Source organism: Arvicola amphibius, chromosome 9 (genome assembly GCF_903992535.2).
Source record: "Arvicola amphibius chromosome 9, mArvAmp1.2, whole genome shotgun sequence".
Lineage (NCBI taxonomy): Eukaryota > Metazoa > Chordata > Mammalia > Rodentia > Cricetidae > Arvicola > Arvicola amphibius.
This window is the reverse complement of record NC_052055.2, coordinates 43,047,689-43,108,636: the sequence shown is the minus strand read 5'-3', so window position 1 is coordinate 43,108,636 and position 60,948 is coordinate 43,047,689. Positions and strand designations below refer to the sequence as shown.

The window sequence follows — 60,948 nt, the reverse complement described above, 5'->3', positions numbered from 1 at the left end:
TCTCCTGTGGGGTGGAGTCTCCTGTGGTTGGAGCCTCCTGTGGGTGGAGCCTCTTGTGGGTGGAGCCTCCTGTGAGTGGAGTCTCCTGTGGGTTGCTATGCTAGACACTGCTTTGCCCTTAGGGCTACTCTCCACTGTGGGGTAGTGTTGGACAGTTTCTGGAAGCAGAGCCTGTGTGTGGCTCCTCACTCCTGACAACTTGGGAAGCTCCTAAGACCAGACAATCAGCATTGCCTCAGTAACGGGCTGCTGAAGCAGCTTACACAGGAGACCCTTCCCTGATCCGCATCCTCACGTTGCCTTCATCTCCACCAAACACAAGCTGAGGAGAGTCCCAGAGAGCCTCCTGAAGAGACATGGCGATACTTTACATTTTAATAGCTTTTTACAACTGGTTAGGGCTGGTTTGCCCTCTCTACAACTGTATCCATCAATGAGGGAAAGGGTCCTGGGGCAAAGTCAGTGCTTTAGTATTGAGCCCTTACCTCCTTCAGGTCACAGCCCACTGAGGACCCATCTGCTGCTGAGCGCAGCCTTTCGTGTAGCATCCCCAGTGGTGTGGCTTTATAACCCTACAGCTTTATGACCCCATATGTGAGTCACGGGCACAGATAAGCAAAGTCACCACATCAAGACGTAGTTATCTGCAAAGACCCCTGCTTCAAATGGAGAAAGTGAGGCTGTTTGGTCTGCCTGATAGCTCACACCTGCCATCTAGGACTCATGCTAGTGGTACTGGCTGTCTCTAGAAGGGGAGTGAGGGATATATGAAGAGTGTAGTATTCCCCATTAGCCTTCTCTTCAGCTGGAGCCCCCATAAGCCTCAGGACTCCTGGAAGGAGGCATGTGTACTCAGGTCACACTGAGTGATATCGCTAAAATGACAGCATCCCATCTCCCATCCCCAAACCCCAGTGTCTTCCCCTAGCTTTGTGTACACCTCATGCAGGCCGCACATCTGCAGCCCACCTGGAGTGCTGCTGGTCCCAAAAGCAAGGGAGAGACAGCCCACATGGGTTTCCACCCAGTGACTCGATGTTGCTCCAGGAGGCTCCCCAATCTAAGCCCTGAGAGCTCCCTGGGTAGAGTCAGTCCCATTATCCTGCTTGAGACAAGGAGTCCACAAGAGGTGGATGCACTCAGAAAGCAAACACAGAGGTCACTGGGAAATTCTCTGTGGCTTTTTGAGGCTCATTGTCAAGGGATGTGTCTGAGTTCCTGTGTAGGCTTCTCTATCTAGGACCTTACTCCTCTCTACACCCTTAAGGCATCACCAATTGGGGGCTGGAGAGATGGCTCAGTGGTTAAGAACATTGCCTGCTCTTCCGAAGGTCCTGAGTTCAATTCCCAGCAACCACATGGTGGCTCACAACCATCTGTGATGAGGTCTAGTGCCCTCTTCTGGCCTGCAGGTATAGACAGACAGAATATTGTATACAAAATAAATAAATAAATAAATAAATAATAAATAAATGAATAAATAAATAAAATACATCACCAATTGACCAGTGGGGCCTCTTAGAGCTCAGAGACCAAGTTCTCATGCTGGAATGGGTACCCCTTCTCTTGGTCTTCAGCACCCAGACTTGCAAGGGTCACATTCCATATCCCGTAGGAGACTAAGATTTTTTGAGTCTATCGCCCTCCTTTACTGTCTTCAAGGTCAACCCCAAGTTTTAGTATTGCATGAGTTCCCGCTCTTCATTTTATTTTCATAGATTTATTTTACATGTGTGAAAGTTTTGCCTGCATCACGAGTATGCCTGGTGCCTGTGGCAGTCAGGAGAGGGCCTCAGATCCACTAGAACTGGAGTTGTAGATGGTTATGAGACACCATGTGGGTGCTGAGAACTGAATGCAAGTCCTCAGTCAGAGCAACAAGTGCTCTTAACTACTTTCTGAGCCTTTTCTCCAGGCCCTTGAATTCAATTCTTTTCAGGCTGAATAATAGTTCAGCGCATGCATATGCTGCATTTATTAAAAAGCTATATAGCTTAGTTACTGTTTTATTGCTGTAAAGACACCATGACCAAGGTGACTTATAGAAGAAAGCATTAAATTGGAGGCTGGCTTACAGATTCAGAGGGTTAATACACAAATATCATGGTGGAGAGCTTAGAGGATGGCGGTCAGGCATGGTCCTGGAGCAGTAGCTGAGAGCTACTGCTTATATCCTGCTCTGTAGGCAATAGGCAGAGAGAAAGACTAGGCCTGGTGTGGGCTTGGTAATCTCAAAGCCTCCAGTGACACACCTCCTCCAACAAGGCCACACCTTCCCAAACCATTCTGTCAGCTGAGGACCAAGCATTCAAATATATGAGCCTATGGGGGACATTCTCATTCAAACCAATATTAGGTCCGGCATAGTGGTCCAAGCCTTTAGCCTCAGCATGTGAGAAGCCGGTGGATCTTTGTGAGCTGGAGGCTCACAAAGTACCTAGTACCTAGTCTGCATCTGAGTTTGAGACCATATCTATATCTAGTTATATAGATAGATATATTGAGACCCTGTCCATAAATAAATAAATGCAATCTGATAGAATGCATATTATTAAAATTTATCACTACAAGCCAAGTGTGGTGGCACATGCCTGTAACCCCAGTTACAGCTCAGGGGCAGCCTGAGCTAAGTGAGACCCTGTGTATGTGTGTGTGTGTGGGGGGGTGTTAAGCATGTAACCATTTTGTTTTATTTTTTTAATGTTTATTTATTTATTTATTTATTTATTATGTATACAATATTCTGTCTGTGTGTATGCCTGCACGCCAGAAGAGGGCACCAGACCCCATTAGAGATGGTTGTGAGCCACCATGTAGTTGCTGGGAATCGAACTCAGGACCTTTGGAAGAGCAGGCAATGCTCTTAACCTCTGAGCCATCTCTCCAGCCCCAGCATGTAACCATTTTAAAGCATACAGTTCAGAGCAGGGGATAGTAGCATATATACGCACTGTCACAGCTCTTTGGAGGCTGAGGCAGGAGTACACGTTCAATCTGGGAAACACTGTGAATCCAGGGGATAACTCAGCAGTGCTAAATATAGTCCAAGTGTCAGCTGGCGTCATTGTGTGTAACAGTCTACCTGGGTTAAATAGATCTGGGAGGGCCTACTGTTGCTGTGTGCACCTCTATCTTGTGGGGTCTCTTTCTGTCTCTCTCATTCTGTCTCTGTTTCTCTTCCTCCCACCCCTAAACAAATGTTGTCCTTCAGAAAGGTCCACACTAACCCCTAACTGGCAGACCATGCCACTGTGAGGGTGAGGCTCATGACACCAGCTCCCCCTCCCTTTCTCTCTCTACCCCTTCTTCCTCATCACTTAGCCAGAGCTAAGAAACACGCCCTGCCACACACACTCCATCCCAGCCTCCTCAGTGCTCACAGTTTCTGGTCCATAGGAAGTGAAAGAATGACACCAGGCGGTGGTAGCTCATAACTTTAATCCCAGCACTTGGGAGGCAGAAGCAGGTAGATCTGTCTGAGTTCGAGGTCAACCTGGTCAGCCAGGGTTACACAGAGAAACTCTGTCTCAAAAAACCAAAAGAAAAAAAAAGAGCCAGCTGGAGGTGGCACACGCCTTTAATCCCAGCACTCACTTGGGAAGGACAGACAGATGGAGATCTCTGTGAGTCAAGACCAACCTGGTCTACAGCACCAGGACAAGCTCGAAAGCTACAGAGAAATGCTGTCCCCCCCCCCAAAAAAAAACAATGAAGAAAGAAAGGAAGGAAGGAAGGAAGGAAGGAAGGAAGGAAGGAGGGAAAAGAGGAAGGAGAGAGGGAGAGAGGAAAGGAGGGAGGGAGGAGGGAGGAATGGAGGATATCAGTTGATCGGGTGCCCCAGTCTTTGTTCTTTTTGTGGCCTCTGAGCTACCTGACGTCTAGGGCCTGGTAAACATAGGCAAAGCCTAGAGAAATGCTTTCCTGAACCTGTGGTCAATATAGTGGTACCCAGAAATGATGGGGGTGCTCTTGGAAAATGGGGGGCGAGCTGAAGAGTCAGAGACCCTTTCTACAGAATACCTAGCCCTCCAGGGGAGGACTAGGAGGCCCCCTTTCCTGGGCTGTGTGTACAGACAAGTGTGAACATGTACTGTGAGTAGTAGGTAAGTATACAAGCATGCATGTGCGGGCGTAGGATTATGTATTTGTATGTGTGTTTATGAACATGGGAGTGGAGACGTGTGTGAGGACCGTGTGTGTGAAGGGTGCTGAGACTTCAGCCAAGATCCCAGTGTCTTTGTGGAGATGGGACAGCGAGGCTTCCGGCAGAGTGGGTGGGAAGAGCCCCGCAGCTTCAGGAAGCAGGTGCAGCTGCCCCAGGTAGGTCCCTGGAAAAAGTTTCAAAGGTTTTGAGAATAATGGAAGGAGAGGGAGGGACCCAGTCCCACTCCCACCCTCTCCACCACCCCCTCCCTGTGCTGTGGCACGGGTGCAGGGGAGCTTGGGAGTTCTGAGACTTGAGGACAGGCGGACAGACTGTTCAATCCTGTGCTTTGTGAGCCTGTTTGTGAAGGAGCTGGTGGGAAGGCCAGCACACCTCTCTGCGAAATGACCTTCACCACCAAGTCACCAGAGCGGCTTTTATCCCAAGGACACAGAAGGAACATTGCAGAACTGGGGACAAAGCAGCACTGTGCCCTAATCCCTCTGTGTGTGCCATCTGTGCCAGGCTGCTGAGGGCTGAGCGCAGGAGTCACAGGTGACTGGACTTGGGACAGGGTGGGGACAGAGGAAGCAGCCAAGCCAAGTAACAAGGCCCTCTGACCTGCTAGGTCCTGTGGGTGTGAGGGAAGGGCCTGGCTGGAAGCAATTCTCACACTAACACTAACCTGGCCTCCAGGTGAGACCATAAAGCCCCTCAATTTCCCATCAGCCTAGTTGAGGCTCATGACCTGGCTTGCCTTTGCCTCCAAAGAGAGATAAAGGCGGTAGAACCGGGTGTCTGATAACTTGATGGAAAAGTGGTGGGTCTTCTTTTAAAGACAGAGGCTCAGTGGGGGATGGTGGCACACACCTTTAATCTCAGCACTCAAGAGGCAGAGGTAAGGGAACTGAGTTAGAAACCAGCCTGGCCAACATAGTGAGTTCCAGGCCAGCCAGGGCTACATGGTGAGACCTTGTCTCAAAACAGTAAAACATAAACGACAGGGTTCCATGTAGCCCAGGCTGGCTCCAGACTCACTGTGTAGCTAGGATGGGTATGAGCCACCATGCAATCAAACCCAGGGCCTGTGCCTATTAAGCCAGCACTCTGCCCCCTGACCCATACCTTCAGCCTTAAGCAGTGGTGTCTTTGCATGAGCAAACCTAGGGAACAGAGCCGAGGGCTTGGCTTGCAGAGGGTGAAACCTACCCTGATTGAGTTCCCAGGGTTCGCTGACATCTCATTTGCCACATCTAAGATCTGCTGGGGCCCCTGAAGAACCAAAGCTGCAGGATCTCCATGACACAGGGCAACAACAGGACGTCCGAAAGGAGTCCCCGTGAGGATCCGGTATCGATAGTGTAGCAGAAGACAGAGGCCTCGAACCCGTCCAATGACTCAACACAATGGACATTTGCAAACAAAACTATTTCGGGCAAAAGAGCTGCAAGATTTTTATTTTTACTTTTTATTATTTTTATTTATTTATTTTTGTTTTCTTTTGTGGGGGTTGCAAGGGTGGAGGGTGGATATGAAAGGATGGGGAGATGAGTGGGATTGGGGTGCATGATATGAGATTCTCAAAAAAATCAGTAAAAAGGTTTTTAAAAAAGAAAGATGGACACACATTCCAACATGCCAAGCTTTTAAAGGCCAAGACAGCATCCTCTCCACAGAGAGGTGAAGTGCTGTTTGTTGTCCCAGAAGCCTTCGGGAGTTAGCACAGAACAAGGCAAGAGCCTCAGATGGGAGTGGAAGCCTCACCGAGCAGTGTCAATTACCAGAAGTCACTCCAGTTGAAACATGCTTTCAACGTCATCTTATTATTGTTTTGGGACATTATTTTATCATGTAACTCTAGCTGACTTAGAACTGGCTATATAGACCAGGTTGGCCTTGAACTCACAGAGATCCGTCTGCCTTGGCCTCCAAATACTGGTATTAAGGGCAAATGCCATCATAGCCTACCCAACATTAAAATAAATAAAAATCCCCAAGAGCTGTTTGCTGTGTGCTCCCTACCCCCACACCTCCCCTCAGGAGAGTGAATTGTTCCACCACGTGACAGTCAGCAGTGCACGGCCCTTCTTCATGCTCTCCCTGTGTGTTGATCAATTAGTAGGGCTTGTCATTTGTGACAAACATCTGTCTCCCAGCCCATGGTGGGGAGAAACACACATGCAGGTCTGCAGAGGGAGGTGGGCCCAGGGAACCAATGGAACCAACCTAGGACACTGAGAGACCTCCACCGGGATGTCCCTGGAGCCCGGTGCTGATCCAGCAGTAACTAACTAGCAGTAGGAAACGGGGCTGGCCTTAGGACAGATCTGGGAGCTCGGAGACAGAGCAATGGAGCTGCCTGGAGTGAGGAGCTACAAACCATGAAACCACGACATTTCAGCCAGGAACTGGGGCCCCTGGCTCAGAGCTCTCCCAGGGAATGGGTGGGGCATCCTAGCAATAAATTCGTGTATGGTGCATCCTTGTCTGCCAATCTTTGTATACCTGGTCTGTTGTCACGTTGATTACATCTGGATTAACTAAAACATGCATAGTTGGACACACCCGTGAGGGATTTTCTTTTTTCTTAATTAAATCATTTAAAGTGGGAAGACTCACTTTTAGTATGGATCTTTGAGGTGGGAAGACCCACCTTCAATCTGGGCTACACTGACTGGTAGCAGCCTATATAACAATATGGAAGAAGGTTTGCTCTCTTTGGGCTGCTTGCTCTCACTCCTGCTGGCGAGCCCATCCCTTCACTGACATTAGAGCCTACTTTTATATATATACTCTGTCAGTTCTGTCCTCTAGAGAATCCTAATACACCTGATTATCACTGCTTGCTCTGCTTACAGTAGAATCCCCCCTCCCTGCCTCCCACACTCACATAGTGGAAGCCCTCTGCCCATAATTCCACTTCCACCCTTCAAAGGGGGGAGGGGTTGAAGATTAAACTTTGCTGGTGTTGAGGGAGACAGGGTGGCACAGCTTAGCCATGTCACGGGCCTATCTCACTTCCCTGAGAGCCTGACGCAATGCAGACAGCTTCTAGCCAGGGAATTGAGCATTCTCTCCAGATTCTTTGAGGTAGGAAGCAGCCCACGGTGGGAGGGGCCACCCCTAGGCTGGTGGTTCTGGGTTCTATAAGCAAAGAGGAAATGGTCGCCCATGCCTCTAATCCTAGCCTATTACCCAGGAGGTGGAGGCAGGAGGATCTCTGTGAGTTGGAGGCCAGCCTGGTCTACACAGTTCATAGTTCTATATAGCCAGGGCTATATAGAGAGACCCTGTCTCAAAATGAAACAGCAACAATAATAAAAGAAAAGAGGCTGAACAAATAACAAAAAGCAAGCAGGAATCCTCCACGGCCTCCGCATCGGCTCTTGACTCCAAGTTCGTGTTGGCTTCCTGTAATGGACTGTGAGTCTGGCTTGTAAGCCAGACAAACCCTCTCCTCCCCAAGCTGCTTCTGCGCCTGTCTCGTCACAGCAAAAGTGACAGAGACAGCCCGTGAGTTCAGTGTGTGCCCTCACCACAGGCAGCACGGAAACTCAAGTGGGCCACCCCTCTCTGGAACAGGCTGTTTCTCCCACCCTGGGGGCGGGGGAGCCTTCATCCTAACATCTCCAGCAGATTCCCTGGACCCACAAGGCCTTGCAGCCCAAGAATGAAATAGCTGCTTCCTATCCTGTTTCCTGTCCAAATCTGGTCACCCTGCCCCTGGGGCTGCTATTTGCTTGTCATTCCCAGCAGACCATCAAGGCCTGAGTGTCTGGGGCAGGGTTCCTGCTGGCTCTCTAAAGAGGATCTCAACACAACAGAGGCCTACTCCGGGGATGGCTTGTCGGGGTAAGCTGCTGGGCCGGTACAAGCCTGTAGCAATCCTGCCAGCTCTCAAGAACACTTACATCCATTTACCAGGCTGTAGAACCAGCTCATTTGAGGACCAGCAAGGTTCTAACCACCCTCAGACTCCAAGCAAACCTCTCTGGAGGCAAAGAACCACTCCTAGAGCAGCTGGGAATGCTGGACTGCCCATACCACCAGGCCAGAGTCTTCAGCAACCCCACCCCCCGCCCCAAACAAAGGGCAAGCAACCCTCTTCCCTCCCTGGCTGCAGTGGGTCCCTCCCAGCCAATGTCTGGGGCTGGAACCAGGGACCCACAGTAGGGCCTGTCTTATACCATCCACTAAGGTTTCAGGCCTACTTCATATGCTTTCTAGGTCCTTCCATCAAGAAGACATAGCGACACTGGACCCAAAAGCAAGTGGAAGAGTGGGCAATGGGCAAGTGGCCATGCCCTCAGCTTGGGAATGTGCCCCTGGCAGGAGGGAGTGGTCAATGAGGTGGGGGGTCCCAGAAGGACACCAGGGGGAAGACAGGAGCCTGGAGTTGTAAGTTTATTTCACGCCTTCCTGTGGCCACCCAGGGCAGAGAGAGGCAGGTCTGTGGCTGGAGTCCCGTCACTGTGGGGGCCAAGCAGGGCTGGCATAGGCAGAACCCACTGGTTTCACATTTTTCTGGGTAGGTGTGGGCTCCAAGGGTGGGGCAGGCAGAAGGGCACATGGTGGCCCCCTCCTCGAGGTGGTTCAGTGTGCATCTGGGTGATGCCAACTGGACATCCCAATCAGACCTGGGGTGAGCAGGGGAGGTGGGTAGGTTTTCCAACAGACTGGGAGCATACAGTGACCAAGGAGTGACAAGGGAGCTGGTGAGCTTAGGAAAGAGTAACAAACAAGCCTCTCTCTCACACAACCACCGACGCGCAAACACACAGGGGTCAGTAAAAACATGAACTAACCTCAGGCCATCACGCAACACTCGGCCGGCTTCCGGTTGCACCAAAGTCAGACACACTGGAGCGACTACCCCGCCCAAAGTCAATGAATATTCCTTCGGAGTCTGAGTCCGCGGACTCCAGGATCTGGTCCACCAGTGTCTCAGGGCTGGAGGTGGGTGGGGAGCCATGGGCTGGGTCCTGCTCGGGGGAACGGGCAGGGGGGTACAGTCTGCTGGGGCACGGCCCGGAGTGGGGCGTTGGAGAGGACCTGAAGGTCCCCGAAGGGCCCTGGCCAGGTGTGTCCACAAAGCCCTGGGGCTCAGGACAAGATGTCATCTCAGAGACCGAGTGCCTGCGGATGCTTGTACCACCGGCCGCTGTGCCTTCCGCTTCGTGCTCAGCCACAGGATTGAGCAGAGGTGTGTTGTAGCTTTTGGAGCGCACCACCGGGTTCTTGGCTAGGACATCCCCAGAGCGGGAGCGGCGCAGGAGCCGTTTCTCTGCAGGAACAGACACAGTTACACACCAGGATGGCGGCTGCTGACCCACACGGTTCCTTTATGTCCCAAGTCCCACCTTTGGGTAGAGGCTTCGGGTCAAGTGTCTAACCCACCCAGTAAAAGGCTCAGTGGCCGCTAGTTCTGGATCGGCCTCACCAGCCCAGGATACAAGCCTCCTGCCAAGGCTGGAGAGAACTTTAACATTCCCAGCCTTGATCTGAACAGGCAGTGGGACCTCAGCTGCCCAGGTTCAAATCTCCAAGCTGCCAGTGACCTGTGAATGACCCCGTCAGTCATACAGTCATATCTCATTGTCCTCACCCACAGAAGCCTACGGATCTTAGGTACCAGTGCTTTTCTAGGTTAGACTGGGCTCCTATTCTCACAGGCTGGAACCCAGGGGACAAACCTGCATGGAGGAGCTGCAGGGTGGGCAGTGCTATGAAGCAGTTTTTTACAGGCCTCCCTGGCTGTGGAGACACAGACTCAACCATGTAGGAGAAAGGCTTCCATGTAGAACCCTTCAATGCCCCATAGTGACCATGAGGTGGCACTCCTGAGTACAGCAAGCTGTCAGGGAGCCTCTCTGGATCAGGAGGGGTTGCCTTCTTGATCTCCGGGTATCCCGCTGGTCCTTGAAGGTGCAACGCTCTCCCGTTCTAACTTGCCTGAGCTGAGGCACACCCAAGTATTAAGACTTTACACCCTAGATAGCGGCCTGGATGAAGGGGAGCCTTCCAAGTGAACCCATCTGGTCTGTTCCTATGATCTAGTTTGCATCTCCTCCTGCAGGCCAGTGGTCATCACGGGGACTCACTGACACATTTCCCTGCTAGACCAGAACTGTGAAGGAGGGTGTGGCTTGGTCTCTGGGCTGATACACAGCAGGTGCCTAAATGACATTGCTGAATGAACAAGGCATGGCAAAGCTGGCTTCTGAGGGACCCACCAGGCTCTATAGGGCCTACTTTCCCCTCATCCCTCCCTGAGCCAGTACAGATGTGACATCTAGCAAATGCAGGAGGCTCTCTGCATGGTGGGTCTTTGCGGGAGAGCCACACTGTTCTGGGGACTGTCTGCTACCCTCCAACACCCTGTCTCCACTGAGGATCAAGGTCTGCACACGGCAGGGCCAGGCAGGTGCATGGAACAGATTGGCTGGAAACTGTAGCTGGGCCCCTGTGGGATCCTGGTTTTGCCCACACCATTGCCCCAGGCAGCACCCACCGAGGATGCAGGAATGGGTGCAGGGCCCTTCACTGGAGTAGAGGCCATAGGTGCCCAGGTACGGCGACACCACCTTCTGGATTAGTGTCTCCAGACGCAGGTAGTCTTCGGTCACACCCCGGGACTCATGTACCCCCTGCAAGAGAATGGAGGTCACCCCCTGGCCCAGCAGCAGCTCGTCTCTGCCCCATTTACCCCAGGAGGGACCCCAGACAGACAGATGCTGCTGCAGTCTCCTCCATGGCTGGGTTCCCTATAGTTGCATAAAGTAATTTACACCAAAGTCACAGGCACTGGTGTCCTGGGGGCCCTGGGTGGTCCTCTGAGAGACAGCTGGCCTTAGCCAGGAGCATCAAGTTCACCGCCGGAGGTCCTGTTCTCCCTGCCCATGCCTAGGGGGAGGGGAGGGGGCGGACACAGGCAGGAGAGGATGCCCATAGGGTTAGACAGGACCCCAGACCATGATCTTCTTGAGATAAGGTCTCATGATGTGTCCTAGGCTGCCTTGATCATGAGATCCTCCTGCCTCTGACTCCTGAGGGTTGGGACTGCAGATGTGTGCCACCATGCCCTGCCCACACACTTCTGAAATTTTATGAAGTCACATCTCCCCCTGCCTATGGTACAAATCTGACCCACACATGGTTGCTAGTGTGACTAGCACCCTACCACTTGGACTCCCAGAAGAAGCTGTGATCCTGGGGGCGAGGTAGGGGAGACAGAGTAGGCCCTCGATACACACTGGCCAGCAACTGTGACCTCCAAACAACTCAAGATTTGAAACAGTGAGGGCCAGATTCACCGGGGGACCAACGAGAGGTCAGCAGACAAGTTCACAGCAACCTTGGGGTAAGGTCGCTCAGTCTGGGGAGAGACTGCAGGTGGGGGCAATGGAAGCCTCTGGGGCAGAGAGGCTATGCTGGGATGCAGACCATAGCGGGAAAGCTGCAGGACGCACAGTAGCCAGCAGGTGGCAGCACCGCCCTGAGCATTGGTTGTCTCCTTGGCCACAGCTCCAGAGAGACCTGAACTTCCTTCCATCTCTCAGCCACCCTGGTGAAAATCCCACCCAAAGGCTTGGCTTCATTCCAAGATGACCACAGTCCTCAACCCAGGGCAGTCCCTGGACCCTGCAGACCCTGAAAACTACAGCCTGTTCCTTGCTCTCAAACTTTTACCATTTCCTTCTACCCCTAGGCCCTGCCCCCACAAACCCTAACTTTAAAAGGATTTCCACATATATGGGGGACTCATTACAAGGCTTCTGATGCCTGTGAGCATCCAAGTGAGGCCGCCCACCTGTGAACAGTAAAATGTTTCCCTGTCAAACGGGGCAGTTGGTGGTCCCTCTAAAGTCCTGTAAGGACTGCACGTTGTGAGAACGCAGTAAGGTGAACTGGCCAGCTGTACCGGGACATGTCAGATGTAGGGCACATGAGCTGCTGGTGGCCCGACCCTTCTCTGTCCTGGGCCACGTCCCTTTACTCCAGGTAAACTAGCTGGCCACAGTCCCTTCTCCAGAGCTAGTCTTGTTGATGAAGTTCATCTGTACCAAGTATCTGAAACCAGTGTGTGTGTGTGTCTGTCTGTCCGTCTGTCTGTCCAGCCCTGGAAACCAGTGTGCATGTGTGTCTGTCTGTCTGTCCATCTGTATGTCCAGCCCTGGAAACCAGTATGTGTGTGTGTGCGTATGTGTGTGTGTGTCTGTCTGTCCAGCCCTGGAAACCAGTGTGCGTGTGTGTGTGTGTGTGTACACGTACACACGCACACGCACACGCGCCCTTGTCCAGCCCGGGGAACTGAACATACAAAAGCCAGCTGCTGCGTAAGTAAGGAATTCTGGTCTGGCCATCCTGGCCCGAAGGCCTTACTTGCCACTCCCTGCCCAGTCGATCTCTATCACCTCCCAATATTAGGGTCCTGGGTCTCCAAGCCCTCGTCCCACCTGCAGTACCAGCAGCATCTGTGCGATGGCAGGGGGGACGCGTGCGTGGGAGCGGGCCAGTGCGTCCTCCAGCTTCACACTGAGGGTGATGGTGTTCCGGAAATGCAGCAGGGCAAGCTGGCGCACCGACGGCTCCTTGCCCTGTGGATGCAGGCAGAGGCAAGCTGGCCCCATTTTTATCTCTCTATCCCAGGTCAGGGGTGGGATGAGGGCACAGACCATAGGGACACCCAGCCCTTCCCCCATTCTATCTCCCACATGAACCCTGCCACAAAGATATAAGATGTAGGGCCCAGCTCCGGCACTAGGCTTCCCCTCTCCAGGCCAGGCTCTGCTGGGCTGTAAGGGACATCCCAGGTTAGTGCAGAGGAGAGCATCAGGCCTGGAGTCCTCCTTCTTGGAGCTATCCCAGGTACCCGCAGTGTGTCCTGGACAACTGGGACTCCCCTAACACCCATGCACCCAGCCATATACCTGCACAGGGTAGAAGATGGCCTGCAGCGTGGGCAGCACGTCACTGAAAAAGAAATCCCAGGTCTCCGCCAGCGAGTCTAGCAGCTTCTGTCCTGTGGGCGAGAGGAGCCATCACAGCATGTCCTGAACACACCGGCAGACCCATCCGGGACAAGGAGCTAAGCAGGAGTGGGAGGTCCCTGAGGCCCTAAGGAGGCCTCACTGACCCCCAGTATAGGGCAATTCTGTCGCCCTGAGCCCGTGAAGTTGGTACATGACAACACCTACAATCTAGATGGGACACAATGTGACTAACCCATGAAGGTGCTCAGCCCGGGTGACAGTGAAGGTTGGCACTCATTCCTGTCCTGAGGATGTCTGCACAGGTGTCGGTGCAAACCCTTCATCAGTTTCCCTCTTCCCTTGCATCCACCTAGAGAACCCCTAACTGGTACAGGCCCAGTCTTGGGCACAGGGGACAGTCAAGCCCCCAGTGGCTCTGGATACCCCCTACTATGTGGCAGGGAAGCAGGATACAGAACAGCCTTGGGGAGACAGTGGGAAAGGGTAGCTCCCAGGGCCAATGACCCAGGGTGCAATCTTTGGCTCCCTCTCCAGGGCCCAGGTCTACTTGTGGGAGAGGGAGCCGAGGACCGGCAGGGAGGGCTCCTTGGAGGAGTTGTCTGGCATCTGAGCTGGCTTCTCAGATGGATATGTGTTGGGCATGTGACATTCTCCCCTACCCCACCCTTTTCCCACCTCTACCAAGAGAAAGGAGCAGCTGTGTGGGGAACTGGATAAGTTGCAGGGACTCAGCTGGCCTCTGGCAGAGTGGCACCACCTGCCGTCAGGGAAAGGGGCACCTAACTGTGGTCACCAGGGTAGAGACGGCTGAGACAAATGGTCACTGGGTCTAGGAATGAACAGGTCCAGCATGTGTCCCATAGGCCTCTGCTGCCATGTGGGTCTGAGCGGGGTGGGGGCGGGGTCCTTGACTGCTGACCAGCCTGCCCGTCTCCAGGTTTCTATGAAGAAGCCTGTGAAGGTCTCTGCCCAGCTTTCCAGTACTTGTGGAACTTTCCCTCATGGAAAGCCCCAGGCTTATACAGAGTGAGGACATGGGGCCTCAGGAGCAGGCTGGCCTCTGTGTATGGCCACCCAGGGCTGCCTGTCGGCGGTCCCGGGTGGCCCACACCTGGCTCCAGGGGTCCGGAGGCTGCAGGAATGCCCGGGGCAGGCGGATGCTCACAGCCCCTCGGAGCCCTGCCTGAACACAAAGTCCCTTCAGTTCCTGCCATCATACAGGAAGAAAGACTGTTCAGTCCTGGCTGGCTGTGGGGTGGCCCTGGGCGCCTGCCAGGGCAGTGTGCCACCAAGTGAAGGTCGTCCTCCAGCCCACAGGGCGGACACCCCACAGAAAGCAGATGTTGTAAGACACAGAATCCAGGCCCCAGCTGGAGCCATGTGCTGTCAGGGACCCGGAAGGATAGCCTGGTCCCTGGCTAGGCTCTTGCCTGGGACTGCGGACTGGGCTGTGTGCTGAGGAGTGGGGTCAGCAGAGGCTAAAGTCAGACACAAAGGCTGATGCCTTGCTCTGTGGCTATAGAGGAGCCCTAGAAAGTTCTTCCAACCAGACCTAGCAGCACCCTCTATGTAAGGAACAGAATAAGTCCCTAGGGATCGATGACAAGGTACCGTGTTTGCTGCTGGTATGACACAGCCAGCCAACGTGCGTATCCTGCCTGGGCCCCAGTCAGAGGTGGAGCAGAGAGCTTTGGGGAAGGGCCAGGGTGAGGATCCATGAAGGCTTTCACTGGGCAGTCAGTCTCTCCTTTATGTGGCCACAGGGTGGTAAGAACAGGAGCGAGGTAGGCGGGTACAGCGCCAATTCACAGGCTCCAGGGATGGCGATGACCAGAGAAATAACAGAGATGGGGGCTAACAGAGATGCTGCTGGACAGCAGGGGCTGAGGCGTGGGCACAAGCGGGCAGGCAGCCAGGGAGAGAGGAGATTGCTGGGTGCACAGACACATCAGCTACGCTGAGGCTGGCTTCTGGGTGAGAAGACACAGACCCCGGCCTCAGCAGCCCCAGACCTCTGTGGCCTCTTGGGTGTCGAGCTGGGAACCTTCTGTGAGGTGTCAGGCTAGTCCCCTGCAGAGAGCACTCCTGTTCCAACTGGCTTCCTGGAACCACCTAGTTTGGGAGATGACGACGGAGGCCTCACAGGAGGTTGTAGAGAAGGGGGCAGGTGCCCAGGCTTTGGACTGCCCTCTGGAGGCTACCACTTCCATGTGTCCCCTCCAGCAGCTACAGGCTGAGGGCACAGCTGGCTTCAGGGAGCAGGGGATGAATTTCCTGAGGTGGAGAGGGGCTGGGATGGCTGACCCACAGGGCAGCAGTGTGGCTGTAAGGGATAGATAAATTCCTGAGCCAACCACACTTGGAGGCCATATCAGGAACTGCTCCACAGCTCCACAAAGCTCTCCCTGCTGCGAGGATGGAGTCACGCTTCCTTCCCCGGAGTTTCCCTTCACCTGACATTCATCACACTGGCCTGTCAGCATCTGGTTTATGTCTCAGTCCTCATAAGTCCCTGCAGGGCAGGGCCTGTATCTTTTCTATCTCCAGGTTGAGGGAGACTCCCCTGCAGCCCTGGCTTGAACACAGTTGGTTCTTTGCTACCGTAGTTAAGAAAGGGGCCCTGAGGGCAGGGCGGCTGCAATATGTGACACCCAAGATGTATTCATAGACGCTGGAGCTTGCGGCTTTCCCTGGGCCTAGAGGTGGACAGTACTTGTCAGGGCAGCCTTTCCCCTTTCCCTGGGAGGCCCTGAGTAACAGTCATGAGGCTCCACAGGCCTCACAAAGCTGCCCTTCTCCCAGGACCTGGCTCCCCTGGGCTGCGTTGGTGGGAGGCACAGGCACCTCAAGGAATGTGCTGAGTCAGGCGGGTTAGGAGGGTGTGGGAGGCCTCTTCCTCAGGTGCCAAACATTCACCATCTTAGGGCTTGGCTACTGCCTCCTCCAGGAAGCCCCCTGGACCTTGGCTGCCCTGGGCCTCCTGCCCACACCCAGTTTTCAGGCTTTCTCATTATTGCCTCGGCCTGACTTAGCTGACACATAGAGGAAGATGATGGGGAACGGAGAGGCAGGCAGGACTCTGGGCCAAGAGGACTGCCAGCCATTTGCCCAGGGCCCAGCCCAGCACTTGGAAGAGGAACCTGGAACAGCAAGCGGCTTGAGTGGGCTGCAGAGAGTCATCTTTCTGCTCAGCACCTGGGCTGCCATGTGCTGAGGGCAACCCCAGCAGGACTGAGTGCTTGTGGCTACTTCCCAGGGCTGCAGGAGCGCCCACCCAGGACATAACCAAGCGAAGCACACATCTGGTGTTTGGCCCTTAGGAGGAACTCAACTAATGTTCACCACAGTCAGCCGGCACAGTTAAGCGCTTTTTTCTTTCTTTCTTTCTTTCTTTCTTTCTTTCTTTCTTTCTCTTTCTTCCTCTCCTTCTTTCCTTCCTTTTTTCTCCCACCTCTGTCTTTCTTTTTTTATTTTTCTGGGTTTCTTGATTGGTTTGGTTTCTGAGACAGGGTGTCTCTGGGTAGTCCTGGCTGGCCTGTAACTCACTATGTGGAACAGGTTGGCCTCGAACTCACAGAGATGCGCCTGCCTCTGCCTCAAGGTGTGCACCACCACGGCCTGGCCACAGCAGGTACTTAAGGAACAGAAGAGCAGGTGCTAGTATACAGAAAGTGGTGCCTATAAAACGCTTGCATCCCGAAGCCAGTACACGACTCACCAAATGTGCCCAGGGCCTGGCACACACAGGTACTTATTACATGCTCACAGGGCCAGGCACACAGCAGGAATCTGCAAAGGAGAATCTGTATATGCCAAGTCCTCTGGACACTAGCCTCACCATAGTGCCAAGCCCCTCCCAGGACCCCAAGACTATCAGACGCCAGGGGCCTCAAGTTCTGTGACCAGGAAGTCAAAGTCCTCTGCTTCACGATGTGGGCCGAGCCATGAAGCCCAAGAAAGGACTAGCAGTGCCTGGTATCACACCAAGGCTCGAATTCTGCCTCGGTTTTCCCTGTATTGTGGCTATGAACAAATTGCCTACTGTTGTCCCCGTGTGGGAACAATGCCCTGCCATAATCTAGTTCTCTGGTCTTTGGATATTCACAGACTCAACATGAGATCTCTCAGACAATGGATGGGGTTCCTGTTTGTTAGGGTCTGGCTATAAGGTGGCCCCTGAAATAGCTAGTGTGTTGACGGTGTGGTCCACAGCCAGCAGAACTGTGGAGGTGATTGGATCATGAGGACACTGGCTCCATCACAGGATGGATCCACGACCAGTTCAGAGTTGAATGTGCTTTAGGAGGTGGGGCTTGGTGGGAGGAAGTGGGTTGAGGGTATGATGGTTAATACCGTCAATGTGACAGGATTCGGAACAGGAGATCTATCCGCTCTGGGTGCGAGGGAGTCTCCAGGCTGGGTTAACTGAGGTGAGGAGACCTGCCCTGGATGTAGATGCTGGGGTCCTGGACTGAGCAACAAGGAGAACGCGAGCTGAGCATCATCATTCATCTCTCTGCTTCCTGGCTGTGGGTGCCGTGTGACCTGTCTCCTGTTTCTGCCACGCTTTCCCCGCCATGATGGGCTGCAGGCTCCGACTGTGAGCGAAAAGTCCCCTTCCTTAAGCTGCTTTTGCCATGGCAACAAGAAACACAACTGATACACTGCCAGAGGGCCTATGAAAGCTACATGTTGCCTCTGGTCTCTTCCTGCCAGAAGTTGTTCCTGGACAACAACTTTGCTAAGCCACATGCTCTCCATCAGGACACTGGCTTCATCCCAGGCTCAATGTGATGAGGTCTCATGTCCCTGGACCTCTGTGAGACAAAATCAGCCCCGTGCCTTTGTGATGGTTAGCTGTGTCAACTTGACACAACCTACAATCCTGCAACAAGAGACTCCATGAGAAATTATCTAGATTAGGCTGGCTTCTGGGTATGTCTGTGGGGCACTGCCCAGATTGCTAATTGATATGAGAAGACCCAGCCTGCTGTGGGTGGCACCAATCCCTTGGCAGTGGGTCCTAAAGTGTGTAAGAGGGCTGAGCATGGCAGACAGCAGCACGAATGTGTTCATTTCTCTCTGACCTTGACTGTGACTGTGTGATGTCCCCGCTATGAGGACCTAGTCCCTGGAATTATAAGCTGAATAAACCCTTTGTCCCCTAAGTTGCTTTTTTGCAGGGTGTTTCACCACAACAACAGAAACGAAACTAGGACAGGACACCCTTCTAAAGCGCTGGCTTTGTCACGGTGACGAAAAGCTGAGGGGCACAGTGTGACGAAGCAGAGAGCCTCTCCCTGGGGTTGTACAGTCTTCCTGGGCTCCCAAGTGTGGGGGACAGACTCTCTCCAAGGTCCCCTCTTAGTCCTGTAGCCCAAGAAACCAACTTTCTTTTCTTTCCTTTTCAGCCATCTTAACCAGAGAGCCACCCCTCCCTCCCAGCACCTGCCACTCCACTGTTCCAGAACGTGAACCACAACCAGGCCTCAGCCAGGCTGATTACCCTCGGCCCTCAGACTCACCCTCGTAGAAGCGTATCTTGTCACGAAGGATCACCATGCCCTTTGTGAGCAGCTGGTTCTGGAAGTGAGCAGAGGTGCCATCACTGGCCTGAAGCTATTCCAAGGTGGTCTGGCCTACAGGACTCCTATGACTCCACCAATAAGCAGCTGAGACATGAGACCCCCTCCTGCCACAGTCAAAACCCCATCCACCCTGAGAGGCAAGCCTCGAGCCTGCTCGGGCTGTCACAGGTCATATGGTATAAAGACATCCTTCGAGAGACAGACCAAACCTTCCTCCGTGGCAAGGCCCACACACCTGCAGGTACTCAGTGAAGAAGGACCCCAGCTCCGTCTTCAGCAGCTGCCTGTGGGGGAGGGGAGATGATAATGAGTTGAGGCCATGCATTGCTAGTAAGGGCTGGCAACATCCGGGCAGCCAGGGACCAACATGCTCGGCACAGCAACACAAGCGGCCCAAGAGAACATTTGCCCTCTGTGACCCACAGAATGGCTCACTATGTATCTCCCCTGTTCATCTTACGGAAGAGAAGCTGAGGGTCCCAGAGGAACCATGACGTCTTCTACTTCTTCAAGCAGACACCTGCAGGCCTGACCCTGCAACACTGGGCTCCATCCATTTTCTACCTGTTCAAATCCCACAGCTGGCAGAGCCCTCCTTTCCCAAGTGGCTTCCCCTTTATTCTGAGTAGAGAACTGAGTCTTCATAGAGCCAGCGGCAGGCAGGCACTGACTGAGGCTCCCGTATACAGCTGAGGCAGGAGTAGCTCAGAGAGAGTCAACTACTGGCCTGGGGTCACACAACCCATGCCAGATTAACAATGGAATCTCCATTTTGTGAACAGAGCTGCTCATGTCTAGTGGAGTAGTCATTTCTGCCCTGATCCTATGCTGAGAAAGCATGGCTACTGGGAGGGTTTGAATGAGACTGACCCCCCCGTGGGCTAGGATCCTTGAACCCAAGGGTCCCCAGATGGTGCCGCTGTTTGGGGTTGTGGAACCTTTTGGAGGTGGAGCTTCGACAGAGGAATTGAGTCACTGGGGCCGAGCCCACTTCCTGTTTACTCTCTGCTTACCCTTAGGTGTGAAGATGTGAGCTCCCAGCTTCCTGCTCCCACCTCCAGGCCCACCCCTTGATGCTTCCCCACCATGATGGCTTCTTATCCTTCTAGAGTGCAAGTCAAATAAACTCTTCTTTCTGGTAGTTGCTCTTGGTCACAGTATTTAATCACAGCACCAGAAAGGAAACGGACACAGCCCGACATCCACAGAGTCCTCACGCGCTGAGCCACACCAAGCAGAAGTCCTAACTTTTTCTGGCTACTTGGGAGATGTAACTTGTCCTGAATTACGGACAGCCCTCATCACACGGCTCCGATATACACAAATCCTGGTTACTTGGGCTTGAACCCCAGCCCCCAGCAGCATGGTCCTGTCAGCTGCCGCAGTGACTGGCTACAGCCTAAGCTCCTCTCCATCCTGGCTGGTGGCTGAGCAGGGCGTTCCCTTCAAAGCTGCTCTGTGATTGGCCTCCATCATCTGTCCTTCCGCTCACACGCAACCCAGCACGTGGCTCCAGCCTCTCCTTGTCTCCCAGTAACAACCTGCACAAGACGCTTTATAAAAACAGACAAACCAGGTGCTGGCTCAGGGGTAGAGCACTTGCCTTGTATGTACAAGGCCCTGGGCTCCGTACCCAGAACAGCAAACAACAGAAGTAAGGACAGGCCGCACAGGAACTGGAAACACATGAGGGCTGAAACTTCAAACACAAGCACAAAACCTAACAAAAAGAGGAAGTGACCAACAGAAGCAAAGCAAGCGCAGCCAGGTGGACCGGGCGCTGTTTCCACACACAAACAGGAAGCTGAAGATGCCCACATCCAAAATACACCTACAAAACCAGGTGGAGAGACACACATGTCAGGACACCACGGTCATCCTTGGCTGTATAGTGAGTTTGTAGGCCAGCCTGGGCTACAAGAGATCCTGTGTCTCAAATGGCAAATAAACGCACATACTCCATCTAATGAACACAACAGCATGGCTGGACCCACCCTGGACATGTTCAGAACACACTCAGTCTCCCGTTTTCCAAATCTACACGAAGTGCTGACTCGGGCAATTGTACGAATCTTGTCCGGAGCATTGAAAACCAATGGCTGTGCTCCAAGTGGGAAGCTCTGAACAAGCCACACTGCAGAGCCGTCCCTGTAAGGTTTGTTCTTCTGCTGGTTTTAGACAAGAGTCTTGCTATGCAGCTCAGGCTGGCCTCCAGCTCACTATGGGACCTAGGCTGGTCTTAAACTCACGGTGACCAGTTGTCAGAACGAGAAACTGAAATTCAGAAGGCACACAATGTGGTCAGAGTCAGGCCCCGGGACTCAAAGTTGGCTCCCTAGTCTTGTGGATTAAAAATGGTCAGGCATACTGATGCCAGTTGTAATGCGAGCACTCGGGGGCAGGCAGAGACAGGAGGATCGCTACAAAAAGAAAAAGAAAGATGGGGAGGTAATCAGCTTTCCTCAATAGTAAACCCTCTGTGCCCTGAAGAAAGCCAACGAGAAGGTGAAGGGATATGGGATGTGGAAGAAAGACTGAAGGTGGTGCTTAGTAAGGGCTTAGACTTCACCAGAGGCGTCCAGTCACTTGACAATGTACCACAGGGGTATCATCATGAATGTGTTGAGCTGCACTCACAGCTATCCAGGGATGCATGAGGCCTGAGGGCTGCTAATGTGGAATGTCCTTCTGTGTGCTGTAAATATGTTTATTATCACTGGTTAAGAAAGAAGTTGCTTTGGTCTATGGCAGAGCAGAATATAGCTAGACAGGAAAGCCAAACTGAATACAAGGAGAAGAAGGTAGAGTCGAGGGAGATGCCAGCAACCACCGGGGAAGCGAGATGTGAGGTAATAAGCCACAAACCTCGTGGCAAAATATAAACTAATAGAAATGGGCTAATTTATGTTGTAAGAGTTAGTTAGTAATAAGCCTGAGCCACTGGCCAAACTTTTATAATTAATATAAGCCTCTAAGTAAGGCTTATTCAGGAATTGGTGGGCAGGAGAGAAACCTCGATTTACAGGCTGCAGGCTGGATACATCTGGTAGACCAAGAAACACTGAATAAATGGCTAACTCACAGTCAAGACAGCTCAGTGAAATGTGGCCAAGGATGCAAGCAAATTCTTCTCCATAGAAGATGCATGAACAGACAGCAAGCACCCAAAAGATGCCTGATGCCATTAGAAATGCCAACCAATGCCACAAGGAGCCACTGTGGCAGCCACAGTGCTGAGAATCTCAACCAGAAAGAAATGTAGTGAGAGGTAGGGACCAACCTTGCTGCTCACACTGCCTGCGGGAAGCAGGAGTTTCTCCAAACTGAAACCCTGGCACCCAGATGATCCAGACATATGCTAAGAGAAACAATACCACACATCCTTGTAGACTCTTGAACATAGAATCTGGGTACACACCTACAATCCTGGCACTCATTGGGGCTGAAGGAGGAGAATCTCAAGTTCAATGCTAAGTTATAGAAGTCACCAGATCCACACTTTAAAACTGAAACCAAGCGTGTGGTGATAGCACACCTTTAATTGCAGCACTCGGGAGGCAGAGACAGAAAGACCTCTGCAAGTTCGAGGTCAGGCTGGTCTATAGAGAAAGTTTCAGGACAGACAGGGCTACGCAAAGAAACCCAGTCTCAAAAGCACGAAGCAAAACAATAACTAGACAAAATATAGCCAGATGGGCCACATCCAGAACCCAGGAGGCAGAGACAGGAGGATCTCGGTGAGTTCAAGGCCTGCTAGGGCTAAATGGACAGTTCCAGATCAGTCACTGATACATAATGAGACCTTGTCTCAAAAGAACAAATAGATAACAAAACAAAACCCAGACCTAAATGAAAACTCCCAAACCCTTTGTGCAAGGATTCTCCAAGCAGCAGCACCCAGCACCCCGTCAGTCACAGGCCACACAGGTAATCAGACTGAGCATAATCAGTGCAAATCCGGCTCTACCACAGTCAGACCTCAAAAGCACCAACGGAATGGCCGCAGGCTGTCATGAAATGTCATTCATATCAATGTCCAGAAGAGGGAGTCAACAGGAACAGGAAGTGGACATGCTTGCCAAGGGGGGTGAATAACAGGCTGTTATTGCATCATTCTTTTGGGGTGATGCAAAATGAACTGAAAGTTTGGTGATGATCTACAACCACATATGCACACTCAACACTTACCAGGGCATTTTATGGGGAATTTTATGGTATATGAATTACATGCGAATAAAAGTTCACACAGCCAGTGCACAAGTGGCAGGTCCCTAGAGGATGGTGGCGGTGCAGGTGCATCGTGGGGCTGGAAATTCACACCACTGAGCGTGCCTGTACTTTCTCCATCACACACAGCACTGTGTCACAGTGTCTGAGTGCTCAGAACAGTGACCACAGGTGTGCAGCTGGATCTACAATCTAGGTTTATGGAGGCACACTCTGTGATTATCTCACATGGCGGAAGTGCCTGGGGATGCCGAGGTGTCCCGTGACCTCATGAGGCTCTATGTACGTGGGCATGCGTGTGTGCGTGCACGCACATACACAAAGGAAGGGAGAAAGGAGTGATGCAAATGGCAGACCAACTGTGACTGTCCCTACCTAGACAGCGGACAGACCCCTGCTCACGTCACTGACTAGCCCTTACAATCGTGGCGGGTAACTTTTATATGTAGTCATTAATGGTTCCCTCCATAGACTCTCTAGCTGGATCAAAGCCAATGACCAGCTATGCATTCGAAGCACAATCAGCTGCAGTTAATTTTCATTTGAGGCAGGGTCAAAATACATTGGGATGGCCTTAAACCCGATATATAGCTGAGGATGCCCTTGGCCTCCTGATCTTCTGTGTCTACCTCACCAGTGCTGCAATTATAGGCATGAACCACTGATGTATTCAGTACTAGGGTTCCGTGTGTGCTCAACAAACACTCTACCTACAGAACCACATTCATATGGCCTCCTGAGCCATAGACCTAGCTGATTTACTGCTAGAGTGGAAATGGATAGTTCCGAACGGCGTGGACCCTGGAGTTGAGACCTGGATTCTCGCTCAGTCATCAAGCCACTCGGTCACCGTCTATAAAACACAGACCTGAAGGCATGGGCGTGAGGGCTGTGGAGACTTGAGAGGCTCAAGGCACGCATGTACTCAGTGCACACTAGCACGGCAACAGGCTTCACTGAGAAAGTCTGCTGCCATTATGTAAGGATTTCTGGCATTTTGCTCTGCACTGGTCAAAAAGCAGCTACCTCAAGATTATCTACAGCCCAGAACCCGGCATCTCCCATCACCCTGACTTTTACTCACTTTGTAATCAGGGGCTGGGACACAGGGTGTCTTCTCTAAACCTTACCTCCCAATCCATCCTAGGGAGCAGGGTAATCCCTTAGAGTTGGAGGCCTCTTAGAAAGGAGATGGAAGCCACAATCAGAGGAACAGGAGTGCTGGGCCCCGCCTACTCTGTGGATTTAAAGATATCCCCTTTGCCCTATGCATTCAGCATAGTCTTTCCTTGTGTGTGGTGCTGGCGACAGAACCAGGGCCTCACACATGCCAGACAAGAGCTCTTCATGGGCCAACACCAGACCAACTGGCAGATTTGGTTAGATTTGTTATAAGAAACCTTTAGGAAAATGGGGACCCTGGGCTGGCCAGATGCACTAGGGACACCGGAGTGCCACAAGTAAGCAATAAGCACAGGGCCTGGGGACACACCTTGCTCCGTTCTCTATTTGACTCCGGCCAGCCCCCTTCATGTCCCGGGCCTCAGTTTACCCACACAAGGGCCCTTTCAGGTGGGTGTGGGGTTGTTGACCCCTGTGGGTTTATCCTCACACCCTGCCTTCACGACCGAGGGGAAGGTTCACTGCTGACTTTCCCAGATGTACTTTGAGTCTAGGGGCACGATGCTCTGGGTCAGGGCTAGAGGTTAATAGCACAGAGTGGGAACACCTCATGGTGCCAGCTGCGTGGCTGTGGGGAGGCAGCATGGCTACCCTGGACTCTACTGTGGCTGCAAGCTCTCTCAAAGCCACGAGAGCGTTCCCCTGTCCTCAGCTCCCTTGCAGCTTGGTTCCCAGTTAGTCGCAGGAAATGAGGGGTGTTCGTGGCTGGACTGTTTCCTGAATGGCAGTGGGTCATTAAGCAGGTGGGCCCTTCCTCTCCGACAGAATAAATATCCTCTGGAAGGCACCGGGCAGCAGGGAATGTGGACATTATCTCAAGCCACTAAGTTCCACCCTGCTGGCCCTAGAAGGGTGTCTCCAGGAGGGTGGGGTGTGGACCTTCCCTCCCCCACCCCCAGTCTGGCTTGCACTCACCGGACACCCTCGTTGAGTATGAAGAGCTCCTGGTCGGGAAGCCCCTTGCGCTGGAAGACAGCGATCACGCCGTTATGGATGCTGTGGGCAGACAGGAGAATGGTCACCCAGAGGCACAGCCTCTCACTTCCCTCTGGGCCTGCCCCCTCCTGCCTTTCCGGTCCCATCCAGTCCTACTCAGCCCCTCCTGAAATCATGGGTGTGCCCATGCCCTGCTAAGACTGCAGGTCTGGGCTCCTGACACATAGTCTGGCTCACCGGAACTTGCCAGGCATCCTGCACGCCCTGAAGTCCAACCTGGGTAGACCTTCCCTTCCTTCCTGCATACTTTTAATCCTCCCAGCCAGGACAGATATTGGGGTTCCTTTACTTCTCTTCTCTCTCTGCTTTCCTTATGTCCTCCTACCTTTGCCTCCACATCCCAAGACTTCCAGCCCCATGATGGAGCCCCCATGAGTCACTGGGGTCCCAACCCCCAAGCCCTTTCTAATGTCAACAGTGAAACTGACCCTGTCCAGGCCCTGCTGATTATAACTCTCTGAAGCAGGAAGCTGCAAACACTTCTCTAAAGGACCAGAGGGTTAGCTGTTAAAGGTCTGAGGTCTGCCCAGTCTCCCGCAGCTACTCAGCTATCTGCTTCAAAACTGTGAAGTTGGGAATGTGGGACTGTATACCAATAAAACTTTATTATTCATACATCAGATGATGGATTGGGTTTGGCTCATGGGCTTGCTTCAGCAGCCCTGCATGAACGTCAGGGAACCCCTGAAATGAACCTACCAAGGAATTAACCTAGGCTGCCATGGCTGAGCCAACACCACCCCCATAACCAGCTGACCATTTTCTAGGCTAGTTTGGGTTGAGTCTCTGCTCAGCCCCCCCACCCTCCCCTTGGGCCCTTCACTAACTCCAGCCTGATGGACAGCCCGAGGGGCAAGCCTGGGATGAATCATGCTCTAGGCTCCAGACCTTGGTGTTCCTTTCCATACACTGAACTGAGTGAACACAGCTGTCCACCTCCTGGGGGCCTACAAGGCCTTTTAGGGTGGGTACTCAGGACACCTTAGCCACATCCAACCCAGGGGCCACTCACTATATGTGGTCTCTTTGATGTTCTAAACATCAACAAGAGGTCGGGACAGTCAGACCACAATTAGAAAAGAAAACACTGAGGCTTAATGAAGTCAAGGGACACATCTTCTGTTCAGCAGGACCAGAACTGAGATGAAGCAATGGCTCACAGTCCTCCCAATCCCATTTTTAGGGGTACACAGGTTAGAACCTGCTCCTTTTGACTCTCACCTCTATGAGGCTCTGTGGGCTTTCCAAAGAACAAACAAAACAAAACAAAACAAACAACCCTTGTCAGTTTGGACAGAGGGAGGATAGAGAGGGCCAGAGGACCCCATGTGACTTGCCACCCTGAAACACAAAAGCGAAACCCTTCCTATCTCAGCAACAGCCTCCTGGCCAGAGTGACAAGCCCAGTCAGGACATCTGCAGAGGGTCGGTCCCCAGGAAACCACAGGGACTTCCAGGTGTGGAGTGTGGACAGGGGAGGGCATCCTCAGGTGTAGATCCCCACCCCTCTCTAGCCTCCACTAAAAAACCAGGCTCTCAGTGCAGGTAGGCCAGGCCCTAGCCTTGGAGCCTGTATCACCTCCGTGTGAACACAGGGAGAGGCAGGAGCTCAGCAGACTGCCACCGGAGGAGCAATAGCCCAGTCCTGAGGCTCCAGGACACTCACCCATGGCTACCCTGGTTCCACTGAGAAGGACTGTCACCAGGAAGCTGATTTCTGCAGGGAGGTGTGGGGACACTATCTTTGCCAGATCCCAGACTGCTCTGGACTCCCCAGAGGCATCTGGGGACATGGAGATGAGCGCTTGTTTCTTATTTGCCAGGGGCCCTCCTTAATGCACCAGGAAGCTGGATGACAGGAGGCCATACCCCCACCTCAGACCTGGTTCTTAACGCCCTGGCCCAAGTAGGGAAGAAGAGCCAGGAGTATCTCATGACTGCTAAAACCACTTAGTGGTCTACAACACGTCAGATCTGCTCTGACATCTGGGAGGCAGCGGACCTGTCACTCACCAGACTGGACTCAAGCCCAGCACAGCATGGCTACCTCCTAGGGAGGCTCCAGACGAAATATTCTCCCTTGTCTAGCTTCTAGAAGCACCTGTGTCCCTTGGCTCCAGGTCCTTCCTTGTCTTCAAGAACGGTGAGGCAGGACTCTAGGTCTCAGCTCTCTGGTTACTATCTCCTTCTCTGAGATGTCCCGCCCATCACAGAGTCTGCGTAAAACCACCTAGACAGGCTGGGGGCCATCTCCTCGGGCTCAGCAACTGCAGTGTAACCACATCTGCTAAGCATCCTAGCCACGTGAAAGCCCACACCCATAGGCTGAGAACTAGGGCGGGGACACTTTGGGGCCACTGTTCAGTTGACCACACCTAGACTGGGGCCCGGGACAGAGTAAGGCAGGGTGAGTGAGGGCCCGGAGCCCTAGGACCCTCGCCTGGAAGCTCTGGCTCAGTCCTCTGGTCCTTAAAGACACCATGAAGGGCTTCGAATATTTCAGAGTCGAGCCTGGGTGGGATCTGGTCTCTGATCCCTGTAGTGGTCACTGTAGTTCTCCTAATCCCAATATTCTCATCTGTACATCAAGTATATTAAAGCCCCTCCTAAGGTTCCTGAGGGTCTTGCTCCTTGTTCCCACCCAAGTTCCCTGGAAAGACAACTCTATCTAATGCTTGCTTTACCCTGCCCCAGCGGAGACAGGAAGCATTCCTGAAGGAATCCCTGACACTGGGCTCCTGAGTGAGCCGGGTTCAGGTCCCAGACACTGCCATCAGGGTATCTCATTCTCTTTACTGACAAGAAGGACAGCCCCCTTGGGAGGAGGACTGGGGGCAGAGATGCACACCTTGCTTGGCGGGGGGTGGGGGTGGGGTGGGGAGGTGTACTTCCTTTCACTCCTGCCTGCCCAGGGCTTCCACTTGCTGGGGGACAGAGTGATGGCTCAGAAGGCTAGGAGGAGACCCCCATGTGTTCCCTGAGCACTTCGGGACTACTGTGGATTTTTTAAAATTCTTTTATTTTTTAATATTTTTAATAATTTATTCAACTTTATTTTTTACCAGATCCCTTGGAACTGGAGTAACTGGAGATGTGAGCTGCCATGTGGGTGCTGGAAATTGAACCCGGGTCCTCTGGAAGAACAGCAATGCTCTTAACCGCTGAGCCATCTCTCCAGCCCCCACTATTGTGGAGTCTTGATATCTTTGGGGAGTTTTTCTGGAACCCCTGGGCTGCGAGGCTAGGGACAACAGGGCATATCCTTGGTAGGTGGGGAGGCCTGTTGTGGCCCTGAGCTCTGGGAAGGCAGCAGCAGGTACTTGTGGGGGACAAGGCAGCGTGCCATGCCTCTTTCAGAGAACGTCCCAAGCTCCTGCACACCCAACAGACATGGGGAGCAGGGGCAGGCCTGATAGCCAGCAGTCCAGTGTCCCCTGGTCTATGTCCTCCAAGTGCTAAGTGCCACCAGTAATTACCTCCTGCTCTGACAGCCCCTTTGTTTACTTTCTGACTCCGTCTAGGGTCTCCGACTCTGAATAGGCTGTTTGCTGCTAAACCAAGATCTCAGCCTGGTCCAGTCAACACTAAGAAAATGAATGAATGAATGAATGAATGAATGTGTGGACTATCTTAGGACACAGCAACGACTTTGCAGGGAATTTGGGGGACGTACTCACTGTCACTATAGTGGGCTAGACACCGTCCCCAGGTGTCTGTATATAGCTGAAGCCTCAAATCTGACAGGGAATGAGGCTCTTTACAGCTACAATGAGCTAAAACCTAGAGATGAAGTGGTCCTGGGTTGAGGTGGCCCTCAATTGGTGGCTGGTGGCCTCATACACAAAAGAAACTTGGGTGAGGTGTGGTGGCACATGCCTGTAATCACAGCAACGTTAACCTTAGGAGAGGTGGAGGTAGGAGGACTAGAAGTTCAAGATCATGTTTGGCTACATAGTCAATTCCAGGCCAGCCTGGGATATGTTGGGATCTTGTCTCAAAAAAAAAAAAAAAAAAACCAAAACAAGCCAGGCGGTGGTGGTGCACGCCTTTAATCCCAGCACTTGGGAGGCAGAAGCAGACGGATCTCTGTGAGTTCGAGGCCAGCCTGGTCTACACTAGTTCCAGGACAGGCTCCAAAGCCACAGAGAAACCCTGTCTTGAAAAAACAAAAAAACACCCCCCCCCAAAAAAAAAAAACAAACAAACTAGGGAGCTGGAGAGGTGGCTCGGCAGTTGAGAAGCTGAGAGCACTGGGCTGCTAGCTCAGAGGACCTGGGTTCGGTTCCTAGCACCTACCTATAACTACAGTTCTAGAGAATCCAACATCTTTTTCTGTCCTCTGCAGACACTAGTCACACACACCGGAAGAGGGGGGCACTCATATACACCAAATCTCAAGAAACAACAGAAAAAAAAAACCCACTCCCTCCAAAACTCGGAGACCTGGCTAAAAAAAGCTCTGAAGACAGAGATGGAACTAAAACAAATCTGCCATGAACCAAGGACGACAGAGCCAGCAGAGGCAAAGCCAGAACCCTCTCTGGAGTCCCCAGAGGGAGGCAGCCTGGTCACACGCCCACATCTAGCTGTGCCAGAACACACTCCCGTCATTTGGGGTGGTCCAGTGTGGTATGACTCTACAGTCCCAGGACACTAATGAGGCCACGGAGGCACAAGGGGGCCATGCCTGGGCTCAGAATGAGGGCCACAGCTTGGAGGGCTAGCCAGGATCTACAGGCTGATACTGCTGTTGTGACCCTGCTTGAGGCTGATGTCCTGGAGCCCTTGCAGGCTGTACACTGGGAGAGGAGCAGGAAGACAGGCAGGGGCTGGGAGGGGACTCTGGGAGGGAACTCTGGGCACACTGTCTCAAGTCCATCACTTCTTTGTGTCTGAATGGACACCTGTCTGGGAGCGGACCTGGAACCAAGTCATGCAATGGTGTGCAGTACGGGTCCTGGGTGCTCTGGGTAACCCTGTGTCTCTCATCTGGGGTGGAGGGTAGAACCTTCCTTGTTGGCTAAGATCATGACAAGGTGAACTGAGGACCCTGAAGGCTGGCATAGGATAGGAACACAGAACACACCAGAGCCCCGTTTCCTCAGGCAGGGGGAGCCTCCGGCCCTAAAAGATGGAGATAGGAGCTGTTCAGGTACTGTGGGAGCTGCCATCAAGCCTCTGCAGTCTGACAGGCCACCAAAGGAAAAGCCCGTGGGAGACTCAAGTGATATCTCCTTGCAAGCCCCGACCCCCAGAGCTCTAGCAAAAAGCAGATCCCCTCACAACCACACAAGGTGAGGAGCCATCTAAGTCCTCTGAGCTAGAGGCCCCCCCAGGTGGGAGTGAAAGAGTCCCCACAAAGTCACTTTTATTTAAGTCCCCAGACAACACGCCTATAGGCGTTCTCTCAATGTGCCCTGACCTGAGTTCTGAGTCACAGGGTTCCCACTGTGCCAGAAGCCATGTTCAGAGCCTTTATTACACATTTTTATAGTTAATCCAACAACAGCCACTCACCTATATTATTGATAAAGAAACTGAGGACCAGAGGTAGTAAGCAAACTGCATAAGGTCACCCAGCAGAGTAGAGTTGAAATCTGAGCCAAAGTTAGCGTGGCTCCACTAAACCCTGGCCAGAGACAAGGAAGGGGGTGAAGACATGAGTGAGCAGCTCTGGGGCAAAAGGAACCTTCCTTCTTACTGTTCCACTACGAGCCTAGTGAGGAGAATTGTGCAGGCCTAAGATAGAGGGAAACCGAGGCAGGAAGGTAGTCTTGGCTCTCAAGCGATCTGCAGCTTAGTGGAGGGTGGAAGATAGGGTCCCAGCTGGCAGCCCCATCTTCCCCGTGTGTCCAAGTGACAGCCGGGTCCCTGGTGACAGACCACAGCGGGCGAATCACCTGGCAGGATTTCACCGCCAGGTGGAGGGGTGGAGAGGAGAGCCAGCATCCACAGACCTCTCTCAACAGCCTGCCTCACACTCCCTCGATCCGTATTTTACTCTGGGTAGAAATACTTATTTTTAAAGGGGCCAAGAGGAGACCCATTGGGGAACTCGGCTAAAAGAACTGTGACTCTGGCTCTGAAAGTACAGCTGGGGGAGGGGCTTCCCACGCCCGGCTGGTCCGGGATGGGCCTCCGGAAGGGTCCGGTAAGGAATGTCTGGCAGCTGCCGCACCCCCACGGACAGCTGGGAGGCCCGGGGTCCAACTAGGGGGAAGCCACCGCCCACCCCGCGCCGAGAGCCCGACACGCATACAGGAAGTGCAGCGGCGCCCCGCTGGGGCCCCACGAAGCTCAAGTGCGCCCCTGCGAAGTGGGGGCGCAGAGGCAGCTCCTGCTCAGGGCCACCCACCCCCGGGGCGCGATCGCGGGCTCGAGCCGCCGACACGTTGCACTCGCTTCCCTCCCCGCGCGCGGCCCGGCGGCGGGGCGAGCTGCGCGCAAAGTGGCGCGGCACCGTCTCCGGCCACGCCGCTCCGGGCTGCGCGCCTTACCTGTTCCAGGTGGCGTTGGCGCAAGCCCGGCGCTGCTGCGTGCCCCGCTCGTCCGCACCCGCCGCGCCCGGCTCCCTCTTGCCCAGGTCACTGAGGCTGGGCGAACTCATGAACTTCAACCTGCGGAGAGTCCTCATGCTCACCCCGGCCCACGCGCGCCCCGCGCCCCCCACGACTACACTCGGCTGCTAGCAGCAAGCCCGGAGACCCCGTGGGGTCCCGCCCCGGCCCCGCGCCTCGGCCCGGGGCCGCGCGCCCAGCGCCGGGCCCTGTGAACCATTGCTCGCGGCGGCGCAGCGTGGAGCGCTCGGAGCGCAAAAGCAGGCCGGGGGCGGGGCCTCCCTCTGGGCGGGACTGCGGTGGGCGTGGTCTCGCGTTGGGAGGGCGGGACTGGAGTCTTGGAGCCTTCACCGGCCAAAGGGCCAGTTCTGGGGGCGCTCTCAGCCGCCTCCTTCCTTCCCTTCGGAAGCCACCACACAAGAGCCAGACAGCAGTCCAACCCCAACTGCCCACCCAGCACCCAACACTATAGTCACACATACACACACACACACACATACCCCATGCACAGGAACCCATGGTCTCCCATCAATGTCTCCTGAAGTCACTCCCTCGCCAGCCATCTGTCCCAGGAGAAAAGGCTGTGCCCACAGAGATCCATCCAGACCCCTTCACGTGGACACAAGCTCCTCCCACTGCGGATCAAAGCTTTCAGCTGGGTGCCTCAACCATCAGCCCCACCCCACCTGAGTCCAGCATGAACCAGTCTGTCCTAGACCCCTTTCTTAGGGGGATGGGCCATGGACTAGGGTCCTCTCAGGCGGGGATCTTGGATGATTGACTGGCCAGAGGGGTTGCTGCAGTAGGAGCTGAAGGAATGGAGGACAGTGACACCCCCTGAATCCTAGTTTCCACTGTCTGGTAGAAGTCAGAGAGTATCCTAAATCCTTGTGCTTGGGCAATATGCTCCTGAGACATAATGCCACAGCCTTGGGGCACCAAGAGCAATTTGGATTCTACCTGTTGGGTATGTTGTGGCACCCAGCGCAAAAGAACCTCTTCAGGGTTCTGCCACTCAAATATCCCAAGATGAACCTAACCCAGGTCTCATGAACACACAGTGCCCAGTCCTTCACACAGGGGCTTCTGGGAGTCCCACTAGTTTTGCCTGCCATCTCCAAGCACAGGGGGACAGGCATGGCCCTGGGTAGCATTCAGGAGAGCAGAATCAAGGTTCAACTACAACCAGCCAGCATTTCCTAAGCACCCACTGTATACTGGACACCCCCACATTCCTGTGGTAGGAGGCAGCGATAAACAGACAATTCCTTGTTCACAAGAACTGTCACAGAGCCTAAGGCCACTCAAACTACTATGAAATGACTGACGGGGAAGGGCTGGGCTTCCCAGGCTTCTTCACAGTCAATGGCTCCAGGCTGTCTGTTCATGCCAGCGAGGACCCCACTTGCGGCGGGGGGTCAATGGCAAAGAGCTCACCAGCCCCCAAACAGGGGTGGAGATGACAATGGCAGGCACCATTGATCCATGATCCATATCAAGAAACCCAGGTCTGGCGGGATAAGACATTCAGGTGTGTGGGGGGAGGGGGTGTTCAGAGAGCTTCCACTCCTCATCAAAGCAGGGGTGAAACTGCTCACCCAGAGAGGTGTAAAGCGCTCAACCAACTATGGAGCGCTGGGCATACTGGCCAGGAGCTCTGCTCAAGGGAGCAGGAAGAAGCCAGCTTGCATACTTTCCAACCGTACTGACATGCACAGAACACTGTCATAACTGGATTAGAATTTCCCAACTTATTATATTAAAAAAAACCACTTCGGTGAAAATCCCAAATGAATTACTTACCCATCAGCCCACGCTGGTGTGCAGTGGTGGTCAACATGGCTGAGGGCAGAGAGCAGTCGCTGCCCCAATGCACTAGCCTTGAGAGAGCTGGGTGGGTGCTCTCAGCCCCTGGACTAGCTGGGGCCTTGGGGTAAGTCACTTCTCTAGGGTCTCGGTTTCCTGTGTGGAAACTGAAGGCCACAAAATCTTGGCTTCACCCTGTCGCTCCAGTCCCTGGGGATTTTTCATCCTGTATCAGGAGTGTCCAATCTGCTGCCCATGAACTCTTTATAGGGATAGCTATGGATGCCGGACAACATCAACTCATAACCCTAGCCCTAAGGCTGGTTCTCAGCACCTGCATCTGGTAGCTCACAACTACCTGTAACCCCAGCTCTAGGGATCTGACACACTCAGGCCCTGCATGCAAGTACACAAGTCCACACTCAGATACACACAGAGACACATAATTAGTATTTTAAATAATAAAAAAGAGGAAACACTAACTAGACCCTCCTCTTGACCCTACTTGTCCCTCTCCTCCCTATCCTTAGTCCTTAGCATCTCTAGCCTGGACTACAGACCCCTCCCAACCATTCTCTCCAAGTCACACCTGTTGCCCTCACAAACAGTAGCTGGAGCTGCTCGTGGCACATGCTGCCCTCCTGAGTTCCCACTGTGCCAAAGAGCAAGCCGGAGGCCGTCAATCCATGAGATGCCTACAAGAACCCTGTGTCTCCCTGCTCTCCAGAACATCCTTCAGTGAACTCCAATGATAAAGGTCATCTCCCCCTTCTGACCGCCTCTGCCTTTGTTCAGACTTAGGATGGCTTTCTGGACATTTTCTATCAGAGCTAGGGGCTGCGACGTGCTCATACCCACATTCTCTATCCTTAGTACACAGTAGGTGCTCGATATGAACGGCTAGATATACTCATGTCATATTTTAGGCCATACTGGTGGAAACCAAGATGCACAGACGTGAGGCAGCCCTGTCTCTACCGCTGATGTAACTGCAGAAGAAGCGTGACCTTGTACCCAGCACAGATGGGCAGGGGAAGGGGCAGGACTGACCTCTGGCTACCTGTCTGGAAGGAATGGCTGGCTGGGAACAGGGAGGCAGTCTGGGCTGCTCTGGAAGAGCAACCGGAGGAAAAGAAGAGGTGAGGGGAGACCACAGGGGCGGGGTGGGGAGTGAGCTGCAGGGGCTCCTGAGGAAGAGGCTAGAGTGCAGCCAGGGGGTACACGGTTGTGAGAATTAAAGACATATCTAGAGCTAAGGGTAGGGGTGCTCCTCTGTAATCTTGGTAGTTGGAAGGCTGAGACAGGAGAATTGCCTTGAGTTTGCAGCCAGTCTGGGCTCCATAGTGAATCAGAGACTCTTAGGTGACAATGTCTCAAAGAAAGGGAAAGAAGAGAGAAAATATCTCCAGAGAGAGTGAAGAAATGAGCTGTCCCCGCCCCAGCAGACTTACACTGGCTACACCCACAGCCCAACGCAGAAGTGTGACAGAGACGCGGGGGTGCAGTGCTGCCGGGTGTTGGGGCTGGTGGTAGGAAGCGCGGGTGAGAGCTGGTGGTAGGCAGCAAAGGGCAAAGCTTTTCGGGCCCAGAAATCCAAGGCAGAGTCTAGGAAGAGATCAGGCTGTTACAGTTCCCTGGAAAAGACAACCGAGGAGATGGGGAGCAAGTGTGACCCCCAAAAACTGTTCCTGTGGCCTGAAGTGTCAGAAAATCTGAACAAACCCAACCCCTATGAAGCCAGCTTTGGTAGGTCGGTGCGTCAAAGGGTCAGAGAGCCCGTTTGGCAGATTTCCTAGACAGCTCTTGGTACAGCTATCACCCCTTTAAGTAGGTACAGGGACTTTGTGTGCCCTGCTGGGCCCTTCAGGCACCGATGGGGACCTGTGGGCTTGGTACCTGGATCAAGGACTGAGCTGTTGTTTTAGGAACAACCTTGACGAGTCACCTGTGTCTAAGGCTCTTGGTTAAGGACGTGGGAGACAAGTGAACTCATTCACACATCCCCTAAGATGCCAGTGTCCCTACCTCAGAACCACAGCCTCCTCCCATGGGATCCAAGTGTCATCCAACCTCCATCTGGCCAGCAAGAACCCTGAGACAGGATCTTGGCCATGAAGTGAGCATCAGGGTTGTCTTGCTGGGGGTGAGCACTGAATGAGCAGCCAGGATTGGGGCCTATCTAACCTTGCTGCCAGGTCAGCTGACCTCTAGGGACTCAGGCAATCCATTTGGGAGATGGGCAGCTTCTCAGAATGTGAGGGTCAAGGAAGAAACTGAAGCCTGTAGGGGTCCCACACTCCCCACAGCCCTTTCCAACTGATGGGGTATGAAGGTACCGAGGGGCTGGCCCAGATGGTTCACACTCAGGGCAGGATACTTCCCAATCCAGACCTCTGTCCGCTAGGACAAGATCGCAGTGCACTTTCACCTGCTCGTGACAATGACAGGGGACAGAGAACTTATTTGAAGGAACCAGTTGAAGAGGGGTCCCTGCCAGGGGTGGGAAGGACAAGAGACAGGGCAGAGAGGCAGGACTTGAACACACTGTCCCACCTAGTGCTCCAAAGGCTGTGCTGCTCTCTGGAGGTGAGGGGATCCCATGTCCCAAGAGAGAAATGGAGGCTTTGAGACACATGTGGTGGCTGAAGAGGCATGGCTGAAGCCAGAGTCTGGCCTGGTGAGCAGAAGGGACACAGCCCCAGCTCATTCATGGTTACCTTCCTCCCCCAAATGCACCCCCACTAGGCTCTCCTCCTGAGAGTCCCTAGAGGGAGCACTTGCCCCGTTGGCAAGGCCTGGCAGTTCCCCAAAGCTGACTGGTACCATGTCTTTAGCAGCCATGGCAGAGTTGGCTCCTAACCCCGGGGTCCCACATACCCAGGAGAGGACCAGTAGGTAGCTAAAGAGCATCCTGGCTCCGCCTCTCTGGCCTGTGCTCCCGGGGCCATGTCTCATTCTTTCCTTGGTGTGCAGAAGATGGTGAAACAGGAAAATCACAAGTTGTATGTCATACCAGGAGCTTGGAAACTCCTGTTAGAGAGGAACAATGGGAAGGAGCAGTGAGCCAGGGCTGCAGAAGTTCAGGAACCTGTCACCACAGGGTAAGACGAAGCTAGGCTCTTGGAGGCCCTTCTCCCTGCACCCCAAAGCCAGCTGACTAGTCAGCGTTTGAGACAGGACAGGCGTCCACTGGGCTTGTGAGAAGCAACAGACAGTGCTACCTGCCTCCTCACTCCATGCTACCTTCCCTCAGGTCCTCCTGAAACCTCACCTGGCTGGTCCTGGTCCTCTGTCCTAAATATGTCTTCCCTCCTGTGTTTCTGGCTGCTGTGGGATTCTGACCAGCAGAGATCCCTTGTATGTGACACCAGCACCATATCCATGTGACCCCAAGACACCCTCTGCCTCTAATCCTCAGGGAAGGTTTTGGACATCAGTTTCCAAAGGTTCTTTGGGGAGGGTGGTTTTGAACCCTGGTTCTGATTCATCCCTTAGCACCCCGAAGGAAGTGATGTTCCCCATGGAGCTGAATCTGGAAGTGGCAGAAAGTTAAGGTTTGATTCCCTTAGGGAGATCTGCTCCAGCCCTGCCAAACGCATCGCAACCTTAGTCTTGGACATGGCGACCCTGCTTCATCTGGGTGCTTGACTATGGGGCTTGTCCCCACTCCGTGGACGAAGGCCCCACGCCAGCAGTGGAGACCGGCAGGGTGCCAGCTTGCCTTCCTGCTCTGTGCTCTCCTCAAGGCACCTTCTTGCCAGTAGCTTTTTCTTAGAAGAATTCTTGGAAAGAATGAATGTGACTTAGGAATCAGCTCCTGCTGGCGCTACCGGCGAGGAGCGCAGACACAATACGCAGGCGCAGGCGTGGTAGGAGCTCTGAATGGAGAGTCCGTTTCCTCTCTGACTGTCTGAACCTTGTACCCAGCCCTGCCAGGTAGGAAGAGCTGCTCCCTGTCAGGGATCCAGATCCAACGTGGGCGATAGGAACAGGGAGAACCAACCCTTGGCCGGTGTCCCTCACTTCCTGGTTGTAGCGCAAAGAGTCAACCCGGGGTTGTCTGGATGCCACCCGGGCCTCCCCGGGGGAGGGTGCTGCTTTACAGGGTGGTGTTCCCCAAGCCACCCACTCCTGGACTTCTACACCCAAGAAATGATTATCTGAGAAAAGCTTCTCTGATTAGAGATCCCTGAGTTGGGGGAGAGGTCATGTCACATGGTGGGGAGAGGCGGAGACAAACCCAGCAGTCAAAACTTGGGTCCTTCAAAATCTCTGTAAAGGAGTAAAACCCTGGAGGGTGGGATTCCCTAGTGGACCTGGGCACCAAGGTCAGGAAAAGCAGTGATATTTACCCAGGTACCTGCCACACCCAGCCCCGGCCAATGAAGCCCAGCTGAGGTTCCAAATCCTGAGGTCACCACAGGGTCACAAGCTGGTGAGAGGCGGGCCTCGGACTGATGCTGGAGTTCCTGTTGCCCGTTCTGTCCCCAACTTCCCTAATATCAGGCAGTGAGACCAGAACTCATTTGAGGACAAGCTGGATCCACCACTGATACCTAAGCAATGTGGCTGGAACTCTAGGGGTCCCGGCTCTCTGCTGCCCCCCAGAGCTTTTATAGGGACCAGCAGCCTCTGGCCTCAGGACCTCCTCGGCCACCTGCTTGGATCCCTGGCCCCGCCCAGATGGGCCCCTGCCCTGCCTGCCTAATCCTGAGATCAGGTCCCATGCCTTCTTAGAAAACTCCAAATTCCAAAGCCTGGCATTCCGGACCCTAGGCAGACAGGGTCCAGTATGCATTCTTTGGGTCCTGTTTCCTCCCCTGAACCCTGCAGTCCCTGTTCTCCATTCCCACTGGGTTCTCAGAATCCTGCCTAGCATTGCCCAGGCTCTGCCCTGGAAAGCAATTAAACATACACAGAATTGAGCAGTGGTCTCTCTTTGGCCCCACCTCTCATTGACTATGTTTTGGGGGGTTTTGTTTGTTTCTTTTTGCGACAGTAATCATTAATGTCAGGGACATATCCTTGCAACGGGCACCTGAGAGCTACTTTTGCTGAAAAGCACACCGGCCTTCTCTGTCCACCAAGGCCATGGAAGGAAGAACAGCATCCCTCGTTTCTGTTCATCTTTCTCCTTCGCTCAGGGTCACTTGCTCACATCTCTGCATAGATGTGCCAGTCACTCATGGGTTGCCTAAAAGCTGTACCCTTTCCCTTAGAAATCTTGCTTCAAGGCTAAAAGCACAAACAAAGGCAGATATAGTTAACTTTTATGATGTCCTGTTCCAGACCTTGAAAGTTACCCACAGGTCTCCAATCGCTGCCCTAAACCTGCAGTCACCTTGAATCCCAATATTGAGAGACAACCATCGTTATGACAAGGTACAGAAGCACCCCAAGCAATGGCAAATCCAGAGCTTCAAGCGACAGGACACCCCCAAAGGAGAGCCTCTTCTAGAGTGGCCAGGAGTGAATGTCTTACGGGAATCAGATCATTTCCCACATAACAGGAATAACTTGGGACCACCTTGCAGAACAGAAGCTAGACAGGGGTCATCCAGGCTACACTGAGACCAGGACTGCTTATTTATGTGTTTAAATCGTTTGCAGGAGAGCTAGAGCGATGGCTCAGCCGTGAAGAGCACTTGTTGCTCTTGTAGGAGACAGTTCAATTCCCAGCACCTACATGGTGAGGACGCATAACAGCCTGTAAGTCTAGGGGATCTGACACCCTCTACTGGGCTCTGTGAGCATCTGCATACAATGCTCATACACACTCAAATAAAAAGTAAAGTAAAATCTTTAAAAAATGAAACATGATCTCGCACTGTAGCGCAGGCTAGGCTGGAATTCACTATGTAGCCTTGGCTAGCAGAACTCAAACTATGAGTGCTTCTCTTGCCTCAGAAAGTATCATATGCACGGGTCACGAGGTCTGGCATTTTTAATCCTGTGACTCCACGCTTCCGGTTCTGCTCAGTCCAGCTAGGCCTCACTGAAGAATTCTGGGATTCTGAGATGGAAAGGACTCAGCCTAGGGTCAGTGTGGTTGTGACTGAGTCTTGTCCTTAGCTCATCAGAGTACTTTTTTTTTTTTTTGAGACAGGGTTTCTCTGTAGCTTTGGAGACTGTCCTGGAACTCGTTCTGTAGATCAGGTTAGCCTCAAACTCACAGGGACCCACCTGCCTCTGCCTCCCGACAGGGCATTTTTTGTATGTTTGTTTGCTTTTTGAGACAGGGTTTCTCTGTGTAGTCTTGGCTGTATTGAAACTCACTCTGTAGACCAGGCTGGCTTTGAACTCAGAGAGATCATCTGCCTCTGCCTTCTAAGTGCTGGGATTAAAGGCGTGTGCCATGACCACCTGGCCAAAACACTTCTTAATTTAAACATTTTTTATTACACTTATTTATTTACCGTGTGTGTGTGCACACTCATACACCTTGACACATGTGTAGAAGTCAGAGGCTAGCTTGTGGGGATACATTCGCTGTTTCCACCATGTGGATTCCAGGAATCGAACTAAGGTCACCACTTTTACGCACAGAATCATTATGTTGGCCCTATATCTTGGATTTTTATGGAGTGGGGTGTCACGGATTTGAGCACTGCAAAGAAATCAGTGCAATTTGATTTTGACGTCATTATCGCAGCTGGTCTGCCCACTTCCACCACCTCTGGCTCCAGCTTGCCCAACCGCCAGGCTCTGTTTTGGCAGAAGCCCTCTGACTCCTTGACCCAATTCAGCCTTCTTTTCAGGCCTCCCCCCCCCCTTTGGCTTTTTGAAGATCTTGGGCTGGGTGCCCCTGGGGCCAGGGCTCCTGTGTGCTGAGAAGGGAAGTAAATGGCCAGGGTCCACTCTGAACTACTGCAGAGCAGGGCTTCCTCATGCTAGGCCCCTTCTCCTCTGCCTCTCATCTCTCCTCTTGCTCACTGGTCACATGATCCCTCTCCACTTCCCTCCCTCCATGGGATAAGCTCTGCTCCCTGTCCCCAGACATCTTAGCCAGCACCACCTGTTCCTGCTCCTCTGACAAAATGTTCCAGAAAAGTACCTATGCCCAGCCCCCACAGTGCTCCTTGAGGGTAGAACCCCCTATAATAGTCCCTCTGAGGGTGGAGCCCCACAGTGCTCCCTCTGAGGATGGAGTCCCACAATGCTCCCTCTGAGAGAGGAGTCCTCACAGTGCTCCCTCTGAGAGAGGAGTCCTCACAGTGCTCCCTCTGAGAGAGGAGTCCCCATGGTGTTCCATGAGGCACAGTCCTCATTTCCCCACTCCGAGTACATTTCGCCGAGGTACACTCACTTGGGTATATCTGCCATCTAACAGATGCTGTGACAGCCCTGTAGTGCCTCTCTTCCTCACCCTACTGGAGTACTGAGGATGGATAAGTCAACAGGCCGACAGGAGGAGCCAGGCTCCAGCTCAGAGGATAAGCTCAAGATGGGCAGTGATAACTCAGCGGGGCTCCTATCCTGCACAGTGCTAGATCAGGTTAATTCTGAGGCCCAGAGCTGCCAAGTGAAAAAAAGCCTAACACCATCTGTACCAGATGGGGTTGCTCAGTAGCCATAGCAAAGTGGCCTGTGCTGGCCTCTGCCCTGACCCACTCCTCACAGTGTAGGTGTTTATGGGCGGAGGGCGGATGATTACACACCTTGAGATAGGCTGCCACCTACTGGCCAACCACCTGTATAGCCATTACACGCAAGGCACAGCTCAGTGCGTTCCAAAGCAGTCCAGGGGTCCTCCCCTCCAGGCTCGATTGCTGAAGCAGGCTAGCTAAATCAGGCCCTCACCTCCCCAGAGCTGAGCAGAGCCTGCTGGTTTCTTCACGAAGGGAAAGAGCATCCCACACCTACTGTGCCTGTGTTCTGCAAAGCACAGGGCTCCTGGGGGCCTAAGTGGAGGGGAGCTGGCCCTCGGTTGTGCAGCTCTCATCGAGTAGACATCTGGAAGTGACAGGCACAGGTCCCTTATGTGGATGCTGGGATAAATGCCCAGTTCTGCGGGTGGGGCTGCTGCTCTAGGAATTCATCTGCAGGGCCACCTTGGCAAGCCACTAGGCTTTGTCAGACCATCAGTCACCCCCTCCCATCAGATTGGCTGGTGGTTAGTTTCCTCCATTAGCTTATCTACCTAGCTTTTCCCATAGGCTGTGTCTGGTGAGCCTTTCCTGACACACTCCCTTGCCGGCCTCAGCCATCAGAGTGTGGTCAGTTGTCTCGTCAGGTTATGTCCCCGAATGTCCTTGTGGCCACTGAATTCAGGACTTTCAAATACATCCAAAGTCACTGAAGGACCTCTAGGATATTTTTCAAAAGCAGAAGATAGAAAAGAAAGGAACCACTAGAGAAAGCTTTGCCCCCACTGGGGCATTTCCTTGTCGTACTTTTCCACGCCAGGCTGTGCATATGTCTCAGTCACCACTAGGGGTGTGACAGGCCCAGCCTGCCCGTCCCCTGCTTGCTACTTAGAGTAGACAACACTGGGCCTGCCCATTGGACTTGGGGCAAGGTATCTTCTGCCCCAGGCCCCACCTGCCTTCCCAGGCCCAAATGCCCTTATTCTCAACCCACTACCAGCTTCCACCCTTGAAAACCAGGCTAACAGAGGCCATTTGCTGGGGCCTGTACAGACAGGCAGGGGTTCATTCTGCTCCACGATGCCTTCATTGGACACCTGCCACCCGCATTCCCTGTCTTCACCTAACAGACACTCTAGGAAACCCACACGGAGCTACTAGGGCCAGGAGCTTTCACGCAGACCCCCTTGTGACACGGGAGGGCTGTAGCAATCGCCTCTCATAGCCAGGAGAAGGACCCCATGGCTGGCATGGGAGGACACTGGGTCACATGACTGGGCAGGGGGAGGTGGACAGCCAGGAGGGCCCCCTGGAGCAGGACAGCTTCCTGCAGAAGCTTGAAGACATGGTGTCCTTCTGGAGGAGGAACAGAAAGAAGCCGCAGCAGCAGCAGAGGGAGAGCTACAAAGGGCAGCTGAGGAGGCAGGAATGGGGTTAGCAGGCACCACAGGGAGCCAGGGGCGTGATGGCCTGGCCAGAGCTGGGGAGTGGTGCTGGCTTGGCAGCCCACAGGGTCCCCACCAGTGGCTGGTGTGGCCAGCTCCCTGTCTCACCCCAAGATGCTGTAGCAGCAGCTCCAGGGACCACAGACTTTCCCTGGGGAGCTTGACAACCTCGGAGACATTTCCATCCAGCCCAGCAAATTCTATCCTCAAGCCTCTGGTCTACTGCTTGGCAAGTTTATCTCAGGCCTTGCCAGGGCCTTTCTGGAAAGTGGAACCTTTCCAAAGGCCCACTGAGGACTATCCGGTCTCGGGGATATGAGGACATGAAGGAGATCCAGATGTATCCCCAAGTCACTGATCTGAGACTGAGCCTCGGAGAGGCAGGGCAACCTACCCAAGGTCACACAGCCCAGTGTGCACACATGACACAAGCTAGCCGGCTAGCCCGGATGGGCAGACGGTTTTATGAATGGGTGAACAGAAGACTTGGCAGCCTGGGTACGCTCACACTCCTCACACCAGAGGGAAGGCACCATCTGCCGCTGTTTCTGTCGTTGCTGATCCCAAAGTAAAGTCCCAATACTGTCACATCAGGGTGGACACAGACACTGGTCCTTATCGGAGTCCGACTCCTCAGAAACAGACTTGGGGTCAGACAGAAAATGCCAAGTCTCTGGCCACCAGGTCCTGAAAGATCCGACCCACCTGACCTCCACACGGCCTCATCCTACAGAGGCTAAGGACCTACCTTGCTCAGGAGTCAGAGGCTGCAGGGTGGGCTAGGGATGGGATGCCCGTAGCCTGTCTGCTCGTGACCTTGGCTGAGGCCTGCACAGTCCAGAGAGGCCCGAAGTTGGGTCAGCATTTTCACTGTGCTGGGTGCCCTGGTCATGGGGCTACCCAATGGCTTACATATTATGAAGAATCCATGTGGCCAGAGGACAGCGAGCAGGAGGGCTGGGCAGAGGGATCCTGGGCTGTGACTCAGCGGAACTTGGGGAGGCTGCAGGCAGCTTGGGTGGGAGCTGCCCATGGCAGTCTGTGCAGGGAAACCCAGCTGCCTGCTTCCTGATAAATATTTTATCATGCTTATGGAAGAGGTCCCAGGCGGGCGACTACAGCCGTAGAGCCCATACTACACCCCTTCCTGTCCAGGCCTGAAGTCATGAGAGAGGCGGGTGCCAGGACGTGCAGCTGGACAGCTCCTTTCATTCCTGATCCAAGGTGACGTCAGGGCATCTTAGTACAGCTCAGCATACAACCCCACCACTCCACCACCCGGCTGCACCCTGCTGATGCTAGGTCTAGCCATGCCCCTCACATAAAGCCTCCTTCTTCACTCTACCTAGAATACCAGCTAGACCCTGCCCTTCTGACCTGCTGGCTCCGTGCTAGCCACCTCCTTCAGGAAGCCTTCCTGGATGTCCCTTCCTGTCATGTCATCCTGGGAAGGCCTATCTTGGCACCTGGCTCTACAGTGGGGTTAGTGTTCCCCACTCGTGGGGGACAAGATGAGGTTGCGGAATGCAGTGACTCTTGGACCTTTGTCCACACGGAGGTTCATACAAGCTGGGAAACCACAGAACATCAACTCAGGTGGGCTCAGAAAGTACGACCTGGCCCCCTCTTGCGGGGTTAACCACTTTTGTACAGAGAAAGGCTAATACAACAACCCAGCCATGGCAACCACAGTGAGAGTAGCCACCATGCAATCCTTTGCAGCTTGCCAGACACCTCCCACCACACCCCATCAAAGGCTCACTCCTTCCAAGGCCACCGAGATACAGTGTTCTAGGTCTCATTTTGACAGATACAGAGGACTGTCACATCTCTGTGCCCTGAGAATCCTGCAAAGGGCTATCTGCAGAAGAGGATGTGCACAGTGCAAGGTGTTGCACGGCTAAGAACTCACGCGTGGTAGGAACCGGGCATTGTCTAGAAACAGTGAAGAAGTTGGAGTGACATCCTATGAAAAAGCAGGACACATATTCATGTGCCACCTGGTGACATATTTAGGCTGGGGACTGTAGACACAACCTCACGATAGAATCTATTGGGAAAAAAATGCCAAAAATGAAAACAGAAGCTGGGCATGGTGGTACTCATCCTTAACCCCAGCACACGTGAGTCTGAGGCAGGGGAACTGCCGAGATGTTGAGGTCAGCTTGGGCTATCTAACGAGTTCCAGGCCAGCCTGGGTTACAGAGTAAGACCCCGTTTTGAGCCCAAACTCTAACTCTCAGAATAATGGCATAGGTCTGAGGGTATGGGTGCAAATGAGGCTGGAGTCTCCTTCCAGGCCATGTCCAGGTGGGCTGGTGTCATGGGGGACACAGGACTGGCCCACCTGAGGGGCTTCTTCCTCTCAGTCCCAGCGCTGGCTGAAGAGGAGCAGGATGGACACAGCTATGAACGGTAAGTGGGGGCGTGTCCCCTCTCTACAGGGGCCTTGCAGCCCCTCCCATGAAGCAAGATCAAAGCTATGCTCTGTCTTCTCCTGGCACAGTATAGACTATGCACCAGGGGCTATGACCACCACAATCCAAGTCCTAGACTAACAGTCAGAGGAGCGTGAGCTCCCTCACATCTGGAAAAATCAAGCAGAAGCCATATCCCCCGACCATGAAGTAGCCATGACAGATGGCTTTCAGTTCATCTGAGTCAGACTGTCTTACAGCTGTGTGACCTGGGACCTGGGTAATGACCTCACTGCCTCACCTTCATCTGGACAGTGGGGTCACCACAGTGCAACCTCACAGGGCCTGCAGAGGGCAACACTGAGGCAGTTCTGTGTGCCTGTGATTTTCCTTGCTAGAGCATGCCTAAGGCAGAGTGGCTATGCTGGCTCCCAGCGTTGTAGGCTGCCCATCACACTCTCTGCAGCTACACGGAGGAGAAAGCTTGTTTTATAGACGAGACAACTAAAGCACAGGCAGTAACTCCTCAGACTCAAAGAGGGTGTCCAGCATAGAGCCAGGTCTAGAACTCGGATCTAGAGTTGAGGAGAGCTGTCTTCTAGGCTGAGTGTTCTCTTGTGTCTTCTTCCTGGACTGTCGCCTGGATGCAGGTTCATTCATTCTGCTTGACAAAATGCTTTTATAATTTAATGATGGCCTCAATCTAGTAGGCAAACTTTGAGAACCTTTTAGAAAAATGCATGTGATTCATGCGGGGATCCAAGGAGCCCACAAGGTGGCCCCTGATGGCAAGGCTTCATGTCCTTATCTTTAAGCATATCAGTATGGCAAGTGTCAGGTGGCTGGCTACAGAGATCTGGGTTCTCCTTGTTGGCCCTGGGCCTCAGTTTGCCCATCTGCTAACTGGGCAGAGTCACAACAACCTCATGGACTGTTGGGAGAGACTAGATCCTGACAGTCGGGTCTGAGCCTCCACTTAGTCCCCAAACCCTCTTGTCCAGCCCTCACTCTGCAGGAGAGGACCACCGCTCACGGAGGGGTGGGGGAGTGGGGGAGGGTGAGGTCAGGCAGTTTCCTGGGGCAGGTGACTCCATCCCCCTTTGCCCCTTTGGAGATAAGGTCAGGGTCTCTTTTCTTTTTTCTTTTTTTTTTTGGTTTTTCGAGACAGGGTTTCTCTGTAGCTTTTTTAGAGCCTGTCCTGGAACTAGCTCTTGTAGACCAGGCTGGCCTCGAACTCACAGAGATCCGCCTGCCTCTGCCTCCCGAGTGCTGGGATTAAAGGCGTGCGCCACCACCGCCCGGCAAGGTCAGGGTCTCAAACTCGCTACGGAGCTGAAGACGACCTTAGAGTTCTGATCATTCTGCCCCCACCCCCACCTCCTAGTGCTGGGGTAACAGGTATACACCATCATGCCTGATTTCTGTGGTGCGGGGTATCGAACCCAGGGCCTTGTCAATGCTATGCAAGCACTCTACTAACTGAGCCCCAGCCCTAGCCGAGGTGCTGTCTCTTAGAAAGTCCCGCATCCAGATCCAGTTTTGAGACACGAAAGAGGAATGCGGTTAATAGAGAGGAGCATCACGTTGTCATTACGGAGCCACCTCCTCATTCCAGACAAACTTCAACTTCCCATCTCCCGCCTCTGAATGGGGAGTGATGGTCCCTGTGGCCACCCTGAGCTTCCAGGCAGGATTCCCTGACCCTGATGCATAACCCAAGGGACTAGGGTTAGTCTCCTCTGAATCTCCAGCTCTGCATCCTCTTGTCATGTGTGCCTTGCTCCTCCCTCTGTAGGTCTCAGCCCCATTCCCCATCCCTCCAGCCACCTGCGGGGTTGGGGAAGGTCTTTGAGAACCGATCACTTTCCTAATGGAGGTCTCAAGGGTATTCTAGAATGTGGGACATCTAGAGGGGGCCTGGGGTTGACTCTCTGACTGGGTGGGGTGTTGTCTAGGTGGCTCTACTGTCACCCCTTGGGCTCTGCTTTACTCAAAGTGGCTGGCATCACACTGAGCTCCTGCTCTGTCTCCCCAGGCATTTCCGGCCAGGCCAGCCCTGGCCTTTCAAGCTATCCATTAGAAACAAAAGCCATTCGCCAGCTAGCATCTGCACAAACACTTTCCCTGCTGCTGAGGAAATGCAACTGTCCCTAGTACCCTCCATTAACACAGTTATCCCGAAAACAAGCACCACCCACCCGGTGGCTGGTACCTCCACCTTCTGGGCACATCAGTGGATCCTCCCGAGGGATCCAGTGTGGGTAGAAACACGCCTTGTTTTCAGATAGAGATACTGAGGATCAGAGAAGCAAAGTGACTTGCCTAGAGCCGCACACTCACTCGGCAGTGGGCCTCAGAGTTTGTTCAGTTTCACCTGGTTTCATAGCAGGTGCTGCACAATTCAACAAAGACAGTGGATACTAGAACTAGCAGCGGGAGCACTCAGGAGGTCATAACCCCTGACTAGGGGACTTAAGTTCACAGAAGAGCAATGACCGGCTCAGGGACACAACCGAACCTTGGCCACTAACAGGGACCCTTCTTGAGACTGAGCCATTGTCCACCAGCCTTCTCTCAACGAGGCTCACACCTCAATGTGCACCTGACCAGGGTTGAGGTGACTGTGTGGTAAACGCATATTCCTAGGACTCCAGCAATATCCTAGGATAACCCAGGAGCTTGCAGTCTGTGAATCAAGCATCCTCAGAGAGTACCAGGGATGGCCAGAGACTTGAATGGAAGAGCCCCTAGGCTATCCTAGGAGGGCCACAGGGAGATGCTGGCCTCTCTGGATGCAGTCCAGGGAACAGGCCCAGGCCTTTGGGATCCTGGACAAAGAGGCAGGTGCAGGTTCCCTCTCAGCCAAGCATATCTCTAATTACCTAACTTCGAGATCAAGCTACAGTCTCCACAGTCCTCCTACCCATGCCAGACGGTGATCTGGACGCTCAGGGGGCAGGATGGAGTCGGTTTCCTGGGGTTTGCAGGCCAGAGACTCTCCCACAGCCCTGCGCTTCTTGTTCACCCTGGCTCTGGCAAGGAAAATCTTGGAAAGCATTAGGGCCTGCTCATATGAGATAGCATGTAGGAATCATGTGATTTGGTCATTGGCTCGGACCTTAGCCAGGCTGATCAGCCAGGTGTCCCTACCTGCTGTCAACGGTCAGTGAGGGTGACAGACCCCCTAAGGGCTCCCACCTTGGGGCCTCTGTATGGGATTATCTACTGCCCTTGTCCAGCTCCCTGCCAGGAGGTGGCTGGAGGCCCAGGCCAGAGACCAGAGGATGTGTGTGTGTGTGTGGGGGGGGGGTCACAACCTGTGCCAGGAATAGCTTGGAAACAAGAGTCCCCCTCCCTCGACCATCTTTGTTTGCTCTATTAAGGGGGGCAATGGCGAGGAAGAGGCAGGCTGCGATAGGGAGGAGACACGCTCGGATGGAGGGAGGCTGACAGGATAGCTAGGCGCCTCTGGGCACAGGGCTGTACCGACCCCAACGGGACCCACCCACACAGATGGAGAGAAACTCAAGATACCGAGAGAAGGGGGCGGGGCGGGGGCCTCTGAGAGACGAACCAGGAAGGTCCCAGGAGGTTAACGGGGAGGCTGTACTCCTCCGGGGGCCGCTTCTGCCTAGAGATCGCCGCCACCCCTATCCCACCTTCGGGCGCTCGGCGGGACTCTCGCACACACGCACACATGCACTCGCGGCTCCGCCCCGGCCTCGGTTTCTGCCACTGAGCATGCCGCCCCCTCCGCTGAACCCGGGACCCTCCCTCCCTTCCGGGACCTTCCTTCCCTCCCCGCCTCGAGAACCGACCGCCGCTCACCTGGGTCCCCGAGCCGCCGCCGCCGCAGCCACCACCGCGCAGAGCCAGGACAGGCTTGGGGGGCGGTGGGGGAGGAACTGCAGAGACCACGCCCACCAGAGACCACGCCCGCGGATCCCGCGCCCCTGAGAGGCCCCGCCCAGCCGGCGAAGGCTCTGTCTCTAGCTAGAAGAATTGGGGCGATTGAGGGGCTGCGGCACGCCCATCATCCGGGCAGCGCGGGCTCCTCCCTGTATACCACTGCGTGCATTGCGCGAGCTGTGTTCCATCCCCCCGGTAGGGGGCTTCCCGGGTCACCCTTGGGCCAGAACCCCCTAGAACCCATCCATTGATGGTACTTAAATGCCCTCGGAGAGCTCCCAGCTGTGAGGAAAAAAAAATGTGACAGTCCTTGTCCCGAGTAACAGGGATATTTGCAAATATCCCGACTAAGGTTTTTTAAAGCTTGTAGCGATCTGGGCAACACCAGTATCCTCTTGATTAGAAGAAAACCACGGATTGCCCTGTCTACCGCGGACCCAGCACAGTTCCTGGAGGGTCACGGCTCTGTGCCATTCCCATTTTGCAGCTCAACAATTGTTCTTGTGGGAATACCCAACACTCCACACCATTCCATGCCTTAACACGTTTCACCCTTTTGTCTCAGGTAATTTTTTTTTATTTACCCCCACTCTCTTTGTGATGTGGTGGTAGGAGATGAAGAGGTCATTCCAGGATCAGGAATTCCAAGGCCAGAAAACTTATCCAGGGTCCTGGCTTCCTAGTGCAAGACTCAGTGCAGACTGTCCCTGGTTATTGTATTTTCATGTGTAGATATGGTTGAAAGTTCTAGAATGCAGTTGTGCCCATCTGTGTCCTTCCTCACAACATATTTCCTCTCCCATTTGCTCATTTGGAATGAAATCACCTAGACGTAGAAGTTAGTGTCCTCTGGTATGGTATAGGTGAGGTACCAGCTCTCTTGGTGACCACACCCTAGGAGAGTTTGACCCAGATAAACCCTGAGTAGACTCAGGGGTCCACACAGCCCAGGAGTAAGGGAAGCTTCTGAAGGGCAGAGGAAGGTTCACCTGGCAGAGGGCAGGCTGGAGCAAACCCTGGAGCCTAAGTGTTTATGAGGTATTTAGCCTGAGTAGGCTGTATTTAAAGGGGTTCTGAGGTGGGGTTGAGGTCCCTGAGGAGCTATGGAGACATGGGAGCAAAGGTTATGGTGATGCTGAACCTTAAGGCCATCCAGTGGCCCTCTAGGAGTGACACCACACACATTCACCACCTCTTCTTCAAATTAAACGTTGTTTTTACTTCACTTATGTAGCCATGGCTTGCCCGGAATTGTCTAGCAGCCCGGGCCAGAAACTCACAGAGATTTGCCTGCCTTTGTCTCCACATGTGCCACCATGCCTGGCTCATTTTGAGATTTTTGTAGATATAACATGAAGTTATAAGAAATAATGCAGGGGCCTAGAGAGATGGCTCCAAAGTTAAAAGCACTGGCTGCTCTTGCAGAGGATGCAGGCTCAGTCACTAGCACCCACATGGTGGATCACAACTGTCTGTAGCTTCGCTTCTCCAGGGGATCTGATATCCTCTGGTCTCCACTGGCACCAGGCACACACACGGTACACACACATATACACAGAGGTAAAACAGTCATGCACATAAAAGAATATCTTTAAAAAAAATACAGAGCTGTCACCCAGTGGCTCAGCAGTGAAGGCACTTGCCACTATGCCTGACCACCTTAGTCTGAACCCCAAAACCTCCACGGTGGAAGAAGAGAACCAACTCCTGAGAGTTATTTTTTTTTTCGAGACAGTTTCTTTGTGTAACAACTTTGACTCTCCTGGAACTTGCGTTATAGACCAGACTGGTCTCAAATTCACAGACATGCCCTTGCCTCTGCTTCCTTGAGTGCTAGGATTAAAGGCATGCACCACCACTGTCTGGCTGAAAATTATCTTTTGACTTACACATGGGCATCATGGCACATCCCTCATCTCCAATAAATAAATAAGTATTAAAAAATGAACTGGGCATGTTGGTGCACACGTTGAGCACTAGGGAAGTAGAGGCAGAAGGAATAGCGTTCAGATGACATGTAGCTGGGCTCCATGAGACCCTGTTTAATAAAAATAAAGAAAAAGACAAGATACACAACGGAGAGCTCTCTTGGACCCATTTCCCCTACTGGTCATAACCAGCACACAGACAAAAGCTACCGTCAAGTTAGAGGATATTCGGTCACTGCAAGGACACCCTGTGTTTCTTATGCCATTGTTTCCTTCCTCGCTCTCCACTTCTACAACTTGTCAGCTCAGAGAGGTCACATGTTGGCCCAGGGAGATGGCTCGCAAGCACTTGTCCCACAAGCCTGAGACCTGAGTTCCATCCCCATGGATGGCATCTGTAATCCCAGCACTCAGAGCCAGCTAGCCTGGAGTCCTTCAGTCTGGAGGCAGAAATGAGAGAGATTCAGCTTTGCAATAAAGCAGATGGAGAAAATTCACTTCCTAAGATGTTGGCTTCCACACATGGACCATGGTGCCAGCATGCCCTCCCTCACGACAATGTAAATAAAAATATAAAAGAAAATGACCTGTCCAACCCTTGTGAGGTTATTTCAGACTCAACGGCCCTCTTTGTGTTCCTTCAAACTGGGTTCAGGTGTCAAGAACCTGCCTCTTGTTTTGATTTTGGAGTTGTCTTCCAGGGGACGGGAACACACCGCTTATTTAGCCAATCCCTGGCTAAAGGACAGCTGGATTGTTTCTAGTTTGGGGAAAGTGCAAAACAAAGCTGCTATAAACATTCGTATATAGGTTTTCGTGTGAACATATGTTTTCATTTGTCTGGGAAAGTGCCCAGGAGTGTGATTGCTGGGTTATGGCGTACGTATATGCTTAGGGTGTAAGGAACCGTCTGTGTTCCAGGTTGTTTTGCCACTTCCATCCCCATTCACCATGAAAGTCACTGCTTCCTCCTTCCCAGCATTTCATGGTGACACTGTATTTTCCCTTTTTTTGTTTGTTTGTTTTTTGAGACAGGGTTTCTCTGTAGCTTTGGAGCCTATCCTGGAACTAGCTCTGTAGACCAGGCTGGTCTCGAACTCACAGAGATCTGCTTGCCTCTGCCTCCCGAGTGCTGGGATTAAAGGCGTGTTCCACCACTGTCCAGCTTCTGTATTGTACTTTTTATATCTTTGTTTATTATTTTGTTTTGTTTTTTTTTAGAGACAGAATCTCACTATGCAGTCCAGACTGGCCTGGAACTTGCTGTGTAGTATACCTGGCTGGTTTCAAATTTATAGAAATCTTCCTGCATCTCTCTTTCAAGTGCTGAAATGACAGGCCTGTGTGTGGCTATGTATTTGTTTTTTGAGACCATCTTCTGTATTCCAGGGTGGACTCAGCTCATTTCGTAGCTGAGGGTGACCTTCGTCTTCCAACTCTCCTGGCTCCCCATTGCTGGGATTGTGGGTAGACCGCCATACCAGTTTAATGCTCTGTTGGAGATAAATTGCAGGGAGGCCTCATGCATGCTAGGCAAACACTCTACCCACTGACCTCATCACGATTCATGACTGTTCTCTTTCTCACGTTACTCTTTGTCTAAACAGCACATGGTTTGGGTCCTGCAGCCAGATTAGGGATCCATCCACTCTGAATCTCAGACTTTGGCCCTTATAAGTGGCCAATTGCACCTGTTGGTCACACGACTTTATTTTGTTTGGTTCACTGGCTGCCTGAGGATTGGAGGAATCTTTGAGTTTGCTCATTGCTTCTCTGTGAAGGAAGTACATTGTGAGTGTGTGTGTGTGTGTGTGTGTGTGTGTGTGTGTGTGTGAAAGAGAGGGGAGAAGAGAGAGCATGTGAGAGAGAATGAGAGAGCGTGCGCAAGAGAGAGAGACACACACACACACACACACACACACACACACACACAGAGACTATGCAGTCCTGACTGGCCTGGAACTCTCCATGTGGCTCATGCTGGCCTCAAATGTACAGCAATCTGCCTGCCTCCGCCCCTTGAGCATTGTGTGGTGTATCTTACCTCAAGTGCAAAGCTTCCTTCTCCTGACTTCCTCCACAGGCTCTGATGGTCTACTAATACCCTATTTGGCCAGTGGGACCTCTGGTCCTCTGTAAAGTGGGCAGAAGCCGGTGGACTGACACCTCTGTGTGCTGGGGTCTGGGAGACAGGCTCACGGTAGGAGATCTGCCAGGGTCATACTTGGTGCTGGTATCTCCTCCCAGACATGGTCTCATCTCAGTCCCTTTGACCTAGCATGGTCCTTACAGCAGGAGAGACTTTGTGATTGTGCACAGGGATTTTGAGGTGGGACTCCTGGCCCGGATTATCACACCGGGATCGAAGCCATCACCAGGGCCCTAAAGAGAGGAGGGCAATAGTCCGGTGACAGCACAACTGAGAAGAAGTGACATGATGGGCAAGCGCCTCAGGTGTCTCTAGTAACTGGCAAAGGAAATAAGAGCCAGAAAAGAAATGTGGCCCTGCTGATAGTCTCCGGAGAGTCTCCAAAATTAGACCTTTTGAGCCCCAAAGTGTGGTCATTGGTAGGAGCAGCCAGAGAATCCTGGATACAGGACTCAAGCTGGACTAGACACTGCTGATCCTGAAGCCCAGCCATACTGTGTCTGGGTCCCTTCCCTGTGGCCTCCCGTTGAGAACTCTACATTGAGATCAGTTGGATCCCCTTCCCTTGGGGCTTACATGCTATTAAGAGGAGGAAAGTGATACAGGAGTAAGCATGGCTTCCCAAGTGTCCCCTGTACCCAGTGGGAGGACTGGGACCCTCTAGGCCCATCATATGCTCCTCTCCGGGCAGAGCTCCTTCATCATCAGGGGACAAAGGTGACCACTGCAGCGCTCAACCTCACTTCCGGTTTCCTGGTCTCCTTCCCGCCGCGGAGTCCCTCCTCTACACTCAAGGGGTCTGAGATGAAAAGGCGGCTGCCGTGAAGCATGCTGGGACCCCAAGGCTCCGTGGATGAGGAAGGCCTGTCCGTGCAAATCTGCCTCCTCACTCTGTCTGACCTCTGCACTTGAACCTGTGAGTCTTAACCATTTCTCATTGGCGGGCTTTGGTTTGGCCTTTCTTTATGTGGAGGTGTTGAGGGGAAGGCCTGCCTCAGTCCTGGCTGTGCAACCGTGCTGTGAGTTCTGCAACGTAATAAAGATGAGTGGCTATTGAGATGCTCTCCTCTCTTCCTCCTCTCCTTCTAGAATGGAAAGTCCTTGAAAGCAGACAGCCTGCTTTTCTGCTGTGTCTCAGCAGACTGCGTGGTAGATGCTTGGAGGGATGCTGCTGAATGATCCCACTCTGTAGTTTCATGAACCACACAGCTGGTACTCACACTGGAGCATAGCACCTGTGCCCTGCACCTGCCCTCCACATCTGTGCATCATGCCTGCACTCTGCACCTGTGCCCCACAGCTGTGCATCACACCAGGACCTTGCAATTGTCCTATAGACCTGTGCCCTGCACCTGTGTTTCACATCTGCCCCTCACACCTGTGCTCCATGCCTGTGTCCTGCCCCTGTGCGTCACACCTGTGTTCTGTGTGAATGCTTCATGCCTGTGCCTTGCAACTGTCCCTCACTTGTGTGGTTCACCCTTGCACATCTCACTTGTGTGCCAGATCCATGTGGTGAGAGGAGTAGAAGGCCTGTGAGAACGAGAAGCATTCTGGAGTTTAGCCAGACCTGAGGACTCCGTATCCTGCTTCCAGACCAGGGCAGCCTCTGGCCATGTCTCTCTGAAAGTTCTGGGCTCATCCTTGGGTTCTGGAGGTACAGGCTTGCTGGACAACACCATCTTCTGAATAAAACAACTGTTATTTTCTTAGAAAGAGTTCTGTCTGTACAGACTATCACAGGTGGGCTTGTTGACTCTTGCTATTCTAGAAGGAGGGTTAGGGAAGGACATTGGAGCCCCCACCTAAATATCAAGCTGCTTGTATGCAATTCTATTCTAATTGCATGTGCCCTTGGGATCTCAGGAAGGGGCTGGGATATGCAGGCTGTGGTGGAATAGGGTGCTGTGGTCTCTTGTTAACTGCAGCTGATTCTTCAGCCTAAGCTGATGAGAAAACACAAATTCTCTCTCTCACTTTGAAGATTTATATATTTTTATATGCATGTGTTTTGCCTGCATACATGTCTATGCACCACATGCATGTAATGCTCCCAGAAGCTAGAAAGGAACATTGGATCCCCTGGAGTTATAGACCGTTGTTAGCCACCATATGGGTGCTGAGCATTGAGCCTGGGTCCTCTGGAAGAGCAGCCAGTGACCTGAACCACTGAGCCATCTCTCCATTACCAAAAGAACGGATTCTTGATTCAAGTATGTCATATGAATGGCCCCAATGGAGTCTTTGAGGGACTCTCAAAGGTCCCTTCGCAGTCAGGCCTCTGCCATCTGCGTTGCTCTCCCATTCCTGTTGTTCCAGCTCCCACAGAGCTTCCCACCAAATTCGGAGCACTCAATGGCTTTTCTAACCCAAAGTTCTGACCACTTCCTCAGTCCTCCCTAAAACAACATGGTCAGGTTGGACACAGCAGTACCCCATGTTTCTGGGACCAATTTTTGTCCTACTTAGGTTTCTATTGATGGGATAAATACCATAACTAAAAAAGCAAATCGGGGAGGAAAGGGTTTACTTTACCTTATGGTTGCAGTCCAATATGAAGGGAAGTCAGGGCAGGAGCCACGAGGCAGGAACCGAAGCAGAATCATGGAGGAAAGTTGCTTCTAGCTTGCTCCCCGTGACTTGCCCAGCCTGCTTGCTTTATATGTATACACACACACACACACACACACACACACACACACAAACACACACAAAACACAGGGACCGCTTGCCTGGGGTGGCACCATCCACAGAGTTCTGGGCCCTCCCTCATCAATCATTAATCAAGAAAATGCCCAAAAGGCATGCCTACAGGCCAGTTTGATAGAGGCATTGTCTTAATTGAAGTTCTCTCTTCCAAGATGACCCTAGTGTACGTCAAGTTGATGAACAAAAACCAAAACAAACAAAAACAGCACACAGGTGGAAAGGTTTTCCTCCTCAGACATAGAGGGCCACACCATCCATAATCCATGCTGGGTGTGGACCTCCCAGCGGAGCTGCGTTAAGGTCCCCTATGCTCCCTATACCCATGATTTGCCATTGGAATCTTATGAGAAGGGGAAGATAGACACAATTCACATTCCCCCAGTGAAGAATTTTTAGTAACATGGCTCCATCTTGGGGTGCAGTTGAATGAACCACACCTAGATGAGTTTGTACCAGGAGGTTTTTCCTTCTAACACAGCCCACACCTCACATTTCGGGTAAATCTTATCCAGTCCTCAGGGGCTCAGGACTTCCGAAGGCTTCCCTGAACCTGCAAAAGTCTGGCAGGGATAAAACTATTCTGAACAGACTCTTGCGGCCCTCCCTTTGGCTGCCAGACTATTGAGATACTGGACCCCAAGATTCTGGAATATTCCCAGGCATCTCATGCTGGGAAGAAAAGAAAAAGGCTGAAGTCTGGGGTTGGCCAGAGGAGGCGCTTGCCTCCCAGGAAGAGACTGCATGCAGTTCTCATAGGTTATCAGACCACTTTGTAGACTGGTTGTAGCCAATGATGAGGCCACACGCTGACCAGAACTGCTTTGTTATGCATGCCTCTTTGCCTCTATGTCATCCTAAATGTCATGTTAGGACACAGAAAATGGACTTGAATGCAAGACAGTCACTGGGCCTCTTTGCCCATCTTCCCACTGTGGCCACATTGAGTACACTTTTTTTCTCCTTTCTGCTTGTCTTTAATTGGCCTGTTGAGGACAGTTTGCTGAGTCTGGCTGGTTGGAGTTGCTGCCAGAACCCAGACTTTAAATTGGGTAACAAGCCCGCGGGAAGGCCTAGCAGCTGGGGAGCTGGGGAGCTGGGGTTGGGGTACAGAAGGAGTCACAGCTGTTCTGAAGAGCTTGCAGGTCAGGGAGAGCTAGACCCAGACACTAATCCTGCCGCTTGTTATGATCACGGTCATGATGTTGGAAGCCCATGCAGTTCTCAACCTTCCTAATGCTGCAACCCTTTGGCTCCTCATGTTGTTGCGACCTCCCCACACAACCATAAACTTATTTTCATTGCTACTTCATAACTGTTATTTTGCTACTGTTATGAATCATCTTGTGGCCATCCAATATGCTAATCCCCATGGGTGCAACCCACAGGTTGAGAACCACTGCCAAGGATGCTCTAAGGAACAGGAGGCTGAGCTGCTTCTGTCGTCTTTGGAGTTTGTGGAAAGTGCCCCTCAAGAGTGGGAATCACAGGCCTACAATTCCTGAGAGAGTGGCTTCCTGCCGTTCCCAGCTGTCTCCGAGTCTCAGGCCCTACCAATGCGGACCCTGGACTTCAGGGTAGTCCCCAAGTCCTTACAGAAGAGCCTGAGAGGGTGAGCAGAGTCAGGACCTCGGGGCTTCCTAGGTAGACCAAATCCACTCCCCAAGTCCCTGGACTTAGGGTTGCCCTTTCTTCCTCCCTCCCCATGGGAACAACTCTGGCTGGCAACTGTTCCTCCCCCACTCTGAGGCATAGAACTTGGGGATAAAGGATCCTGGGCTGAGCCTCTTTGCTCCCAGCCAGCTCCCTCCTCTGTGTAGACTCCGAAAGCCTGGCAGACAGCCTCCCCCCACCCCAACTCATCCACATCCTGTGCCCCAGGGTGGGATTAGTGACGAAGGCTGTGGCCAGGCAGCCTGCCAGCAATCTGTCTTCAGAGGCTGCTTTCAGGTTTCCGTGCACAGTGGCACAGGCGCAGTTGCCCTGAGATAGCGGGCTTCCGGATGAGTCTGTTCTCAGCTAGCCTGCAGCATTCCCAGGCCTCTCAATGTGCCCATTCAACGCTTCCTCCGTAGAGCCAGGCCTGTGGAGGGAGTCTCTGGGCTTCCTAACCGAGCACTTTATGAACATACAGACTGTGGCACCTCCGGGATCAGATGGGATGGAAGTAGGGAGGGCTGACGTCCATGTCTAACACCTGGCTGCTGGGGAAAGCCTTGAGCCCCGAAATCACTACGATGTTAGCTTTATACGTTCTTGGAATTTCTTTACCACTGACAGAGTACCCATTCTTCTCCCAGTTTAAGGATTGATATTTTTATGCATCTGTTGAAACCATTTGTTCTTTTATTTATGTACTTTTTAATCTTATGTATGAGTTCTCTGTCTGCATGTATGCCTGCAGGCCAGAAGAGAGTTTCCGATTCCGTTACAGACGGTTGTGGGCCACCGTGTGGTTGCTGGGAATTGAACTCAGGATCTCTGGAAAAGCAGCCAGTGCTCTTAACCACTGAACCATTTCTCCAGCATCTGTCATTTGTTTTTTTTAAATTATTCATTCTGGGGCTGGGGCTGTAGCTCGGTTGGTAGAATGTTTGTCTAGAATGTGCCAAGCCCTGAGTTCCACTCACAGCATGGCATAAAAACAGGTAGGGTCTCAGAGGACCAGGAGTTCAAGGTTATAAAGCAAATTCAAAGCCACCTTGGGTTGCACAAGACCATCAAAAAAAGTACCTATTTTGTGTGCTGGCACATATCTGTACTCTAAAATTCTCTTTTTTTTCTCCTCCCACCCCTCTTTTCTCCTCCCTCCCTCCCTCCCTCCCTCCCTTCCTCCCTCCCTTCCTCCCTCCTTCCCTCCCCTCCTTCTTTCCTTTCTTTCTCCAAGACCTGGTTTCTCTGTGTAGCCCTGGCTGTCTTGGAACTCAGAGATCTGCCTACCTACTGAATTAAAATCATGTACCACCATCACCTGACTTAACCCTAGAATTCAGGAGCCCTGACTTTTCTTCCAGAGGACCTGAGTTTGAACCTCAGCATGCACATGTGGACTCAAAACCACCCGGTCCTAGAGGATCCAAAGCCCTCTTCTAGCTTCCGAGGGCACCACACATACACGGTGCACATATGTACATGCAGGCAAAACACTAAACACATAAATTAATTAAAAAAGGAAACATCAACCCTGGATCAAATGACTTCCCTATGTCAGCACTATGGGTGTGCACCAGGGCGCCTTGCTGATTCTGCTTAACTACAGATATTTAAGCCTTTGAAACAATCTCAAGTCTTACATTACAGGCTTCCTTTAAAATCTAGCGTGTTTGGGGGCTAGAGAGGGGACTCTACAGTTGAGAACTGGCTGCTCTTCCAGAGAACCCAGACTCAATTCTCAGCACCCACATCATGGTGACTCACAACTGTCTGGAACTCCAGTTCAGGGGATCCAATGCCTTCTTCTGGCCTCTGTGTGTACCAGACATTGGTGTGGTACACAGATATACATGCAGGCCAAAGACCCATACATCTAAAATAAGAATATGTCAATCCTGGGGCGGGGGGGGGAGTGATGATTTATTTTCATTTTCTTTTATCTTCCCAGCTCAATCTCGAATTTTTTGGGTTAGGGTCTCATGCAGTCCTGGCTGACTTTGACCTCAGGATTCTTTCTCTGTTATGTATTTTATTGCAGAGGCTACAATGCCCACTTGATGGTCAGGGTTATCTGAGGCGAGGTGAACTGGGTGAAGACTTTCATTAGCCTGGGCTCTCCTCTGTGCGGAGCCCAGTCTCCCCAGTCAGCCCCGTGCCCCCACCACACCACAGAAGGGCACTGAGCTGGCCATTTGCAGCATCTGCCTGGAACCTCACTCACTGCACCAGATTCTCAGGAAGACATCTTCACTTTTAGACTGAGCAAATTCCTGGGATTTCAGAGCATGAGAACTCATGGCCCCGGGGAAAGGCTGTACTTCTTAACCCCAGCTCCCCCCAACACTGCACTGTATAGTAAAACCTGGAAATCGAGTGGGAGATACTGTATAGACCAGGCTGGCCTCAAACTCATAGAGATCTGTCTGCTTCTATGTCCAAGTGCTGGGATTAAAGGCGTGCACCATCATGCCATGCTGTTTTAATTAAAAAATATTTATTTTTGAGCTGGGGAGTGGTGATGCACATCTTTAATCCCAGCACTCGGGAGGCAGAGATAGGGGGATCTCTGTAAGTTTAAGGCTTGCTTAATCTACAGAGCAAGTTCCAGGACAGGCTCCAAAAGCTACAGAGAAACGTCTCTAAAAACCAATATTTGTATGTATGTATGTATTTATGTGTGTGTGTGTGTGTGTGTGTGTGTGTGTGTGTGTGTGTATATATATATATATATATATATATATATATATATATATATATATATATTTGTATGGGGGTTTTGCAAGGAGGTCAGAAGAGGGCATCAGATCCCCTGGAACTAGAGTTTCAGACAGTTATAAGCTGTTATGTGGGTGCTGGAAACCAAACCCCAGTCCTCTGCAAAAGCAGCCAGTGATCCTAAACCCAGAACCACCTCTCCAGCCTCTTTAGTTTTATTTGAGAAGAGTCTTATGTATCCAAGGCTGGCCTTGAACTTCCTGGGGAGTCAAGGTTGACCTTGAACTCCTGGTCCTCTTGCCTCCAACTCCCGAGTGCTAAGATTACAGATATGCTCCCTACATACTTGGTTTATGCCCTGCTTGGGGTTTTAATTCTTTTTAAAAAAAGATTTATTTATTATGTATACAACATTCTGTCTTGATGTATGCCAGCACACCAGAGGAGGGTGTCAGATCTCAGTACAGATGGTTGTGAGCCACCATGTGGTTGTTGGGAATTGAACTCAGGACCTCTGGAAGAGCATCCAGTGCTCTTAACCTCTGAGCCATCTCTCCAGCCTGGGGGCTGAATTCTTAAAGGAGGGGACAAGAAGGACGTCCTGCTTCTTTTTACCAGGAAGCCTATATTAGATAGCAATCTTTTTTGTTTGTTCTTTTAATGATTTGTTTCTATTACTTTTTAATAATATGTGTGTACACATGTGTAGTACCCTATTGTTAATTCCCATGAAGCTGAAGTTATAAGCAATTGCCAACCACGCAACATGGGTACTGAGAACCAAACTTGGGTTTCCTATAAGAATAACAAGTACTCTCACCCTTTGAGCCACCTCTCTGACCCCAGTCCTTAATGATTTTCAAGCTTATTAATGTCTAACTAATTACCTAACATAACTGAAGGTTTTAGGGCAAAATCCTGGGCTCCACCACTACAGACAGGACTTG

At 52.6% G+C, this 60,948-nt stretch overlaps 1 protein-coding gene across 3 annotated transcripts; it reads right to left on the bottom strand.

Moving 5' to 3' along the window:
* Window positions 1-8,532: 8,532 nt before the first annotated feature.
* Prr5 (proline rich 5) lies at window positions 8,533-48,810 on the bottom strand. Of its 3 annotated transcripts, none has more exons than XM_038341605.2 (9): window positions 48,770-48,810; window positions 31,628-31,747; window positions 25,050-25,130; window positions 18,961-19,009; window positions 18,663-18,720; window positions 13,075-13,166; window positions 12,601-12,741; window positions 10,656-10,791; window positions 8,533-9,428 (listed from the first exon to the last, which is right to left on the bottom strand). In XM_038341605.2, the coding sequence occupies exons 2-9, from the start codon at window positions 31,735-31,737 to the stop codon at window positions 8,959-8,961; spliced, it is 1,137 nt and encodes a 378-aa protein (XP_038197533.1). In that variant the 5' UTR covers window positions 31,738-31,747; window positions 48,770-48,810; the 3' UTR covers window positions 8,533-8,958. The 3 variants fall into 3 exon arrangements, with proteins under 3 accessions (XP_038197533.1, XP_038197532.1, XP_038197531.1); XM_038341604.1 differs by lacking the exon at window positions 48,770-48,810 and having other exon boundaries at window positions 8,533-8,781; window positions 8,950-9,428; window positions 31,628-31,941; XM_038341603.1 differs by lacking the exon at window positions 48,770-48,810 and having other exon boundaries at window positions 31,628-31,941.
* Between the last annotated feature and the right edge of the window lie 12,138 nt (window positions 48,811-60,948).

What these genes read in the sequence shown, in the direction of transcription:
- Prr5 (XM_038341603.1), bottom strand. Translation starts at nt 31,764, where the DNA reads ATGAGGACTCTCCGCAGGTTGAAGTTCATGAGTTCGCCCAGCCTCAGT. An exon ending in GCCAACGCCACCTGGAACAG is followed by an intron (nt 25,131 to 31,627) that starts GTAAGGCGCGCA and finishes GTCTGCCCACAG; the next exon opens with CATCCATAACGGCGTGATCG. An exon ending in CAAGATACGCTTCTACGAGG is followed by an intron (nt 13,167 to 18,662) that starts GTGAGTCTGAGG and finishes TCTCGCCCACAG; the next exon opens with GACAGAAGCTGCTAGACTCG.